At 32.6% G+C, this 72,089-nt stretch overlaps 2 protein-coding genes and 1 long non-coding RNA gene across 3 annotated transcripts; 1 reads left to right on the top strand and 2 right to left on the bottom strand.

Moving 5' to 3' along the window:
- Window positions 1-17,186: 17,186 nt before the first annotated feature.
- LOC148610732 (cathepsin L-like) lies at window positions 17,187-24,480 on the bottom strand. The gene is made up of 8 exons (XM_088596028.1): window positions 24,337-24,480; window positions 23,838-23,968; window positions 23,148-23,253; window positions 21,845-21,997; window positions 20,639-20,762; window positions 19,589-19,689; window positions 18,110-18,381; window positions 17,187-17,518 (listed from the first exon to the last, which is right to left on the bottom strand). The coding sequence occupies exons 1-8, from the start codon at window positions 24,352-24,354 to the stop codon at window positions 17,419-17,421; spliced, it is 1,005 nt and encodes a 334-aa protein (XP_088452154.1). The 5' UTR covers window positions 24,355-24,480; the 3' UTR covers window positions 17,187-17,418.
- Window positions 24,481-40,696: 16,216 nt separating this feature from the next.
- On the top strand, window positions 40,697-43,386 carry LOC148610731 (uncharacterized). The gene is made up of 3 exons (XR_015914639.1): window positions 40,697-41,243; window positions 41,951-42,217; window positions 42,766-43,386. It is a non-coding gene; the product is annotated as an uncharacterized LOC148610731 (long non-coding RNA).
- An 8,209-nt stretch (window positions 43,387-51,595) lies between these two features.
- LOC148610730 (uncharacterized) lies at window positions 51,596-55,557 on the bottom strand. Its single transcript, XM_088541769.1, has 6 exons — window positions 55,477-55,557; window positions 54,156-54,234; window positions 53,570-53,701; window positions 52,829-52,942; window positions 52,300-52,419; window positions 51,596-51,735 (listed from the first exon to the last, which is right to left on the bottom strand). The coding sequence occupies exons 2-6, from the start codon at window positions 54,217-54,219 to the stop codon at window positions 51,608-51,610; spliced, it is 558 nt and encodes a 185-aa protein (XP_088397895.1). The 5' UTR covers window positions 54,220-54,234; window positions 55,477-55,557; the 3' UTR covers window positions 51,596-51,607.
- Window positions 55,558-72,089: the final 16,532 nt, after the last annotated feature.

Here is a 72,089-nt window from a genome sequence, read left to right as displayed (position 1 = left end):
TTTGTTGTTTTGTTTGTTTTGTTTTGTTTTGTTTTGTTTTTTTTTGTTTTTTGTTTTTGTTTTTTGTTTTTTTTTTGTTTTTTTTTTGCTTTGTTTTGAAAATGATATACACATTATTAGTTAAACCAAAATACAGCCAACTCCTACTGTTGTGAGGGATTAAACAGGTTATCATGTTTCTTTTTTAACCTTGTGAATTTCACCTGGTCATATGTTCGTAGAAAATTGAAAGTCACTCATGATTTGAGGTTTTTATTGAGACATGATGTGTTTATTTTTTTTCTTATATTTTATTCGTGTAATTCATGTCGCCTACCTAATCCATTTTGTTGTATTCGGCGCTGGTAATATTTGGTTTTTTTTTTTAATTTAAATATGAAAATTCCGTTGAACAGGTGCCTTTTGTACATCTTTTATCGAACTTAAGTCACACAGCTTAATGATTTCATTTTAAGTAAGCCTCCGAGGAAAAATGTATGGATAAAAAATCGTTATTTCACATACATGTAGAGTTCTCAAAGTAGAATGATATATATGAAACAGTCACTTTGAAACAGTCGAGTGAAAATGCATTGATTAGTTCATTGTAAATTTAGAATCGATTTCGGGAATGATTCGATTGGATTTTTCCCTCTTTCCTCCAAAAAGCCCCAAATGGCTGATGATTATACTTTGTCTTGTTAAACTTCATTTTCAACTCTATAATGATGGCTTGAATAAATATATGTCCAATGAACGATGAATCAATAAGAGCCGAATCAAAATTCAACTCTTTTAAATTAGTAGATAAGATATTATAGTGTTTTCTTTTTTTAAGACGTGACAGATGCATTACTTGAAAGACATGTTACAGACAGGGACATTGATGCAATCTCAAAAGAGATATCAGAGAAGTGTCTTGTATTTTCTGTTCAACTCGGTCATAGCGCTTCACTCTGGCTACAAATGATTGAAGATAAGTATAAGATTGTCAGCATCAACAGAGAGATTTAAACAGATGGAGAGTAGAACACCCTGAAAAAAATCAGATGAGAGACTTAGCTCAAGCTCTGTGTACTGTTGATGTACACATCAACACAATTTTAACGGACATATAGATCTACAATCAGTTTGAAATATCATTGTAAGATATTCTGTAAAGCACTACTGCATCTAAATGCAAACATATTCTTGACTTTAATTTTATGCGAGATATTTTTTTATTTCATATATTGAATGTTACAAACTTGTATGTACATTAATAACAATCTGCATATACAAGTGAGTATATCGTGTTCACAAAAACGGAGTCATTCATTGAGTGATTTTTCATTCAAATGTTGTGTTTTAAATCCGATGCAGTTAAAGGTATCGAACAAGTAGGAAAACTATTAACTAAAGCTGATCCAATTATTTTGGTCAAGTCTCTGAAATAGAAGTCTAGAAGCTAGTAAAAAGAGTTTAAGGTTTCTGTCAATATAACGAGTTAAGGTTAAAGATGATCTCCGCAATTTTTTAAAATGTCAAAACATGAATTAATATTTTCTTTGGTTTCTTTTTAACAGAAGAAAATAAAAAAACACTATTTTCATGTTACTCGTGCTATAAAATTTAATCAGAACTGTGCTTTAATATATACAACTAGTGTTACTTATAGATTAACTGATCTTAATAAATTACTCACGATTTCTGACTCTATTAACCTATAATACTTATATTATATACCCATATTACACCTTTTTGTGAATGAAGTGTTTTGTTTAATTTCAATTCCAGTCACTTTCGTCTATTATTTGTTTTTTTTTAATGTTTAATGTTTTGAGTACAATCAACTTATTTTTAGTGCATGCATTTTCACCTATTTGTGCAAGTTGACATATACAGTCCTTGAACCGATCCGCGCGACGATTTTACGGATCGATGACCGTTGACTGATTGATCGCTGACGGATCGATTACCGATGACCGGTGACCGATCTGATCGCAGTTTTGTTATGCAACATGACTTAAGATCTATTTTAAATAAATGTTGAATGAAAGTATAAATTGATGTTTAAATCTATTACATTATGCAAATATGTGTACAATTGACAAAGAAAACAACAAAAAGCGTAAAATACATTGACCGCTCTTTGGTCACGTGATGCGATCACCAGTTGAATTGATCTGTTTGACGGATCGATGACTGACCGAACAATGATCGGTGATCGATGACCGATTGCAATTTTTTGTTGCACGGATCGGTTCAGGTATTGTATTATTATGTGATGAAACAGTAATCGAAGGAACCAAGATTCTAGCGGAAATCAAAACAATATAATTCGGACCACACAGGGAAAAAAGAACAAAATGCATACATTTGTACAATAGACAATATAAAACGTACTAAGCAATAGAGTAAATAAGCAACTCCACTAAAAACTGGGTGCATGGACCATGTGCACAGGTAGGGTAAGTGTCCTCTGCTTTTCTAGAAACACATATCGAGTTGCTAATAAACGTCAAGTCTGGGTAAGACAAAAGAAGAAGGAAAACTATGATACGTTGAACAAATCGGTTTTTATGGTGTAGATGTAACGTTACGTAACGATCTACGAGTTCATAATGAGGGCCATTTCAATATTTGTACTGTCCAGGAGATGTGGAATGTGGAGAATAACATTAAACAATTTGACCATAACAGTAGAGAAGACTTCAATCTTGTAGCAACATAACCTACTTCAAGAAGTCTAGTTATAAGAAGTCTAGCGCGATAAAAAAAAAGTCTGCATAATTACGGCAAGCTCTGGCATAACGTATGATTAGTGCTATGGAATATCCACACGCAGGTGCTAGGGATATGGCTGCATATGCAAGGAAAGTTGACATGACGGAATAAAAAGTCATCACGTTTGTCATATAGTTTAGTCAATAGTTTTCCTTTTCCATCGATCTCTAAGTATAGGTCAAAATATGAGGCTGACTTCACAGTGTCTGTACTGTCTTTCACGTCAAGTTCTTTAGGGTAGATGCGGTGTATGAAATGACTGGAATTAGGATTATTAAACGATAAAACGTCATCTATATAGCGGAAAGTGAGATAAAAGGATCTGGCTAATTCATGTTCCTTCTTTCGGATCAGATCAACTATAAAGTCAGCCTCATAAGAGTGAAATAATAGGTCAGGGAGTAGAGGAGCACCCATTGTTCCCGTTGAAATGCCGATCATTTTTTTTTAAACACACGTCCAGCATACTGGACAAATAAGTTATCGAATAAAAATTCGAGCACACTCCTTTCTAGAGTTATTGTCCTTGAAAGGTGAAAAATGAAGTATTTTTACAGTTTTCAACTAATGTCTTTAAAACTATAATAGGTAAAAAAAACTTTCAATTGATGAAATGATCCTCATGATAAGTTTTACCAAAGTTTTTTTTTTCAAGTCAAAATTGTTTAACAACAACAGGCAAAACCTTAACCATGTGAGACTCATGCGATCTTCTTGTTTGTTTGTTTTTGTTTTGTTTATTGTTTTGTTTTGGTTTTTATTTTATTTTTTTTTTAGTTTTTTGTTTTTGTTTTTTGTTTTTGCTTTTGTTTTTGTTTTTTTTGTTGTTGTTTTTTTTTTTTTTTTTTTTTTTTTGGCTTTTTTTTGGTGGGGGAGTGCCTGATAAGGACTACAAAACAGGAGTTCAAATATTCTATCTGGAATATGAAAGATCCACGTGAATGCACTTACTTTGAACCGCTTTGCTGTCATTTACGTGGGATTTTTTCAATAGATTTGATATTTGAATCTAATAGTTTTCAATATGTGTTTTCTCTGATATCCGTTTAAATCTCCTCGATGAAAAATTGTTCTGTATTATGATTTACTTTTGCGTGGAACGCAGTACAGAAATGAGAGGCTTTAAATAAGCTCGTAAAAGCATTAATGTATAGAAACCTGTAGCACGCTGTTTAAAGATAATTTTGTTTATAATAAATGTTGCAACGCATTTAATTCCATTATGCGATCCTGCAAGTTCTAAGATCAAGCGCGAATAAATCTTTTTACTCGCTCCTGTTTTTATTTTGAAAGTAGGTGCCGTTTGCTTTGTTTGCCGGTAAAAAATCCAGGCTCTGGGTATGTAGTTATTGCAATGATGAAGCAAAGTTCTATGTAACAAAGTTCTTTCAACAATGCTTTCTTTATCCGGAAAAAAAAATCTTCAATACATATATATTAACAATGTGCACATATCAAACTTGTCCTTTCATGGATTTAATGTTGCAAAATTAATGTATGCAAAATACTGGTCAATTGTACGCAATTTTGGGTGTATAAAATAATGTTGCTAAGTTTCTTGTATATAAAGTACATTTTCCAACATTTCTTTCGTATTTAATGTTCACCTACACATATGCCAAAAACATGTAGACATTTAAAATACCCGTACATATATCAAACCTGTTACATAAGGAAGTACTATGATGCACCGCTCAGGAGGGTCATGGATGCATGGTATGTATATCCACCTGACATTTATTGAAAATAGTTTTCGAATCTGTATTACACAAGTTCCAAGCGTTCATGCATTTTAGCGGAGTTACGATTAGCATTGATGTTAATCTTCGGAAACTCTACAAAAGGAGACCTTGTTGTTTTTATTCAAAATTGAAGTGTGTTACTTCTGGGCTTCTTAACTTTCCAAATTCATCCACATTACTATGACTGATGAATAGCAAACATTTCGAAAGGACAGGATTTAAGCTCCCATCGGGAGGCGGACAAGACTATTGGAGATTACTGAAAGTGTGATAAAATATCAGGAGGCTCTATCCGAAAGCGGTCGATAGCGGGAGGTTTAAAACCTATATAGATGCATTTACTTTAAACTTTCCCACATTAATTTACTATTATGCGTAATCATAAACTTTTATGAAAAAGTTTCTTTTTATTGTTATATATCTCATTTAAAACTTCGCAAATATTATAGGAATTGTTGATTTAACTTAAAGTAATGATAAGTTTATCAACAATGATTTGTGCATGTACGTGCTTATTATGTTCCAGCTATTGTACTTTTTAACGCATTGCTCAGGGATCTGTCTGTTTGTCTATCTGTCTCTCTGGCTGTAGTTAAGCACGAAAAGCCTTAGTGACTCCTAACTGGATATGAAGATATATATACATATAGTCACTCATGTATTGTTGTATGTAGTTGAGAAAGACTCGGAAACACGTGATTTGTATATTTGCCCCATCTTTATTTATTCTGTTTTCAGCGGAACATACTCGTAGACTCGATGATCACCGAATTTTATATAAGTTTGAGTAAAGTAAAATGCTCTTTTACGGAAGGGGAGAGAAAAATGATTTATTGCCCAAAGCTTTATGAAATGTAGAAGTAAAGGTACGAATGCAAACATTCTTCACATGGCTATGAAAAAGTTATCATACATATGCCTCTGTGACCAGGTTTTCCCCACATGGTGATTAGGGGGGTTTTACGGTCTTGACTATCCTTACGGATTTTGTACCACCGCCCCATACTGGAATTCTGTTAGTGATGCCAGTTAGTAGTAGCTGTGTTGACGCTCTGGTGTACTCCCAGACCCCACGTGGGTGCGAGCGCGGTTACCGACTCTAACTGTCTAGGAGTGCGTCAACTGGTTGTTAATATATATATCTAACAGATAGCATAAAACATAACACTAAGGTGTAATTGTTTTGTTTTACTTTATTCCACATATACTGATTGAATATGCATATAACTGTTTAATTCTTTTATAAACGAAAATGAATTTTCTCTTTTGATTTTTTTTTAAAAACGCAAGTGATTTTTTTTTTCAATTTCAAAAATGGAACAATTTTGAGTTTATTAAAAGGAGATAAAGTCATTTCTTCTAGTAGGCGCTACATCACCTTATGTACCCTTATCCTTTCACGTATTAAGTTGAGTTTAAAAGTAGCTCGTTTTCGTTGATAAAAATATGGCAATTTATGACATTTCTCAGCGTGTTTATTAACAACCTATTTTCAAAATACCTGAACAGATCCATGCAACACAAATTGCGATCGGTCATCGATCACCGATCTGTTTCCGATCAATTATCGATCCGTCAAACTGATCCATTTAACCGACGATCACATCATGTGACTACAGATCGGTCACTTCAATTTAGAGTTTTCGTTGTTTTCATGGTCAATTTTACACATATTCTCTTGATGCCATAGATTTGAACATCAAATAAAACTTTTATTTAACATTTTTTTTATTTTGTACAGATCATCCGTCACTTTACATAACAAAGCTGCAATCAGATCGGTCACCAGTCATCGGTTATCGATTCGTCAGCGATCAACTTATCAGCGTTCATCCATCCGTCAAATCGTTGCACGGATCGGTTCAGACTGTAACTGTATATTAAATCATACTACCTACTAGGACTAAAATGATATTTAACAAAACTGTAAGGTATTGATCGATCGGTTATCGTTCAACGTATATTTTAGCAGAAGATTCGTGATACTTGAAATGGGAACATTTATTGTTTCTCCAAATACAAAGTAATGTGTCACATATAATTTAAGAATGAACAGTTGCACCAGTTCTATCCATCTGTCATCTGAATTATTGGTATCTGACCATTAAATATCCAAAGGGCAAACTTTAACCAACAATTATATCTATTGAATGTTGGCTCATGTGCGAGTGTGTACATCAGAGTAAACAAAGACCGATCTCATACCACTTATTCTGAGCATTCACAGTAAAAGCTAAACTTTTTCTTTTACTATAACTTTGAATATTGAAACACAAAAAACAAATTCCCAAATAGGTATTTTGTTGTTTCTCAAAGAAAATTGATCTAGCGGGATGTAAAGGAATTCCCTATAAAAATATGTTCAAATGTACAAAACCCTTTAAATTGTTTTCATACTGAAAATTATGCCTTTATTTATAACATTCTACGAAGATATACAATATAGGATATTAAAATTTCGGTTATTTGTGTGTCATATTAAATCATAAAATAATGACAGTATATTACTTGGCAAATACTCCAAATCTTCAAGTACGACAGCAGTTCAAGATCATGACTATAAAGGACTGAAAATGATGAATATGATGGTTACAATATTGTCAATACCAAAGGTTTAATATCTACAGAACTAGAAAAAATAAATAGTTCATTTTATATATAATAAAAAGATCCAATAAAACTTGAAATGTTGCAGAAAAGACGGAATCTGGCAAGGTGGTACAAACCGTCATGAAATACATTGGCTAACGTAGGCGTTTCGCTGCTAACAGTGATAAAGGAAGTTCATCCGTTCATTACTGGGCGAACAGGTGGATCGATCCTCACAAACGTAAGGTCAGCATTTCCAAATGTGTTCATCTCCAAAAACGCATGAAAAGAGAGCCAGTTACACTAACTTTTTTATCATATCACATGTATGTTTGTGTTTGCCATCGTTTTCATTTTCTTTAGCAAGTGACATTACTCAATTGTTTTTCTCTGCTACAAAATATATGTTTTATTGCAGCATTAATATCTAAGCTGCTTGTTGAAAGCAATACTGATTTTCTTGTTTCCATATTCCGTACTGTTGTAATGTTTGATAACTTCTATCAACTGAATTAACTCGTTTTTGGTTTTGTTTTTGTTTTGTTTTGTTTTGTTTTTTTCAATTTTCTCTACTACTTCATTTATATGTGTTGTAAAGGGGCAGTATTACCATATTTTTCTGGATAGTATCTGGTTCAAGGTCACTGTTGTGTTCGAAAATAAATAAATAGATAAATAAAAGGAACATATAATAGCAATTGAAATTTAGACCTAAGTAAGAACACCCTAGGTCTGTTCGAATCTGTAGATGCCTAATCCGAAAATTATTATATTCAATTATCCACCTCTTCTAACATAGTAGATATTAGATAAGATAAACAGTCTCGTACAAATGCGTGCACAATTCAACATGTGAAATCACGACTAACATTCTTTACGCATTATACAGTTATAACGTTCCTAAACTTCTTAGGTTTGTCCAAGTTTGCATCTTCAATAGGAGAAATCCACTGTAGAAGCTCATAATGTGACGAAATGACAAAAGAATATTTAACCTATTAAGAACCTGGCAAATTGAATTGTAAATAAGGTATTTCGAATATTTCAGTCCCATTTCATTATGTTCACTCTTCTAAAAATAAACGGGTCCACCGAAGGAATTAGCTTTACATTGGAAAGCCTTAAATATTTATGTTTCCCCTTAAATGCTGTTGTAAGTTTAATTTCTAATTTTGCATTTTTTTCCTTTTGGTTTTAGATCCAGTCCCTAGGGATAGTCAATACCTAGCTTCTAGTTCTTATCTTGGGAAAAACTCTCAGGTTCCCGGTATTTAAAAAAAAACATTTTATGTGTACTTCTGCGGATGATAAAAAACATATACATATTTCTTCATCAATCCTCTAGGGGAAAACTAGGAATCTCTAATTGACAGCTTTATTTCGACAACCAAATATCTACTACATAGTGGCTTCTGGAAGAGGCCAAATGTGGGCCAGTAAGTCACATTCCAATAATGCAATAAGGCCGTAAATGCCACATGCATGTATGCGGACACGCGAGTACGTTTTTAGAAACACAACTGTTGCTTTTAAAAGAGTATATACGATAATTGTCAGCTTGGCATACATGTAGAGAAAAAGATTATCCATTTGCAAAATCTATATACCCATTTAACTCAGCAAAATCGCCTGCACCGCCTTCGACGGAAACAAAACTTATTTCATTGTTTACCTACACAATAGTATTTTTTAAAGATGATTTAACTTTTGAGTTTAGTTTCAAACAAAGCGTTTACGAATCTAAATGATTCAGTACTAGTGGATCCACTGTTTTTGCTTTTATTTGTGTCAATGTTGCCGTAACTATAAGTCCATGTAACAGTAAAATATCCATCTGATTTTACGTTACATTTCAAGGTAACAGTAGAGCCAGATGTTGCCCTGTACCTTGTCTGAGGAATGGTTACTACAGGGGCCGCTGTAAATGGGCAAAATCAAAATCATTAACTTTATTTGATGTTATAGAAAATATTATCATACATGATAATGTGTTCAATTGATACGTCTTAAATGAATCTGAAAATGGTGTTGTTTTTGTTCATAAAAACAAATTTTGTATTAAAAGAGAAATTATACTCATTATTAAGTGTTATGTTATCATTACATAAAAGCATACCTTGTTCACTAAACTGCAAATTGACTGCAATAATTATTACAAGAAAACTACACCCAAGGTCCATTTGCAGAAGGTCGTTGATAATTTAAATCCTAACAAACATTTAATGCATCAAATCGTAGTATTATACCATGAAGAGATTTAAACATAAAATTATACATTTAATCTGACAAATAGGTTTTTGTTTAAAATGTATTTGCTTGAAGGGTGTTCTTGATACGATCACCTCACTATCTTGTTAGTGATTTTGTTTTGTCAAAACTTTTTATTGGAAAAAGATGGCTCGCGTTTTTTCTACTGGGAAATTTGGAATAAGCATACAAGACCTTAAATTTATAGAACCTGTGAAATGATTACTGTTTTAGAAGGTGTCAAGAATAAGAACAGAAACACATTTTAACCATCGACTACTTATTTGGAAATATGTTATCTTATATTGGAAACTCATGAAAAAAACGGCCTTATTTCGGAAGTAATTAAAGAAAAACTTTATCACTGTACTAATTAATTCGATACATAATTTACATAAAATTGACAGAACCATCATAAACGAATCTCTACAAACCTTGAGATAGGAATGACAGGTCGTAAAGACAAACCGAAAGATGATACACGATATTTACAAAATGTGAAACTGGTCATTGTTATGTACATATGTCAATTAAGAGTAAAAGTGAAACACCAAAAACAGCCAAAGAATTAAACAACGTTAAATAAAGGGAGATAAAACAAAAGTTTTAACTTCAGAATAGAAAAGAAATCATGTATATTAACAATGTGCTTGCATTACAATTACAAACAACAGAGAAGCAAACGAAAATTGTATAAAACAAGTATTAGATAATTCAGTATAAGAATCCGTGAAATATCGTAAAGTCGATCGTGCTAGTTATGAACAAAATGAATTTATAGCTTGATACGACTTCAAATAATTCTCCATAATTTTATTTTCATCATAAACATTACCTATTTAATGTACAAAACGATAAAATTATACGTTAGAAAGAGCAGTCAAGGGGACCAAATGAATATAATCCAAGGACAAAGACTTGATACGGAAAAAATGACCCACACTAGAAAGAACATTATATTACCTAAATAACACGTACAAAGAAACAAAGTAAATGAATAACCCTGACTCCACTGAAAACCTGAAGTATGTACCTGGTCCACCGGTAGCTTTATTAAAGAAATACCCACCGAGTTAAAAACATTTGCTCATAAAATGTCACGTCAATGGTTGACGGAAAAGGAAATAGTATTGTAAATTGACTGCATAGAGTTAATCTTACCTGAAGTAGATACAGTGGTACTGGAGTTTGAATAATACTGACGATTATCAGGGGTGGGTTATATACAACACGGTGTTTGTGCTGATTCACGTTATTTTCCTTGTAACATGTGTTCAATAGTTTAGTCGAATGGAAATATTTATTTTAAATCGATTTGAAGCCTTAAAATGTGTGCTTTTTTACAAAGGTTAGAAAATGTAAGACTGCAAATAAATATTCAGAGTACATTGCAACTTTTAGTTTTAATCATCAAACTAAATGAGAATAAATTGTTACGCTATTGCTGAAAGAATTGACACGAGGCTGTAATTATTGCTCAAAATTGACAAATTGGGGTGCAATAACATACGAATTATGCTTAAAACAATAAAAAATATATGTATGATTATTAAGAAAAGTTTTTCGGATATATTTACATCCACTAAACTACAACGAGTGGTAACAAGTTTACCGCACTGATCAAATATAAGCAATAGTCAAAAGGAGTAGTCAGAATGAAAAGGCAAAATCAGCGTAATAACCGGAAAGTAGGGAAAAGTAATCAAGATTTCAGCGGAAATCTATGCAATGGTACTGACTTGGTACAGGTCTTTTAAAGTGAAAAGTGGGTTAAACCAGATTTTACAGCGCTCTTTACCTCCCGATTCCATTATGATTAATTATTTTCTGTCTATTTCAACACAAACGGACAGCATAAATTATCCACATCCAAGAAACAACTTTGTATTTTCACATATGATACAATATGTTCTAAAGGATGTATTCACCAAATATGAAGTTGTTTTTTTATATTTGTGTTGGGACTGTATCTCTACCGACAAAAATACAAAATTTACGGAATGTCGGAAATTTGATAAACCTCAAGCCATTATTTTGTCTTTTTCATAATATCATAATCAGGAGTCTTTTTGCTTCCTCATGATTCAAGCATCAAAATGCTAAATTTAATCTTTCAAAACTTTATGATGAATGTTCAGCTAAATTTAGGCAAATGGGAGCCTTTATCTCTCCTTCGACATTGGCAATTTTTATAACTTCTCCATCTAAGAATCAGACAAAATGTATGTAAGGTTTGGCACATGAAGGAAAAAGACACAGATATTTTATTGCATTAACCAATTATTTATACCCGATAACCTCCAGAAATAACCATCAAAGTGTTTGTAAAATTTTCCATTTTAAGATATTGATAGGTTAAATTTAGTTGAAATGCACTATGGCAAAGTGGCGGAAAAATGTTCTAACAATTTTTTTATATAAGCAGTAAAAAATATATACGTCACAGAAGCTTCAGGATAAATTTAAATCGCTGATCTGTTGTTTTCTAGATGTACTGAATATATTTGAGGCAAAAAAGTCCAAATTGAAAAATATGATGTGCCATCTTTTGCCTGATTCTTACACAGAATCCCTGGATTACATTCTTTTGATTACCGCTAGAACATTGGTTCTCTTGATTACTCTTTACTTTAAACTGTTATTTTTAATTAGATTTTAGGTTCCTATTGCCCATCCCCCATACCTATTCCTAGTCCCCCATTCCCCATTTCCCACTGAACCCAAGTACTATACCTGTTGACTGATTCCGTTTTAACTAATTCTTTTAAACGTTCTGAGGTACCGAAATAACATCTTCAGTTTCAATTTTTTTCTTCATTTAATGAGAAACTTTAAGAAAGCAGAGGACGCTAATCCTATCGATGCATGACATTCATGCTTCCGGTAATAGGTGCATATTGCACATTACTTCTGTTTCTTTGTACATGTTAATTTGTTATATGTTGTTTCCTGATCATTTTTTCATGTATATTTCCATTTTCCCTGTCGATTTTTGTATCCTTTGAATGAACCGCTTTAAATTCATCTCAAGTTTTGTATCAATTATATTGAACAAATACAGAAACAAATGTGTTATTCATACAAATAACATATCGCTAAAAGGGTGACGGAGCAGTTTTTCACCCTGAGACGTAATCGAGGCTGATAATGTATTTTCAAAGGGTAACAAACTCTCTATCACCCATTTAATTATACGTATTTGTTTTATTATATTGAATTCTTTTTTCAAAGTAAGCCCCAACAATTAGTTTTGTATGTATGTCTTTTCTCTTTGTTTTCTTCAATGAAATTGATTAATTTTCCTTCAAGTTTGCATTCAATTGAAACTGTACACGTCAACTGTGGATCACATCCTTTTTTGAACTTTATTTAATATATCGGGGTGGACCTTTTTCTCTGCTCACAAACCTAATTGTCAAATATATGTTTTGGTTTTTTTTATTTGTTTTGTTTTGTTTTGGTGTTTGTTTTGTGTTTGTTTTTTTTGTTTTTTTGTTTTTTTTTTTTTTTTGTTTTGTTTTGTTTTGTTTGTTTTGTTTTGTTTTGTTTTGTTTTGTTTTTTTGTTTGTTTGTTTGGTTGGTTTTTTTTTGTTTTTTTTGTTTTGTTTTTTTCTTGTTTTTTTGTTTTTGTCTCTTTTTATTATTGTTTGTATATAGTTATTTCATATACAACCATTATCATAGGTCATTCGAGGCAAATTTAACAACAAAAGCAAAAACAAAACAAAAAAAGGTTAAGAATGCTGTGTTCGGACATTTAACAACAATGACATTGATTCTCATTTGAACACTTTCTTTTCGAATTCTAACGTCGGTCACTTTTACATTTGACAATACAATTAGAAATATTTGAGTACAGATTCGTAGAAGGTTTGGCATCATAAGTTAAAAAAATACGTTTTTAATCAATGATATATCAGTTATTGATATGGACGTTGTGCATATTGGTTCTCTTTCAGCAAACCTGACCAAGATTGACCTGCTACTTAATTCTTACCGGAACCAATTCTTTTTAAGAGAGAGTAATCGATAAAAAAAACAAAACTATTGACCTCTAAGCCATGTGATAAAGCAGAATATAACCCTCGTATTGAACCAATAATAATTCAGAAAATTGATATGAAGTATAATAATTAGACTTAGATTAATATATATATAAAACTATTGGATTGCATCATTAACAACCATTTCTTTTTTTGAGAATGGTTTCATAGAGGACGAGTATTTGTACTTATATTCTGTACAAAGAAAAAAATATCCTACTATTGATCTTAAATGGGGGAAATTTATCTTTGCAGTATATTTCATCCCTTATTCCTACTCCACATGATATTCCACGAAATTGGACGTTTAGCCCCTACATGTTAAATAAAACTTTCATTATATTTGATGCCTCATTGTTGATTTGTGGTATGCCCTACAGTCAAAATTCTCACTGCGAATCTACTCGGTCTCTTTTAACGCTCGTAATCATACAGACAGCACTGTATTTCATTGTTTTATTAGTTAAAATCCCCTTCTACTATGTTTAATTATCTTACAAAGATGTAGTATGGTTTCACTAACAACCCGTCTTTGAAAACTCTTTCTACATTGATTTATAAAGTACGGCACAGTGTTAGTAAGGAACCTTTGAAGTTGATATTTGATCTGTTAAGTAGCTGTCTTTGTAAGAATCATGCAAAATCTTAAAAGGTGATACACCCCAAAAAAGGCTACATATTTTTATTTTTTAAATTAAATTGTTTTATGGGTTTATTTTTTAAATGTGTAATTATTCGTTTAAATCTGCCTGTTCTTGGGGGATAATCAATCAACATTGAAAACCAGTAGATTCTATTGTATTTGAGAGTCATTTACAGAGTTATCTTTCTTAATTTTGGAATCTACAATGCATTCTATATAATTTTTATCTCCTAAGAGCACGGGTTATATGACAAACCACATGTAATTTCTGTTCACTATGACATTTCAAACAAAATATCAAAAATAAAAATACGTAGGCTTTTTACCCATGAATCACATTGTGCATGATCCTTAGCTGGAGTGCTACTTAAAATGAAAGCACGTCACATCTTACATTATTACATCAAATGTCAAAGATACCATCATTGACCTACGTTTGATTACAAAATATATGATCAATGTTTGAAACACATGCTTGTCTACATCTTCAATTATATTACGTAGTAGACATCGTGCCCAATACATGCAATATTAATTGTGTTTGATTCCAATATGACGCCCTTAAAAGGCTTTGAGACCACAACTAATAGTGGTTGATTTTTCGATTGCTATATCAACAGCACGCGACTTTTTGGGCGTGGCTTGTCTGGGTGTAAATTACTTTTCACCTTAAATCATTTAAACTAACGATGTTTATCAGCTGTTTCCATTCATTTCAGTAGCGTGAATGAAATCAAATTTATGTCAGAAATATTGAACGTTATTCATATAAAAAAGATATAAAAAAATATATTTTGTTCCGTAAAAATCACTTGCAAACGTACACGGTCACACATGCCATGTGAGCCATCATGTGTGAATAGAAACAATAACAATCTTCAATGAATGAAACTTTGTACGTATCCTGAACGCTGTGACCTTATAATGCAATCAATTGTTCTACTTAATTCGCTCTCTCCTTCATTCTGAATAATACAAAACACCGAGTAACACCAGCGACCATTTCAACAGACATAGCGTAAAGTGTACAGCCAAATGTGGACAAATATGGTTGGTCTAATGTTACCGTAACAAGTCAGGAAAATATAAAAAAGTACCGCAATTAACTTATTAGAATCGAAATGAATCAAGGAAACACCAGTTAATAATTGTTTTATGACACGCAAATCACCTGATCGCAATTACGCTTTCCGATTGGCCAAATACTGATAACTTAGTGGGGTTCGAAAAAGGAAATTGCAATACCGTGCATTGCGTTATTTCATGATGAAAATTATAAGTAAAAAGAACAAATTTTACTGCGTCGGCTATCTTTGTTTAAAGACAGAATTTGTTTAATTCAATATTGCAAATTCTTATAACATGTATTGCGATTTTTAAGCTGTAGCAATTGATGCACTAGTATTCAATCAGTATTACACATGACTCTATTATATAACACTAATTTGCTTCATACAGACAGTTTAATCAACAAATACATTTGAGTATAGTGTGTGCTCGTATTAATCAAAATGTCATGCATGTTTTGTCTATTTTTGATTATTGTTTTTTGTTTGTTTCTAATTTGTTTTTGTTTTTATCGAACTTATCTATTTGTTTTAAATCAGTTGTAATAATTGTATCAATACTTCAGTTTCCTTTAAAATTAAAGTTGATTATGTCATGTATTGACCACGTTTTTGTTTGATTGTTTGTATCTTATACCCTTATACTCTTTTATATAGATATGTTATGAGACATAATATCTTTTCAGATCCGTAGTTCCTGTTATATATGACACTTAGGAAATTGATAATCAGCAGTTTACTGATAAAACTGTATACACCCATGAAGTGATGATAAACATTTCCCAGTGACATTCTATTGTTCTATTGTTTAAAAGTACCTACCGCCGTATCAGAGATTTCTTGTTATATACCATGTAGATTGATAATGTAATTCAGTGTAGAATAAAATGCTAATCTAAATAGATGCCTTCTATACTCAATCCTGTTATGATATAAATTGTAAGGAATACATAACAGTTACATATTACCATTCGTCAGATTTCCACAAGTTAATATGACCACATAGTTTAGAAGCTTATCCTTTCTGCTACATCCTTTATGTTGATTGTTTATTTTATTTTATTTATTTTTTTTTTTATTTTTTGTTTGTTTGTTTGGTTTTTTTTACCATTTGCCTGCTGAATCCATGTGTGTTTTTTTTTTTTGTTTACGTGTGTATATGTTGCAGGAGTCTATCTAAGACAACTACTTTGCTGTATCAGTGCATGATTTTTTTTTCTGTAGCCACATACAACGTGTCCTGTTGTGTAAGGGTTTCTCAACATGCAAAATTAAACAAACATGTATATTTTCTATTAATTAATAGGTTTTAAAATGATGTAAAAATAATCATTTAGAATATTCCCAATGATAGACATTATAATTGTAAAATCAAAAACAAAAAGGGGAGATAATTGGCAGGAGAATGTTATATTGAAATTAAAGGCTTCTCTTTAATATTGCAAGGAAAAGAGTTGACCACCAATGCTTGTTTTGAAATATGAAATAATGTCAGTTAGGTGTTCTCTATATAAAGTTATGGAAAATTTTATTTCCCATTTTTTAGAAGTTTGCGAGTAGCTCATTTAAAGTCAGGTCCAGGGTGGACAAAAGAGGAAAGGACACGGTGAACATATCTGGTTCCATGGTGTACATGTTTACACCGTAATGATCCAGTGGGATTTACGTATAAAACAAATGTGTGCTTTCCACAAATCGTTTTAAATAAAATCAACATTGTATGAGCTACTGAGAACATTTAAACACATTTAATGAACAAGTAGAGACAACTGTGATACAACATCATACGAATGCAGCGTCAATAGGAAAAGAATGGACATGGTAAAACGTGACAAATGCATCAGTATATAACCTATAAACAGATTGGTATTACTTTCAGTGATCACCAAAGTATCTTCAATAGCCATAAGAAAGCTACGGAAGGCCCTGATAACAAACGAAATAAAGTTTAGGATAACTGAACGATGGTAACTCAATAAAATCAGACTAAAATGGAAGAAGAGCGAGTAAACATATCCTATATAGTGCATTCTGAATATGCTATCCTCAAAATATATTATTTTATTCCTCATTATTCAAATTCAATATATGTATGGGTAATCAACAAAGATTCAGATAAATCTCATTTATTATGTCAAATTTACTTCGGACTTAAGCAGTACTTAAATGACTATCAACCATAAAATATTTGCAATTGGAAATGTTAAACTCTGAATGAAGTTTCATTTTGTTTTAACATGGAAACAACTTAAGGATCTTCTCAGTCCAATAAACCGATATGTTGATCTATTCAAAATTATCTGATCACCGGATGCAAAATAAAGTTTAATAGCAAGTTGTCATCAAACATTTGGGTAGCTTGCTAAGGTTGCAATACCGCATTGATTGTTCTTATTTCTCGACATCATGATATAGCCGTTCATTCCCCACGATGTACCCCAGCTGAAATAGAACCAAAAACAACTATTTCATGTAAAACTGGCAACCGTTTACCGACTTTAAATCAAATTATATAACACAAGTTATATGAAAAATTAAGAGCATTTCTGAAGTTATTAAGTAACAGTATATCTAACTGTATCGATCTGAAGTACCGGAAACAAGTTTATTTCCAGTATACTCTAATATCAAGTAGGAAAATAACACCAAAATCTTCATTCACAAAATTAATGATGACTTGAACTGTTCTAATATCGTATGTCCTTTCTTCTGAAAATTAATTTGTCACATATAGTGTTTTTAGTGTATTAAACAAGTTAATAGAAACTATTTGTTAAGAATGCAAGCAAATACTGCTTGCTTTTATGAGGAAACAACTAGAGCTTGACCCTTTTTTTTCTACAATAAAAGCAGTTATGAGTAAATAACAAATGCCTATCTGTTATTTTCCCAAGCCAATACTTCTTGCCTTTATGAGTTAATAACTATTGCCTACCTGTTTACCTACTTGCCCTTGTGAAAGAGTAACTTTTACCAACGTGTTTTTCGAAAGAAAATACTACCTGCCTTTGGAAGGAAGTACCTATTACCAACCTGTTTTTCGCAAGCCAATACTCCTTGCCTTTATGAACACCATAACCTACAACTACCATAGTATGTGAAACAAGTCTCGAAGAACAATTTGGTTCATCATATACACCCTCTTTATACATAGAAAAAGATGTCTGGTCACCGTCCATTGCTATGGCAATCGGTCCTACTGTAGCAACAGCATGAAATAAGTCTGTTTCGCTGCCATTTTTAATATCAACATATCCTCTACAAGTAGCACCGATTGAAGAATTACTGTATTTGCAATTTCCAACCTAAAATAGTCAACAAAACTACTATAATTGTATTTTCCTTATAGTCTGTTAACATTAATATCATTTATAATGAGATACTTAAAACATCAACATAGTAAATAACTTCGTGCTTTTTTCGGAGATCAATGAAGTTTAAAAATGATAAGTTTACGTATATGTTTAAATGATTCAATTGTTCACCGAAATAGATCAGAGTATACAATAATAACATTTTCTGTTCTATGAAACGATTTTTTTTCATGAAGTTCGGGTTGCTCATTTGTATATGTGTTAGTTATGTTCTTCGCAATGTGTATCTAAATGTCCAAATTTCATAGTTAGTCGTTATTCATTGGTTATATTGTTTTGTGTGTAAATCAAATCCTGGTTCCCTTGATTACCAAATCGAGAAAATAAAAGAGCCTTTATTATCATCTCTTTTAAAAATTTCATACTGAGTGTTCGTAGCAAAAATATACACAAAAATATATTTAAATTTAGACAACAACAAAAAAAAAACAAAGAAGCGGGAGATGCGATAGCAAAGCAATAATCTAAAAAAATATTGACTTATTATTATATAAATAGCAGTGTTGTATCAAATGTTCCAAGTGTAATAAATTTTGATAATTCACACTATGAAATAATTTCGGTTATTTCACTCATGGACTTTCTCCCGCCAAGACGTCAGAACTTTGACATTAATCCGCCGATCACAAATTTAATATTCATGTTGAAAAAATCAATAAATCATGAAGAAAATTCTTAAAATAAATAGGATAATCAATTGGTAATCGTGAATAATTAAAATACGATCATTCGTGCCACGATCGCAAGTTCCGCACACTTGTTAAAGTTAGGCGTTCTTTGGCACTCGTGATAATAAATTTGTTATTCACTCTTTCCAATAAATTATCCTATAATTATTCAGCAATATAGTTTAATACTAAGAGATTATCATTACAGGAGAAAGCAACTCATATACACACAAACATACACCGAAACGTCAGGAAAAAACAGCAAAAGCTACAAACGTTCCAAATTTGGTGTATCACTTATTTAACTATCGATTCCACTGATTGGGGCATGGGTACATTTGTACCGTGACACTTTCTTAACCATCACTGTACGACGAATGCTTAAAACTTGCATCAATCGTTTTTTTATCCGGAAAGATTTTTAAAAAAATAAGCATTTTTTTAAAAACAAATAAAAAACGTAACCCTACTTTTCCTGTGTATGGATACGATGCCCATGTGTCGACTCCACCCCTTTGTTTAATGAACTTGTATGTTTTATCCATATAGCCACCTTCACATCCATGGTTTCCTGCAGAGAGCGATAACTTTGATTTTATTCATAGAATAAATGACGACATTTTAAAGTAATAAATGGTATTTTGAATTTGTTTATGGCGACTTTATCATGGTTCATGGGCTAGATCTATCAATATACATAACCGCTTTGTGTACGTTAACTTAAAAAGCATACGTTTTTTGTTTTGTGATCAGGTAGTAAAGTTTTGTTAAATATGACTTCGATTGTATTTTTTTAATCCATCTTTACTTTGGTTTGCAGTGCAAAGTGTACGGAATACCTGTATTGTCATGGTTTCTTTCCCAATTCCCGATTGATCCTAGTGCAACTTGATATTTTGCAGTTCTGAGAACTGAGAAATGTGAAATTAGAACTGCACAATGTAACTTGGAAGTGAAAGATATCAACTTTGACTTGAGAAATGTAAAGTTAGAACTACAAATGTAAGCTTGGAGATCAAAAATGACAACTGGAAATGAAATGTCCAATGGAAGTAAGAAATGTCAAGGTGGAAGTGAAAAATGAGTTAGGTCTGAGAAATGTATAGCATCAATCGGGAATTATGAAAAAAACGGTCATGGCACTACCCGTCTTTCGTAAAAAGTATTCAGATTTCCCACAGTTCATCAATTCCTCTATGCAATGAGGAATTGGATAATGACCTTCATATTTGATTCAAATGCTGCCTATGAGAGGTGACTTGAAACATGACTACAGCATACCAAAGTTGCAATACATACGTGTGTAGAATTTGTTTTTTTTTCTTTTTAGCTCAGGAATTTTCATAATATTTTTTAATCAACTGTACTAATTTGATAACTTCGACATACGGTCATAGAAAAGCGTTGAAAAGCTTTCAATCTATCTTTTTTATAGTAATAAACATTTTACAGGAAATGTGACAAAGATTTGGTTAAAGAAAATATCACATACCTCCCTTGTAAATTTATGTTTCACTTACCAATAGATTGCGAGCAGTCCATAAGATCTTGGACGGACAGACGGATAAGTTTGTTATGAACAGCCATCCACTGCCCTTCCAAAGCTCCTAATATGGAAAATGCCCAACATGATCCGCAAGCAAACTGAAATATCATTAATGAATATGAATCAATGTACATCTAAATTTTAAGAGGTGAAAGAAATAAGGAAAATGCCAATTCATTAACATAGGAATAAATAAGATTTGGACAGTTTTCTTATTTGTTTAAGTCTAGAAGAAATGTAAAAGAGATTTTTTAAGTGTGTGGACATTGTTAGCTAAAGTATGCGCTGTGTACACAGGTAAATGTGCCACACATGAGAATCATATGGCTTGCATCATCTGATTATCATATGAATCGAGCACCATATGATATTCATATGTTTCAGTTAACATATGATAATTGCATGGTTATCATATGATAATCACATGTTCTTCACAAACATATGATTATCATATGTTTTCTAGCTCATATTATCATATGAGAATAATATGATAATCATATGACTACCACATGATAAATATCACATTTTCGTATGATTACCATATGACTATCATATGTGGCACATTTGACTGTGTAAAGTGTACAGAATATAACTTGATTAAACATGTTGGATATGTGATATTGATAATTTATAAGAATTTGAACTCGTATGTTTTATTTTGTGCGGATTCATAGTGTTAATCGTTTTAAAGTGTCAAAAATCAATTTATTAGGTACTAATTTTGTGCTTTTTGTACAATGCTAAAATAGCGATAATTATTAAGGTAAGTCATACCTAATTTATCTAGTAGATAAATTTTCATAGTTTTTCTCTAAGATTATTCTGAATGAACATACTTAAGAATTTTAATGTTAAATACAACACCAATCTTTATTTTGAGATAACTGGGCCTTAAAAAATATTTTAAATCATTTTATATGGATTCTGTTGGGAATTTTGAATATTTCGCAAAATTCTAAAAAATCTAGTAGATAAAATTTCTTATAACTTTATATAAAGAACACTTAACTGACTTTCAAATAGAAAATCGGGAGTCAATAATTTTGCATCTTTTCAAACAATTTTAGTTAAAAGAAAATATATATGTCTGTATGATTTTGCAAGATGACATAACAAAATGTTCCGTGTCGATATGTTGGTAGTAAGTGGGATGAACAAATGGTTATAATGGCTGTTTTACCTGGTCTCCCACTTCAGTAACATAGCCACGAGCTGTCCAGTTCATTGTTTCGGGAAGTTGTTTTATGTCTAATGATGGAACATACTGTTTCCTATGCAATCGATCTTCTGGCATTTTGAACCCTGACATTGTCTTCCTGAATTCACTCTGCGTCTGGTATAAAGAGGAAGAAAGGAAAAAGAAAATTAGGAAATACGTTTGAATTAAGTATTTGTTAATACACGCTGTATCCCTGTGCTTGGCATTTGCTAATAAACAAAAGTAAGTGCACATTTATTTATCTAATTATAAGCTTCTTTTACAGACAAAAGTTTCATCTTATATAAGAAAAAGAGTAAACTCTAGCAAATAAGTATAAATCTCTCTCCAGTTTTAAATTAGTATACATTAAATCCCTCTCGAGTATTAAATTAGTGTACATTAAATCCCTCTCGAGTATTAAAAAAGTAAACATTAAATCCCTCTCGAGTATTAAATACGTATACGTTAATTCCCCCTCGAGTATTAAATAAGTATACATTAAATTCCTCTCGAGTATTAAATACGTATACATTAATTCCCCCTCGAGTATTAAATAAGTATACATTAAATCCCTCTCGAGTATTAAATACGTATACATTAAATCCCTCTTGAGTTTTAAATTAGTATACATTAAATCCCTCTCCAGTATTAAATAAGTATACATTAAGTCCCCTTCGAGTATTAAATAAGTAGACATTAAGTCCCCTTCGAGTATTAAATAAGTAGACATTAAATCCCTCTCGAGTATTAAGTATGTACACATTAAATCCCTCTGAAGTATTAAATGATTTTCAGTAATTTTCAATAGAAGAATAATCTGCATTACTTCATATTTTAGTCTTGTTCTTATTAAATATGAAATAGAACATACGATGGACATTAGAACCAAGAAGTGCATTAAGAGGGTGTCCATGAAAAACCAAGGTTGTGGTTTGCCCATGAAAAATTTTACATTAAAAAAATTTCATCCATTTCATATAAAAAAATCATCCTTTCTCAAAGTTAAATGTTGTATTTCGTTTAACTACAACGACTTAAGAGAAAAAAATACATAGAAAGCATTGAAATTCATTGAAAACGAAAACTCTTATTTTTGTGCAAAATTTGGCTGCTGTGTTAACGAACTTTAAAATCATTTTCCGAGCCATCTGTTGTTAGTAGATATATTATTTGACATACACATGATATACACAAAACAAAAAATAGAGGAAAAAAGTACCCGGTGTGAATGATATTATAGGATCTGCCTGATTTTAACTTGAATAGCCTCTTAATTATTTACCATATCACTAAATCTGTTAATGCCCATTGTGTAAGAATACAATCCTTTTGCTGCATCAGTGTTATGCTGGTGGATTCGCTTCAATGATTCTTCCCACAGCCTTTGTCTGAAAGGATTTTACATTTTTTTATCAATTTTACTCAGAATATAATTATTGTCTTTGCCTTTAGACAAGTTAGATATAGATCTAATCATATTTGTTAGAAGTTTAGTCAACAATGACAGCTTCTTCGGAAACTTGAGTTCTGTAAAAAAAAATAATCAAACAAAATTGATAGGAAGTCTCGCGTTTGACTTCTAACATGTACTTTGAAATGAATGTATCTAGAATTCATAATTAATGGAGACAACTCTGTAAGCGAAAAAAAATGCAATAATAATGTACTTGATTTTCAATGTGGATTATCATCTTAGAGCGGACAGATTGGAATAAATGATAATACATTCCCTCATAGACCCACAAAACAACTTAATAACAAAAATAAAAATCCGTAGCCTTTTCAAGTGAATCACATATTACAGAATTCGCAAAGACTACTACTTTAATAAAAGAGCAAAAACATTTGGCAAACCACTACACTACAAACATTCTAAAGTTATCCTGTGTATACAGATAAGTTCATAAAACTTAAGTTACAAAGAAAACTAATTGATATGAACATCAAAGAACAACTATAATAACTAACATACCTAAAATTGTCCTCTGAAGGAGTATAGTGTTTGTTGAATTTCTTTTTGTAATCGATCCACCCATTTTGAATATTGTCTTCGCTCAAAACACTCACAAAGAGACAGGTAAAAAAGATATAAAAGGTTTTCATCTACAATTGTCAAATGTTTCAAATGTGAATTACACAATTTCTTAAGTGTAAGGCAATAACTCAAGCAATATTTGACTTCCGCTAGAATCTTGGTTCCCCTCATTACTCATTCAAAATGAACAATAAAGCAACCAGAACCACAGGCTAAGTTTAAGGAATAGACTAAAGACAGCATTGTGCACAACACCATAGGTATCACTCATTACAAACGTCACACAATATACTTGTACAAAATATTTACAACGCTTCGAAACGAGCAAAAATGTAGCTTCAAAGAGTTTCATTTTAGCATATAAAAAGACAAAAAGTGAACCAAAAATGTAATCTTATTATGAATAGAAATAAGAACAAAATGTGGTCATACTTACTTTATGTAACTCCAACATATAAATCAGTTCACAACAGACTACACAAATGTATCTAGTTATTAGTAAAGAGATAAATAATTATATCTTTTCGTCCCATGACCTACTCATAATAATGAATGATAATGACTTTACAAGTTTGATAAGATAAAAGTAGAATGTCCTTTTAAACGCTTAGTGCGAATGTTGTTCTATAAATCTCTACACATAAATGATGAAAAAATTGTCACATAATACCAGTCAGGCGAATAAGTTCAGCGATAAAAGTTTTCATTAAAGTTTTTACATTATGCGTGGCTTTGATGGTGATATGTTACTTACAATGACACAATGATTCAACGATAGCAATTCGTATTTAATATCAAGAATCCTTTTTCAAAATAAATCTTAAGAGAAAATTAAGTCATAAGGTTTATTTTTTGTGAACTCCACTACTTTTGTTTGTCATGGGTGTCGTAATCGCTTTGCTTGAAAATATTTATTCCTTCTACTTCTTTATACCTATCATTTGATATATTATTCACAAAATTGCACCACTTACTCTGATGACTTCGGAATATATGAATCTTTTAAGGAGGTAGACCTATGGTAAGGGACATAATCATAAAATCAGTGATGTTTGCATCATATTCAATTTCACCAAAGCCTCTCAAGCTTTCGTTTGAAACAGAATAAAATAAATCCAAGTTGATTAGATGCTTACATTAGATTGTTGTAAAATGGTGAATATAAACGTTCCAATGATTTTAGTTATGTCCCTTATCCTAGGTCTACCTCCTTGAAATATTCGACATTTCGATAATAAGAAAAATCAAAAGCATCAACTTTTTTTGTGAAAATGAAAAGTTACCAAATTTTCAGATTTGTTTGCATAAAATATACTGAAAAATAAACAAGGAAAATCAAAATTAAATCTTAAATTAATTATACTGGAAGTAAAAGTTTGTACAAATTTGACCTACCGTATATTCAAATAAACATTTGTTTAGAGACGAAAAAATTTTAATCAAGCGGAGGAAATGTCAATCGAATTTGTACATACGGAAAGTGAGTGATGTTTGCTTAACAACCATATTTTTTCTCGCTTAATGTATAAATATTTAAAAAAAAAAAAGGGTGAATCTTGTTTTGCTATAATAAAGAATCTGGTGAACGATCGTAGCGATTCGATAGGTAAAGCCCATAAACATTATGCGATATTTGATCATATGACAAACATATTAAATATCATTGACTCCGTAGTAGTGAATTAATAGCAGCAGTCTTTCTTTCACAACTTTCCCTCAAGATATTAACCTCTTTCTCAAATAATTTGCAGTCATATGATGGTACGGTTTAGGCCTGTAGTAATTTGTTCATATAAAAGCTTTATATTCATTACAGGGAAGCCTCTTGGGTTATCAAAATATTACATTTCAGATGACTATCAATATCAGTTGTTATTACTGGCATGATGATTACCATAAACATCGATTAGTTACCAAAAAAAATAACTTATTCCATTAAAGTCTTCATATACTTTAAGCAAGAAAATATCTAAAACTCTATGAAATATATTTTTTTATGGTTTTTGATACATAAAGGCAAAAAACGATGCTACCGATTTCTTTCAATAATCAAATTCAGACAATAGAATATCAAAATAAGTAAGGCATAAAAAAATCATCCGCCTTTATGTAACCATATCATGGTCAACCTGATCTATATTTTGGACACTTTAACATGTACTCTCTGGACAATATTTAACTTTACGTGGACTTGTCGGACACTACTAAACTTAGCATGAACTTAAATATGCAACCTTAGGACCAGCAGTTAATATAGTTAATTACTGGTAATGGACATACATGTACATTTTAATAATTATAATTACTTGTTTTTTTTTGTTTTTTTGTTTTTTTTTTTTGTTTTTGTTTTTTTTTGTTTTTTGTTTTTGTTTTTTTTTGTTTGTTTGTTTGTTTGTTTTTGTTTTTTTTGCCTGAAGTCTAACTATATAAGCAGCAGTATTATTTTGTCTGGGACTTTCGCTCTGAACTTTAACGATTTGGCTTTTTACTGAACTGCATATATGTATCGTTGTGTTCCTGTCTTATTAAATTAGTTAAAACACAACGCGAGTATTCCTGTTAGCCCTGCTGTCCGTACGTCTGTCTGTTGGTGCCCAGCCGTAGTGTGTCAGTAGTTAGTTTATTGCCGTGACCAGGATTTGGAACAGAAGGAACAACTCTTCGATCTACATCTCACACATAAGCTTGTCTTAGTACTGCGAAACGTCGCCGTTTATTTTTAATTTTATTCAAAAATACAACTTTCAATTCTAAAATTAATAAAATTCTAGATATAAAAAAATCTCTTTTACTGAAAATGGCAGCTCCGAAACATATTTTATCTGAATTCATGGTTGAACAACAAAACCGCATTGCTGAAAGTTTGGAAAGAATGGGACAAAATTTTGCTACGATTAACGCCCAACTTTCGGGGTTAACAAGCTCGGTATACATACAGAGTGTATCTCAGGTAGTTCCCGTATTTGAGGAGGGGGGCAGTTAAATATAAAGAATGGGTTAAGGCTATCGACAAGTATGTGACGCTCAGAAAAATCAAACAGAAAAACGACGAGAGCGTGCAGATCTATGCGGAGCCGAGGACGTGTACCTAACAGCGGTCGAGAAAAACATGTTGATGAACATCAATTGATATACATTTTCATCGACGGTTTAAGCGCCGACTATTAAAAGTTTAAGGTCTTACGACACACAACATTTTCAAGCAGATGTTGAAGGTTCAGGTCTGGAAATGAGCCTTCGAAAAAGATTTTCTTTCAAGCAAGTTGCCCCTTCAAAAGCAAAAGCTAAAGTAGCTCCGAAATGTAATACCTATGGAGATGGATCACTAAGCGTTGTCATAAGTGAAGAAAACTTGGTCACTTTGCGAAGGATTGTAGTGTAAAAAATATTCAGGCCATAAATAAATCTTTTCGGGTCAATATACCGGACGGTATAGTAAACATTTACATGTAGATGTTGTGAATGCGGAGAAATGAGTCATATTCAAATAAACTGTCCAAAAATTGAGAATAAAAGTAGGAATCAGGAAAGCGGGAAGAACATAAAGACGGTTAAAAGAAAAATGAAATCAAAATTAAAAAGAAATAATGTTTTCATATAAATTTGGCAGGTAATCCTAATTATTTTCGGTTCAATCTGTTAAATTAAGATTTCTAATAGATACTGCTAATGATGTTTCTTTAATCCATTGAAAATTTTCCAACAACTCGATCCTAAGCCGAAGGTAACGAAGGATTGTCCGTCAATTCAATCGGTTAATGGCGGTGATTTAAGCGTTGATGGAAGCGCAGACATTGATTTCAAATTCGGAAAACAAACTTTAAAACATAAAGTTTATGTAATTGATGGAATAAATATGAATATGATTTTAGGAAGAGATTGGCTTTAGGCTATATTTCGACTTTCGAGGATATTTACGGGTTGGTAAAACATACGTTAGATTAGGAGAAGATATTCACGTATCGTCCATAACTAGGCTTCAAAAGAAAGTATCATTAAAACCTAATTCGGCAACCACATGCCACGTGGATTTAAACAATGGCTTTAACGTAGGAAAATCAAAACTTTAAACCTTGACCCAAATGTCAACAGGTTTTCTTAGTGACCAACCGGAAATAACAGTTTGTGAATCAATTAATAAAGGAAATAATAGTCAACAATTTAAAAATTCAAAAAGGGGGGCTGTGATCGGAAGAGTGGAATGTGTCATGGAAAGTGAAATAAAATCGATAAATGAGGCAAAGGTGAGTGAACAAGAAGACGTTTTGGCGAACATTGATGTACCGGAGGAGTACAAAGTGAAGATTGAAAGATTAGTGCGAAAGAACAAAGATATATTTGCCCAAACAGACACTGATTTAGGACGGACCCAAACCGTAGAAATGAAATTTGACACGGGAGACCATCCTCCCATTAAACAGCGACTGTATCGAATTCCCCTGACCCAACGAAAAATAGTTGACGATGCGATTGATCAATTATGCCAGTCTAAGATTATAGAGAGGTCCCGGAGTCCCTGTTGTTTTCCTTTAGTTTTAGTGAAAAAGGAAGATGCGTCTACTCGAATGTGTGTAGATTTTAGATCTTTAAATAAATGCTTAAAGCAAACATCATATCCGTTACTCCTGATTGATGATATTATGGCATTGTTAGGCGGTGCAAAATTCTTTTCATGCGTTGATTTAAAAACGGGTTATTATCAGATACCTTTATCTGAAGATAGAAGAAAACGCACAGCGTTTGGATGTCACCGCGGATAATATCAGTTTAGAGTCATTCCTTTTGGTTTTTGAACAGCACCAGGAATTTTCCAGGAATTAGCAAATCGAGTCTTAATCGATTGCAGAGACTTCGCTGTAGCGTATCTTGACGATATTCTCATTTTTAGTCAGACAGAGAGTGATCATTTACGCCACCTTGAACACAATTTAAAAGTGAAAATGAAAAAGTGTTCCTTTTTCAAGGACGAAACTAATTACAGTTGCGATCACTTCTAACCTCTCTTAAATTCTGTCAGAATCTGGCAGAGGCTGTCCTGGGTCAGGGCACATTTTGTCCTATTCCCTGACAGATCCTGACAGAAAATGCCCTTGGTAGTGACACAGAAGATACGAAAAGCTGGTCTAAACTGTCATACCCCTGGACATTTCCTGACACTAAATCTTTCTATTCTGTGTACTTCATTTAGAACAGGAAGTCCGCGATTAATAAATGAAACTGCGTGACTAATGTAAATTCGCTAACCCGATTAGGAAACACATCTTGATTTTAAAATTTACATTGAATTTCCTATTATAAATAGAGAGCTCGTCGTGATCATCATCCCACAATCACTCGATCGTTGTTCATGTTCCAATTTTCGTCCATCACGGTCCAGTCACACATCGTTCAGAAATTATCATTGTTTACATGCATAATTTTTTATTACATTCTGTCATACACTTCTGGTATAAATTTAAATTATTAAATTATAAAATTAAAAAGTCCATGTTTCTGTTCTATGTGTAAAAGTCGTAACAGATAACTTTCAGATGTTTGGTAATTCTCACGAAGTTCAAGATTGACAAAGTACTTTCTGAGTGAAAGCTACTTTTAATAATATTAGGGTCACAAATAATTCTTACAAAAAATGTTAAAATTGACAACTTTGCATTAAATGGGTGACTGATACCTAAATATTTCGGTACAAATTCTTCAAAATGCCACTTTTAGCAACGAATATGAGTGATATCACTTCCAATTACCCTACATAGTCTTAATATATGTAGAAAATGTAGAAACTAAACATGTTAGTTTCATATTAGTGACTGTAACACCATTATTTCAGTAAAAATTCTGCAAAATGTATGAGTGCAGGCAGTTTTTCATGGTCTCTAAAACTATTGACTAAAATGTTTATTTTTTCAATACAAATATCATGTGGATGACTGTGACTCAAATATTTCTGTGACAATTTTCATATTCCAGCATATGTATGAATGCCCACACTTTTAATTGCTATGAGGGTCTAAAATTGATGACTAAAATACTAAATGTTTCAATATAACTATCATAAAGTGGTTCTGACACATTAATTTGAGTCAAAATTCTTTAATAATGTCATATTCTTGCAAAATGCATGTGCGGTCTACAAATAATGACTGAAATGCTATTTTTTTCAATATAACTACCATGTGATGACGACGCCACATTTGTTTGAGTTAAAATACGGCTAAAATGTCATATTCTTGACAAATGTATAAGTATGCACAGTTTTAATTGGTTTAAGGGTATAAAATTATTGACTAAAATGCTGAGATTTTCAATATAACTATCATGTGGTGGCTGTTACACATTTTTATGGGTAAAAACAAATTCTTTAAAAATGTTATATTCTTGCAAAATATATATGAGTGAGAACACTTTTAATTTGCTTGAGAATATAAAATTATTGAATAAAATGCTAAATTTTCAAATATAGCTATCATATGGCGGCTGCAACATATTATTTTTAGTAAAAATTCTTTAAAATGTCATATTATTGCAAAATATATTAGTGAACACACTTTCAATTTGCTTGCGGGTATAAACTTATTGACTAAAATGTTAATTATTTCAATATAACTATCATATAGTGGCTGTGACACATTAATTTGTGTCAAAATTCTTTCAAAATGTCATATTCTTGCAAAATGTATGAGTGTGAACACTTTTTATTTCCATAAGGGTCTAAAATTAACGACTAAGATGGTATATTTTTCCATATAAATATGTGGTGGCTGCGACACATTAGTTTGAGTCTAAATTCTTAAAAATTGTTATATTCTTGCAAAGTGTATGAATGCCCACACTTCTAATTTTCTGAATTAGCTTAAGAATATAAAATTATTATATAAAATGCTAATTTTTTTCAAAATAACTATCATGTGGTGGTTCTGACACATTAATTTGAGTCAATTTTCTTTAAAAATGTCATATTCTTGTAAAATGTATGAGCGCACACTTTTAATTTACTTGAGGGTCTAAAAATAATGACTAAATGCTAAATGTATCAATATAATTATCATGTAGATGGCTGTGACACTTTTTTTTAGTCAAAATTCTTTTAAAAACTCTAATTCTTGCAAAATGTATGAGTGGGAGCACTTTTGATTTCCATGAGAGTCTAAATTTATTTTCTAAAATGCTATTTTTTGTTATATACTACCATGTGGGTGACTGCGACTAATATATTTTGGTCAAAATTCTTCAAAATGTCCTATTCTTTCAAACTGTATGAGTGTGAACATTTTAAAGTTCCATAAAGGTCTGAAATCTCTATAAAATGTTTAAAAATGTCAATATATATAGGTAATCTGTATCATACAGGTGTCTAGAGCTCAATATATCTTGGAATCCCCTTTGACGAATAAGCAAATGCAATTGTGGGCTTTAGAATTAAGTAATTACAATTGCAAGGTCGAGAACATACCTGGCAAGGCAAATACTTGCGTTGATCTCCTTTCACGTGCCCCTGTGGATCACGAGTCAGACAATGCTGATATGTCAAAGGCAGAAGGTCAGATAGATGACGACTTCGACGATTGATGTTTCAAAATCGAAGTACTGAATTCTGACAGATTCAATCCACGTGACTATGTCAATTGTCGTGTAGAGAAAAAGAAAAGTTTATTGTACTGATAATTTGGTATATTTCTTGTCTTATTCTGATGCAAATCCTGTCGTTCGACTTTACGTCCCCGAAAAGTACAGAACATCAGTAATAGAGCGATTTCTTGACAAATTAGATCATATGGCCCTCGACAAGATCTATGACTCTGCAAAAACTAAGTATTATTTTCCTTAGATTTATCAGCACATAAATGAATATGTAGAAAAGTGCATAGTCCGTCAGACCCGGAGTGCAAAACAAACAAGACAACCCCTTCAGGAAACACCTATTCGCTAGTACAGCTCTGAACATGGTTGGTCCATTACCCCAGACATTGACTGGAAACAAGTATATCGTAATTTTTATCGACCTATGGCTTTTCCAGTCCCTGCTTAATCTGCAGAAAATTTAGTACACTTGTTAATTGATGAAATTTTCCCAGTGCATGGTGCACCTTCACAAAATGTCACTGACAATGGTAAAGAGCAGATAAATACTGCGGTAAGGGAAACGCTAGAATCATAAGAATCCATTATGTTAAAACAAGCTACTGTAACCCACAAGGAAATGGAAAGTGTAAACGTCTTCATAAGACAATGAACGATATACTGTCAACAAAGATCAAAGAGGATGTGTCCACTTGGGATGTGTATATAAATCAGTTGGCCGCGGTTCGATTTATTGTTAGCGCATCAACTCAGCTTTCAACATTTTCTTGTTATATAACAGAGACCCAGTACTCCTGTTAGATTCTATTTTAAAACCTAGACGACGATATACGGGAGTGGAGTTTCATAAAATTGCATTGGAACAAATGCATCGTTTTTCCTAATTGTACATACGAATTTACATAAGTGCAAACAAAAACAAAGCAAGTACGCTGATAAAGACAGTCAGGAGATTAATTTTAAGGTAGATGACCACGTATACCTTAAAAATCACAGACGTACCAACAAGCTGGACAATAATGGACTCCATATTATAGAATTAATGAACAAACATTTCTAGTAAGTTTTATAGTCAGAGAACAACTTGCATGTAAGACTACTGAGGCCCATGCTCGACATTTCAGACTTGCAAATATCGCTGTTTGGGAATTACCAACAGGAAATTTAGGTATGCTGTGCAGAGTAATCAAGGAAACCAGGGTTATAGCGGTAATCAAAAGAATGCAATCCAGGGACCAAGACCAGACATGGAAAACAGGCATACACAACTAAGAACATATAGTAACTAAAATCATACATACAAAGTAACAAAAGCAAATGAGCAACTCGGACTCCACTAAAAACTGGGAGCATGGACCAGGTGCACAGGTAGGGAGAGCGTCCTCTGCTGTTCTAGAAACACCCGCCGAGTTGCTCATAAAAAGTCAATACCGGGGTAGACAAACGAGGAAAGGAAACCTATGACCCGTTGAATAAATCAGTTTTCATGGTGCCGATGGATACACAATAACGAGTTCATGATGACGACCATAAAACTTCTGTAGTGACGATATTGCTTTGGCCAAATATCCAACAATTAAAGTGCTTAAGAAATTAGGACTAATAAAAGAAAAACCCTTGGATAACCTAATAAGTGAATAGTCTGTGGTGCACACTGGTATCGAGCTCATGAATATTATGTTTTCTATTTGGCATTATATTGGGTTTGGTATAGTTATCTGCATTATTTTAGTAATAATTGTTTGTTCTTGTAAGATAAGGCTAAGAGCTTTAACAAAAAAATTAAGATCAAACTTGGCGACCAAAAGTGGAAAAAGCAAGTTATGGTGGCTATCTAAAGATCCCAAGGAGATGACTGTGACAGAAATGGTTCCCATGTTGCAGACGACGTCTGGAGATAGGAGTACTCTCGACAGGGAGACAACAACTGAAGTTGTGATGCCCTCAGCACCGAAGTTGTTTATTGTGAACCACCTTTACCCGTCATTTGAAGACACAACGATGTCACTGCAAATTATATATATTCCGACTATTATCGTATATCAATATATTCAGACTGTTTTACTGTTGCTAGAATAGGAACATAATGAACTTAGATCAAAATTTCAGATAGAATCATAGACTGCTGCTATGTGAACAAATTACAATACAAGTATATTAACATTCGTATCCGTTCTTGGAGGTGGAGGAACTCTTTCCACAATACGACCTATTGGAAAAGCTATCCGAGATATCTTTTTATAAGGATAGGACGGATGCAACCCTATCATGGTCTATTTTTTGGACATTATTAAACTTTACATGAACTTCTCGGATACTATTAAACTTAGCATGAACTTAAATATACAATCTTAGGACCAGCATTTAATATAGTTAATTACTGTTAATGGACGTTAATGTTCATTTTAATAATTACTACACTTTGTTTTTGGCTAAATCTAACTATATAAACGGCAGTATTATTTTGGCTGGGACTTTTGCTGAAACTTTCGCCCTGAACGTTAACGATTTGGCTTTTTATTGAACTGTACCTGTGTAGCTTTGTGTTCCTGTCTTATCAAATTATTTAGAACACAACGCGAGTATTTCTGTTAACCCTGCTGTCCTTACGTCTGTCTGTTGGTGCCCAGCCGTGGTGTGACATTTGATAAGAAAACATCAAACAGCATTTTATGTAGTAAATAAATATAAATTTAATCGCGTTATAAAGGAGTCGTGTTGTGTTGGCATAATCACTGGATAGCACATGCATCATTTTACTACTGTGAAAGTACTTTTCTTGGTGGTTACCAATTTCGTGGTTATGGGAATAGTTATCAGTTCGTAGATTCTTGAATTCGTGGATTTGACAACTTAATCATACAGAGGAATGGAACGTTTCATTCCTCTTCAGAACCAAATTTCGTGGTTTACTAAACCCACGACAACCACGAAAATTGGAACCCCGCGAACAATAATGCATTGTCAGTATATTAAACTATACATACATAAAATTCATCTTTGGTGATCATACATACAAAGTAAGAAAAGCAAATGAGCAACTGAAAACTAATAGCATGAATCAGGTGCACCGGTAGGGTAAGCGTCCTCTGCTTTTCTAAAAACACCCGCCGAGTTGGCCATAAAAAAGTCAAGTCAGTGGTAGATGAAACAGCAAAGGAAAACTATGACTATGACGTTGTGAACAAATCAGATTTCATGGCGCAGATGGATACACCGTAACGATCCACGAGTTCATGATGACGACCATAAAACTTCTGTAGTGATGACTTTAATCTTGTGGCAATATAACCGTGTTCCAGAAGCCTATTTGTTAGAATTCTAGCGCGATTCAAAAAGTATGCATAGTGTCGGCAAGCTCTGGCATAATGTATGAGTTGTGATATAAACACTTCATACGCCGATGCTGAAGGGATGCTGTTACAGATGAAAAGAAAGTTGACAATTCTGAATGAAAAGTCATCACGTTTGTCGTAAAATGTGGTCAATAGTTTTCCTTTACCACTTTAAACATAAAAGAATATATACAAATAGCGGTAGCTGAGATTAGAGAAAATGATATTAATTCCTTTTTTCTGGTAATTTAGTGAAAATAAACGAAATCATATACTTTGTCTAAATTATTGCAAAATAACAACTTTAAATGACAACTTTTTATTGTTAGAATGTAATACCTATCATTCTGGTTTTTTCATAGCTGTAAGGAAAGACGTACATTCATTTCAGTAGCAAACCCATGTCTGTTAAACACCGATACTCTGTACACTACCAGTAACAACATAATAAAGGATTTTCAATAAAACAGTCAATTAACCATACTGTAAAGTTGACTAAATCGCTAAGTGTACGGAAGGATTAGGGGTTTGGAATAAATTATAAATAATTTGATTTTAAATGATGTATTCCTGAGAGTAAGCAGACAAAACAAGCGTATCCAAAATGACCTAATATCATAAACGATACTACAGATAAAGATAAATTAAAGTTTAACATCAAGGATAATGTATGTATCTATTATTTTCAAATAATCTTCGAGCAGACAAAGCTTCTTTTCGGATAGAAATGGTAGTAAACATTGCCACTTTTTTCAAATTACAGAGAGGTACTGAGAAAATGAAAATTCCTATTAAAACACTCTAAGAAGGACCAGATAAAAGAACTAGCGCAAGCTCTCGCAAGTGTAGGATTTCACATCACGACAACTTTACTGGACACTTAAGTGGAGTCGTATATACACATACGAACGCAATTTATTCAGTATTTCAAACATCACACACTGAAACATTTTAAACTTCAAATTCCAATACTCTTACCTCAAAAAATATGTTTTTTTTTCTGACAAATACGTGAGTATGTGTGGTTTTTTCTTGCTGCATATTTTTTTTATTTTTTTAAATTTTTTTGGTAAATCTACGAATTTCAAAACAAGAGGCAAGAGAAACATATATTTAATTCAGAAACAGTTGTTTCTTTGACATACTGCGGAGGTCTTACCAAAGTATGCACATGCAAGTAAGTTACAGTTACAGTTACACACACACACATACATATATATATGTCTGAAAATTTCCCAACGATGTTAGAACTGTCAAATTTGCGATGCAACTTTTTGGTCGTTACCGCTGTGACATCTATGGCAACACCGCCTGCACAAAACCCAGCGCCCTAGACCACTCAGCCAGCTAGGCTATATAAAATATAGCTTTCGCTGGCCGGGTCATTCCTCATCGTAGGATTAATCTAGGGCTGTAACGTAGTACACGATGTATGGTAGTACGGGACAAGTCCTTTAGATGTTATTATGTAGGATAGAGGTTTAAATTAATGATGCATGTCACAACAAATCAATGTTATACAAACGTCTCAGAATGTGACGACTCTATTCACTACACTGCTCCATCGGATCAAATTGATACAGGGAAGATACTGTACTAAATAAATACTAATTATTAATTCAACACAAAAGCACAATAAAATGTAAAACATATAGGGAATAATGAACTCACTTCTGAATCAAAGACTCATTTAATTCTATATGCATAAGTAATTGATGTCAACTTTGAAATAATATTTGGAAGTGTATTTAGTATTGGTCATTAGATAGGGTATAAGTAGACACAGTTCCAATATATTACCGTACATATTACAAACTCACACACCACGACAGCGAGATTCATTCAATGCTGAATGTTTTGCTTACTGACTAAATCCTTAAATTGATTTATATCGATTAAAGTACAAAAAAGGTGTTTTACATCGAGAACTTAAGTGTCAACATTTTAATTTAGCAATCCAGAAAAACAAGAAATAAAGTTGTGTATAAGACGGAAAGAATATCTGAAATGTTTAGAAAATGTTCAGATTTGAAATTGAGTACAATAAGAATGATTTCTCCTGGTTTTCATGTTTTTGGATTATCAAAATGTCTGAAATCAAAAAATTACATAGAAAGTACCTTTAATTTACTGTTTTTCTTATGATCATTTTACATATTCTCTATAGATTAGGTGAACTTCTGTCTTTCATGAATAGTTTCACTTCTTTTTACAGCTTGCTTTGTGATGAGGGTTTGGCAATTACTGGGGATGAGTGATGACCTGTAGGAGTTAAGTTGTTTGGAGGATGACTGTCGCATTAGCAACCATACCACATCTCCTAGTATTATATCATGAAAATTTGTTGCTTCGATGTTAACCAAATAAGTTACAAGTTTTTTCTGAATCTATCCTGAATGATACACGCTTAAGCTTCTAAATTTGTGAAAAAAATTTGACCCCACAAAAAAATCTTGAAAAACGCCACCATATTTGCTTTCACGGCAATCACTTTTCATATATGTCTACCACGTCAATCAATCATATTTTGGACATTTCATTTTGTTTTATTTCTTGTTCAGAAACAGTTACTAAGCACATTACCAGTCCTATGATGTTCTTTACTAAGCACATTACCAGTCCTATGATGTTCTTTACTAAGCACATTACCAGTCCTATGATGTTCTTTACTAAGCACATTACCAGTCCTATGATGTTCTTTACTAAGCACATTACCAGTCCTATGATGTTCTTTACTAAGCACATTACCAGTCCTATGATGTTCTTTACTAAGCACATTACCAGTCCTATGATGTTCTTTACTAAGCACATTACCAGTCCTATGATGTTCTTTACTAAGCACATTACCAGTCCTATGATGTTCTTTACTAAGCACATTACCAGTCCTATGATGTTCTTTACTAAGCACATTACCAGTCCTAGATTGTTCTTTACTAAGCACATTACCAGTCCTATGATGTTCTTTACTAAGCACATTACCAGTCCTATGATGTTCTTTACTAAGCACATTACCAGTCCTATGATGTTCTTTACTAAGCACATTACCAGTCCTAGATTGTTCTTTACTAAGCACATTACCAGTCCTATGATGTTCTTTACTAAGCACATTACCAGTCCTATGATGTTCTTTACTAAGCACATTACCAGTCCTAGATTGTTCTTTACTAAGCACATTACCAGTCCTATGATGTTCTTTACTAAGCACATTACCAGTCCTATGATGTTCTTTACTAAGCACATTACCAGTCCTATGATGTTCTTTACTAAGCACATTACCAGTCCTAGATTGTTCTTTACTAAGCACATTACCAGTCCTATGATGTTCTTTACTAAGCACATTACCAGTCCTATGATGTTCTTTACTAAGCACATTACCAGTCCTATGATGTTCTTTACTAAGCACATTACCAGTCCTATGATGTTCTTTACTAAGCACATTACCAGTCCTATGATGTTCTTTACTAAGCACATTACCAGTCCTATGATGTTCTTTACTAAGCACATTACCAGTCCTATGATGTTCTTTACTAAGCACATTACCAGTCCTATGATGTTCTTTACTAAGCACATTACCAGTCCTAGATTGTTCTTTACTAAGCACATTACCAGTCCTATGATGTTCTTTACTAAGCACATTACCAGTCCTATGATGTTCTTTACTAAGCACATTACCAGTCCTATGATGTTCTTTACTAAGCACATTACCAGTCCTAGATTGTTCTTTACTAAGCACATTACCAGTCCTATGATGTTCTTTACTAAGCACATTACCAGTCCTATGATGTTCTTTACTAAGCACATTACCAGTCCTAGATTGTTCTTTACTAAGCACATTACCAGTCCTAGATTGTTCTTTACTAAGCACATTACCAGTCCTAGATTGTTCTTTACTAAGCACATTACCAGTCCTATGATGTTCTTTACTAAGCACATTACCAGTCCTATGATGTTCTTTACTAAGCACATTACCAGTCCTATGATGTTCTTTACTAAGCACATTACCAGTCCTATGATGTTCTTTACTAAGCACATTACCAGTCCTATGATGTTCTTTACTAAGCACATTACCAGTCCTATGATGTTCTTTACTAAGCACATTACCAGTCCTAGATTTTTATTTGGTTGTTGCTCTTTTGAAATAAAAATTATAGTTTGTACATGAAATTAACACTTTGCAAGAGCTAGCGTTATTGATTCGGTTTCATTTGGTTGAGATTAGTGGGAGACTAATGTATGATGTTCTTTAAAAAATATATGCAGATCTGAATGATAATGATAATCGTTGTTATGTTTTGTTTTGTTTGTTTTGTCTTTTTTGTTCAAGGCTATTGGAGTAATTTGATTATAAAAGTGAACTTAGTTTGAAGATTTATGTTCAACTATTTGCTTATATAGACAACAGGTATTTTTTCAATGGTCAAACGATATGCTGGAAGACATTTATCAATTGCTAATGAAGTTTGCAAATCTAACTTATCACTAGATAACAGGGCAGGACTTAACCTTGAGACTCATAGTCAATGACTGACTGTCAACGAGCAAAACATTTTCCAAATGGGTATGCTAATAAAATGGATTTCCATTACCTTGTCAGGTACCAAACCACAGAAATTATTAAGATGACATTACTTCCCTCTTAGAAAAGAAAGGATGATATTAATCAAATATTCTAGAACTCAGTCGACATACTAAGCTACACTGACAAGTTTTCATGGATTTGAACAAGCTGTGGTTATAACAGTTCCCACAAATAATATTGGTGACACCAGCTACTGATCTGTGTTCAAAATGACATGAATTTATTGTAAGGTTTGGCAAAAATTGAAATTTGCAAGAGGAGGGAAAGGTGGAAATTTGTGGAAAATATGGGGAACATATGCTACATGCTAAGAAGCGGGGATTATTTCAGGGACCAGTGTCAGTGGAGCAAAGCAAATTTCAAACAGTTGACTGAAAAACAAAAAATGAATTGAACATTAAAATATTAGAAAATGTTTGTTTTCATACTAAAACTTAATAGAAAATGTTTGTTTTCATACTAAAACTTAATAGAAAATTAATTTCATTTTTAAAAGTATTTTGAGTATAAGAAATTATGTATTATAAATTTCAATTTCAAAATGAAAATCGGAAAGTTGGCAACCACTGTAAATATCCTGGATTGGTACACATATTTCCGATAGAAAAAGTAGATTTAATCAAAATTCTTAGGGCTAAATCTACTACTTCCATCACAGTTATTTTTTGTCTGGTATGATTAAGCATATTCTTCTTATTTACTATTAAATAAGCACTTTCTTTTCACTTTGACAAATATGAACAAACCATCAATATTTTTAAACATGAGAATCACAGTTTTTGGAACATCGTACTAAAGAAAAACGTCTGTTTTGAATAAAACTTATGACGTCATACAAATAATTTAAATTGTTACGTACTTTCATAAAATAAAAACACTTCAAACCTTTATATTAAAAGGCGCCTGGTTGCTAATATTTCCTGCCATAAAGTGGAAAAGTACATACCGTTCGGTCATAATTTTGAACGCAACGAAATCGCAATCCCTTGACAGATTTTTTACGGTTAATGTTGTTGGATTATTAGTAACCATATGTAGTTTATTATGTCGTTTCGATTTGACAGATTTTATACGAATTATGTTATTCATTTTTGTACTTACTGTTCATAGTTCTACAGCAGAAGTTCCCATTACAACATGGTACATTCAGGTCAAGTCCGGGGTAACATGCATTAGGTAATACACATGTTCCTCGAGCAGCTTTGCACGAACTATCTTCTACAAGATTAACTCATTGCGTACGATTTTTGTTTGACTGGCATTAATATTCTGAGGATAAGACTTATTTCTATCTGGTAATCGATACGAATTTGAACTTTGACCGTAGAAGCACTGACAATTTTTTTTAAGATAAACCTGAACATGTATTGTAATCTACTGTGTTGAAAAATCCCGGTCGGCAAGCAGTAATATGGAGTAAGGATCTTGCGATGTTTTCAATCTTTGACCAAAAAGGCTTATAACTCACACCTAAAAGTATTCTAAACTTATGACGAAAAATATATTCTAGTTAATGTTAAACTGTAGGTGGCAGAATTATTCTAAAACTCCCAATATATTCAACTAGTCTTTTGACAAATTACATCTATATTATATTTATTTTACTAGGTTGAATTCTGACAAGTTTATAGGTTCTACATCGGAATTATATACCTTGAATATCGCAGTTATCTCCTTCGCAGCCGCTGGGACAACAACAAGCTGCAGCTCCGTTCTGTGAAATAAGACATTCTCCGCTTCCTCAGTTATATCCAGTACAAGGATTGTCTGGAATAGTAATAGAGTAATTACCGGAACCAAGATTCTAGGGGAAATCAAAAGAATGTAATCCAGGGACAAAGACCGGACATGGTAAATAGACAAACACAACAAAGAACATAAAATAACTAAAGTAATACAACTAAAGTAACAAAAGTAAGTGAGCAACTCATATTTCACTTAAATCTTGGAGCATGGACTAGGTATACCGGTAGAGTAAGCGTTCTTTGCTTTTCTAGAAGCGCCCGCCGAGTTGCTCATAAAAAAGTCTTGCCCGAGGTAGACGAAAGAAAAAAGAGAATTAGTTCATTCGTAAACGAATAAGTATTGTTTCATTATTTATCTATTTAAAATATATATTTTTACATGTTATCCAAAATAAAAGAGCAGTGCTAGCTCAGGATTTAAAACACATTGAAATTAGGGAGTAGTAAAACGAAAATTAAATGAAAAATGAAAAATACAGACACATGGTTTTACAAGTCATTTGAAATGTAATGTATATATTTGCTACAGATTTTGTTTTAAAACGGACATTGGTTTATGTTAATTTTGAAATTATCTATCCAATGTAAGAGTTATCGTTTTTTTTTTTTATTTTGGTTTATTTGTTTCCAAACCTACTCACCTGGGTAAATACTGTACCCAATGACTTATTGTCTATGTAACTAACAATATGTTAAGTTTTTACCGTATAATTTGAATAAAAAAAATACTTATTAGACCCAAATACATTGAAATGGTTGATTCTCGTCCAACCTTCAAAAAAACTTTCTTTTTAGATTTTATTTTCTTTTCAGATATTTGCCAACCGAATTCAAGCATACGAATATGTTCTAAATCCATAGTCACGTCAGTTTCAAAGGCGAAATTTCGTTTTAGTCACCAAGAAATGGAAGATTCGTCGAGTTAAAACATCTCAATACTGAACACTGATCATAAAACATCAAAATCCCACCCATTTTTTTCCTGTGTGATTTTTTTTCTTTTTTTCAGGGTCTGGAAGACGGGAGAATCTACTTAAAATTTCGATTTTATCTTATAGAATTTTTAAGTAACATTTTGAAGTAAGCATATTTTTTATCGAAAAAAGTATCAAAAGCGACTTAGAAGTATATCATAATATGTTTGCATGTACTGTAGGTTGTGTCTACAAATCATGGAAAATTTATCATATCTGGATGCATGACAAAGAAACTGCGCTTTATTTTATGGGAAAATGTTACAAATCTGAAAATTGCTTGTTCTTCTCGTTTGATATTATTTCATTACTGTCCATGCCGTCCATTAAAAGCTGAAATAGTATCTACAATAACAAAAATATACAATTACCAATAAAGCTTAGGGAATCAACATACCATCACAGCGGTCGCCTGTCCATTGACCAGAACACTCACATGTCGGTACTGGTTTTATGGAACCAGAGCCTACTCCCTTCAGTTTGGTGACACATTTCCCCCCATTTGAACACTAATAGTTCATTTGTTCAAAGGGGCCTAAAATATACAGTTAGTCAAGCGGCATAAGTGTTAGTAATCAAATTTAAAGTTTATATTGAGATTGTACATGTACCAATAAATATGTACTTATGTATTGGTGTGCTTCATTTATATAGCTGGATCTGCAAAGTGTATCACCAAACCTCATCCAAAACTATAAACATCTATACTCACATCCGTTGAAGTGTCCAGTCTTACCACGACACGTGTTACTCCTGTAGAGGTATTAATTTAATGTGGATCCTGGAAATTCGAAAGATTTTCTGGAGACCCTAAATTCAAAATTATCATCCAAATACAATAGCATTAAAACCTATGATTTTCAAATGTTTTCAAAATGCTTGAATTTTGATCGACTACATAGTTGTCCAGTGTGGAGGACTTGATATAAAGTTACTACAGACACTGTGAAGTCAGTCTCATTCTTGATCTATACTTAGAGACCGACGATAACACTATTGAACAAACCGTACGACAAACGCAATGACTTTTCATTCAGAACTGTCAATTTTTCTTTCATCTGTGGCATCATCCCTTCAGCATCTGTGCATGGAGTTTTCATATCACAACTAGCTTTCCTTAACTACGCAGACTTTGTACCGTGATAGACTTCTTACAATTAGACTTCTGTAACAGGGTTATGATGTTACAAGATGATCACTATAGTTTTACAGTCGTAATCTTGAACTCTTGGATAGTTACGGTGTATCCAATTTCACTATGAAAACTAATTTGTGCAACGTGTCATAGTTTTAAAATAACGTTGTTTGTTTGTTTGTTTGTTTGGTTTTTTTTTTGTGGGTTTTTTTTTGTTTTTTGTTTTTCGTTTTTTTTTTTTGTTTTTTGTTTTTTTTTGGTTTTTTTTGTTAAATCAAAACTATGAACATTTGAAAAAAGTATGAGGGTATTTTGACTTTGCACTAATTTCAAAATGTTTAATCACACGTATACGTAACTATTCAATTTTCTTAAAAGTAATCAACTTCAACTGAAGAATAGGTAGAAATGATGCAAAAACAAATCCTACCGTATCTTCTGGGTTCTATTATAACAAGAATGATGGCGAGGGCAACCACCAATGTGTATCTAAGGAACATTTTGGTAGTGTTCGTCAAAACATTTAAGCTTAATTGAAAAATAAAACAAGACTTAAAAATGCAGTGCAAACACAAAGGTATTGCGAACATTTTTATTTAATTATGGGTTCATCCTCTAAGATGTAGAACTCTAAATGGAGCATCATATATCTCTTATGAATATATACTTTATAAATAAGTTGTTCCTACATTACACATGCGGTAAATGCTGATAAGTGTTCTTCTTCATATTATAAACTTTGAAATCAAAAGATTAATTGAAGTTCCGTTGACTGGAGATGTGTAAGATATTTAGTGATTTTAAAATAATACTCAAATGTAGTCATTAGTTTGGGAGAAAAGTACTTGTTACGGTAGGAAAAAACATTTTGACCTTTTTTGAGTCCAGTAAGGTAGAAGAAATAATAAACCAACAGATACTGATACACCACACGAAAGTGTCATTGATAATCAGATGCATTGTTATATCTTAATGACCAAAATTAAGAGTGTAGCTATGTTTTCCTTACATTTACTAAATGAGTCATAGGGAAAACAAAGTACGGAAAAATAGAAAAAAAATCCAAATTCTAAATTCATTGGTAGATAATGACACAGAGGAGGAATCTTAATTAAAAAAAACTAGGGAGTAAAATTCAATTACATCGTGAAGAAACCTTTTAAAGCCAGATTTCAAATAGAAGGTGAAAATAAGCTTCATGTGTTTTGCAATGACATTATTAGTATGGGGAAAACACCCCATTCTATTGTATATTGGGAGGGGAATGGAGACGGGGTGGGAATATTGTTTGTGGGGATGGGATTTTAATGGAGAGGATGGGGAAATTTGTTTTAAAATTATTCATTAACGTGAAAAAAATATTAAATTAAATTTAAGAATATAGTTCGAATGTTGACAAATTTACAAATATAAACTTTGATTTGACAATACTCACAGTTCATACATCTATATATCATCTCCATATCCAGAAAAGAAATGCCAAATCCACCATTCTTTAAGGGGTAAATACAAACCACTTATAATAATCTGCCCTACACAAATTATTTTTTGAGGTAGCGATTACCTCACCAAAGGCAGACTTTTAGAAGATTTTTTTTTCTGGAATGATATTTATTATTCACTTTCACTTTAAATTAATTTAATGGGTGTCTGGAAAGGGAAACAGTTTTATATAATCAGTTTCAAGCAGTTCTTACATCTTTGTTAAAAGAAGAAAATACTTAATATGTATGGAAGAGTAATCAAGGGAACCAAGGTTATAGCGGTAACCAAAAGAATGTAATCCAGGGACAAAAACCAGACATGGAAAATAGACATACACAACAAAGAACATAAAGTAATAAAGTCATACTTACAAAGTAACAAAAGCAAATGAGCAACTCGTACTCCACTAAAAATTGGGAGCATGGACCAGGTGCACCGGTAGGGTGTGAAAAACTGGTACCCTATCCTATGCCTCTCCTGTGTGTACGATACAGGCTTGCATAATTTCTTTTAAAAAATGATGTCTATAAATCAAAATATCATTGAGTGCATAAAATTATAAAAGGTTTATCCAGTGGAATAGAAAATATTGAACACCAGTGTTCTTACAAAACATAAAGTAAGATGATGCACCGCAATACAAAGCACAAAACAACAAAAGACATTTACAAAATGTGAAACTTATGGACATTTCGTACGTGATTAATGTAAAGCGGTAATGCAAAAAAAATCATCAAGGAACTAAAAAAAGCAAACAAGTAGACGAGATAAAAACGATAATTATTTCATCAAAACATAACGAAATCATTCATATGAATACACAACACGAAAAGAGGCAAGTATTCACAAGAAATAGAGAGACTAACGTTAATAACAAAATAATCAAATACTTACAATACATATCAAAAACACTTAATCACACTAAAATTAAATAAATTATATTAAAGTTGGAAATCATATAATGAAATAATTTACATAAATAAACAGCTTCCAAAGAGTTTGAACAAAGTTGATTCCTGTTGATTTGATACTAGTCGCTGTATGGACTGATTCATATTATTCTCTTTGTAACATACGCAAAAATAATTTAGTCGACAAAACAAATTAACTGAAATCGATGTTAACTCCAAAAATATGTATTTATTGAACAGAGGTAAACAAATGTAAGACCAGCAAAAATATCCGAAGTCAATAAGTACTTTTAAACCGCAAAAGGTGCCAAACATCAGAATCATGTGATTTCTAGCATATGCTTATCATATTAAACTGAGGTGATATGATGAACGTTTGTTTCCGCTGGTGCACTTGGTCCATGCTCCCAAATTTAGTGGAAATAGATTTGCCCAAATGACATTTGTTTCTTTGTTTAAAGTTACTTTGGTTATCTCATGCTCTTTGTTGTGCGTGTCTGTTTTTTTTCTCTTGTCAATGAACATTTGAGAACTGGAAGTTGCCTAATTTTATCAAAAACAGTAACTTTACAAATATGAAAAGGATTTTTTTCAGTTCCTTTTGTCGATCGTAGATATCTTCTTTAAATAAGAGAAATCATTTGACCTTTGCTGTGATATTTGAGCGTAGTGGCAAATAAAAGGACGTGTTAAAGAAATATTTATAATTAGTGACCATTTCGTCGAACAACGGCTTCATTTTACATGCATTCTACCTATTGGTCAAGAACAATACGGTCATCATTTCACATGTCTGTAATTCTGTCTATAAACAAATAAAACAAATACATTTTGTACCTTCTTTCATTGTAAGAGTAATCAAGAAAACTAAAATTATAGCGGAAATCAAAAGAACGCAATCCAGAGACAACGACGTAAACAGGGAATATAGACACACACACACAACTAAGAGCATAATACAAATATATAACAAACATAATACGTACAAAGAAAAAAATAACTAAGCATCTCGGATTCAACTTAAACCGGGAGCATGGACAAGATGCACCGAAAGGATAAGCATACTTAGCATAAGCATACCTTCATTACTTAGAAACATACATGAGCTTCTTCAATGTATTTAATAAGATAACGTGAATAAGTATCAATTAGTGATATTTATCTGACTATAATATAAATCATGGCTGAGTTTTAATATACTGATAAAGTAATGTGAGTTTTATACCAGGAGAAATTCAAATAATGTCATGACGCAAATCATGAAAAAATACATGAAGTAAATGAGTAATCGAGGGAACCAATATTCAAGCGGAAATAGCAAAATAAGGAATCAAATGACAAAGACCAACCAGGAAAAACAGACGAACATAGGATAACCAAAGAAATACGTACAAAACAAAAAAGGTAAATGAGCAGCTGTCAGTGACAGCAGTGTAATTTAAATGCTTACACATTAATTATAAACCTAAACCTCTTGTATAATGTTCCATAGACTATCAACGATTTAACCACAAAATAAAACTAAACTGCTTGATTTTTTTCATGTTGATGTACAATTAATACGGTTTAATATTAGTACAGAATCTTTTCAATATTAAACAGTTCATCAATTAAAGAGAGTACACATAACAATTTTATTGTTACATCATATTTCAAATATACCATTATTTATATTTTCATCACAATGAATGTTACATAATATACGGTTAAAATATATGGGGAAATATGTTTGAACATATAACCCAAGTTCTCAATAATTTCGCAGATATACCTTCTAATCGGGTACACTACATTAAACACACGTGGATGTTAAACAATAAAATCAAGGTAATTGTGGCTAAGGGGGTAGACCTAGGGTAAGGGACACAACTCTTACAAATCGTTGGAACGTTTGTATTCAGCATTTTACATCAATCTCATGTACGCATCGCAGTAACTTGGACTGATTTCATTCTGTGTAAATGAAAGCTTGAAATACTTTAGTGAAATTGAATGTGCTGCAAACATATCACTGATTTCATGAGTTATGTCCCTTACCCTAGGTCTACCTCCTAAAACTATCGTGCTAACTCAGGAATAATACAAATATAGATAAAGACACATGATAAAAGGAATATTAATGTTACTATCCTGCTATACAGGTTATACAACAGATAAAGATACAGCCATATACATGTAACAAAAGTCTAATTATCAGGCTAACCCAGACATACATCATATATAGATAACGACATGTACCACAAGTAAAAATTAATGATACTATCAGATTAACTCAGACATACAACAGATGTAGAAACAGCCATATGCATGGAACAAAAGTTTAATTATCAGATTAACCCATACATACAGCAGATATAGATACAGCCATATGCAAAACGTTTAACTATCAGACTAATCCAGGGATACTAGAGGTATAGGTACATCCTTATACATGTAAAAAAGTTTAAATATCAGATTAAACAACGCATACTAGATGTATAGATACAGCAATATACTTGTAATAATTGTATATCTAACAGACTAACCAAGGCATAATAAAGGTATAGATAAAGTCATGTAATAAAGTTATAACTATCAGACATACAAAGGCATACTAGAGGTAAAGATACAGCCATATACATGTAATAAAAGTGTAACTAAACAGACAAACCAGGGCATACTAGAGGTGAAGATACAGCCATGTACATGTAATAAAAGTATAACTAACAGATAAACCAAGACATACTAGAGGTAAAGGTACAGCCATATACATGTAATATAAGTATAACTAACAGATAAACCAAGGCATACTACAAGTATAAATAAATACAGAGAACAAAGTAATAACAATTTTATTATCATGTTAACCTAAGCATACAATATATATAGATACAGGCATGTATATGAAAAAAAGTACATCAGACTAACGTAGTCGTACTACATATAAAGATACAGCAATAGGCATGTAATAAAAGTATAACCATTCGACTAAGCAAGCCGTACTACATTTAACGATACAAGCACATAAAACAGTCATATCAAAGATCAATTTATCGACGCATTACAAAGCAATCAAAATTAAATGCTTCCAATAAAGTTTTTGCAGTTGAAATTGTAAACATGTCTTGGTATACTCAGCGCTAGCGTGATATTCATACTACCCTGTGTATACAAGATTCATTGTATCATGACGAGTGGGTCATGTCATTGGTAGAATAATTTACAGATTCAAACACAAGAAAAGGTGAATGTAAAGTAAGTTGCATGACAAATATGTTGTCGTACCAGCAGACAAAGCCCAAAACAACATTGTTTTTGTCTGCAAAACGTTTTATATCCAATGTTTATTATCACAGGTAGACGTAGAAAATGATAGCAGTGATAAGACCTACACTGCTACCACTCTTTTCAAAGAAGAGATTGTGGAAAACCATAAATCTGTGCTATCCTCTTTTGGTCTCTCTACCAAGGACGATGATTGTGATTTACCGTCTATGTACTGGATTCCTAAACTTCACAAGAATCCATACAAATAACGTTTCATAGCTGGATCTGCAAAATGTACCACCAAACCTTTTAACTTCTATACTCACAACTGTCAAAGAGGGTCTACAGTCCTACCGCAACACTTGTTACTCCCGTAGTGGTATTAATTCAATGTGGATCCTGAAAAATTCGAAAGATCTTTTGGAGACAATCAGTTCAAGACTATTATCTGAATATAATAGCATTAAAACCTATGATTTTTCAACACTGTATACTTCTATTCCCCATACTCAGTTAAAATCCCGACTTAAAAACATTATACATCGTTGTTTTTCCAAAAAGATGGTACACCTAGATACAAATATATAGTTCTTGGTAGAGATTCCTCATACTTTGTAAGAACTAATTCCAAATCATCTTCCAAATATACAGAGGAAGATGTTTACAAAATGCTGGAATTTTTAATCGACAACATATTTGTCTAGTGTGGTGGACGTGTTTTTCAACAAACGGTCGGCATTCCAATGGGAACAAATTGTGCTCCTTTACTAGCTGACCTATTCCTTCACTCTTATGAGGCTGACTTTATAGCTGATCTGATCAGAAAGAAAGAATATTGTTTGGCTAGATCCTTCAATCTCAGTTTCCGCTATATAGATGACGTGTTATCTTTAAACAATCCTAATTTCGGGAATTTGATACATCGCATCTACCCAAAAGAATTTGAGATAAAAGATACTACAGACACTGTGAAGTCAACCTCATATCTTGACCTACACTTAGAAATCGATAGTAAAGGAAAACTATAGACCAAACTTTACGACAAACGTGATGACTTTTCATTCAGAATTGTCAACTTTCCTTTCATCTGTGGCAACATTCCTTCGGCTTCTGCGTATGGAGTGTTCATATCACAACTCATACGTTATGCCAGAGCTTGCCGGGACTACGCAGTCTTTTTGTATCGCGCTAGAACTCTGACAAATAGGCTTCTGGAACAGGGTTATGTTGCTAAAAGTTTGAAGTCATCACTACAGAAGTTTTATGGTCGTCATCATGAACTCGTGGATCGTTATGGTGTATCCATAATTTTTTTTTTTTCTGTTTGACAATCGGATAAATTTGCTTAGAATAATTCACTTTTTCCAGACTTGCTCAGATTCTTGCTTTTTCTGAGGGAGTTGGCTGCAGCGTCTATAGTGAATTTGGAACATCAGGTGCTAATTGGAGCTTTCAGTCGTATACTAATTATCTCTGAGTTCATAATTTGTATGCATGATCCCCTCCCTTAATTTGTTTTAGGGGCCCTGTCTCGTAATTATACAATCAAATTGTCTAACTTTGGTTTGTCAAACCAATCACTGAATTTAGCAATAGGCATAAACTATGATAAGCTAGCCAATCAGTGCTACTCTTAAAGGGACTAGGAAGCCCAGAAAGGTTTTACTCTAATTTAATAGTATCAAGCTAATCAGTCGTTATTCTTATTCTCAGATACTGCTTGCCTGGCGAAAAGTGGTCACTACAAGATATTATGTATTACAAAGTCGGAAATCATATAAAATTTCTCGTAATACATTTTTTTCAATTAATATGTACACATTTTAAATGATTGGCCAGGTAAATGTAATAACCATTTAGATATAAACTAAAACAAAAACCATGTGCTTTTTGTTGTATTTTAAACAAAATGGACAAACCCTTTATTTTTTCTATTCTTGTTTATATATTTTAATTTGATCAATTCCTGTATCACTCCTATTAAAAAGGTGTACTATTAGTGGTACTAAGCATAAGGGGTTAAGGGGAATTTTTTTAGGTTTTTTTTGGGGGGTGGCAGGGTTGTTTATCATTTTGATAAATGGTTGCAGAGTTCGTTTGGTGTTAAAAATGTATCCTGAATAATTAGTTTATTCTGATAAAATCTTACTTTTTTAAAACTGTTTTTCATTATACTATAAAAAAAAATAACCTTATTAGTTAATACAGTAGTGTTGAGTATATATGAAAAGTATATATGTACAAGTTTTAAAACTGATATTTTAGTATTCATGTATGTGCGGTAACTCATGCAGACATTATTATATCTTAGAAGCAGTAGTTTTTTCCTTATATTTTAGGAAGGTAACAGAAGTTCGTAAAGGAGTGAAATTATTTTTTTGTAATGTTAAACATAAGATCATTTATTAATGAAAGAATACAGGAAACATTTATTATTCGTAAAGTCTCATTATGCTTGTGATATCTAGATTGTATGTTAGAAGATAGAAATGACTGAACCGAAAACTAAAATTCCATAAGCTTTCTGGAAGGCAAACAGAACTAACACCTTTGATAAAGGAGCAAAGCACACATTTGTTTCCATTGTGCAGTTGTAGTATTGATCCTGTTTTCACAAAGTCGAAACAAAAACACGTCTTTTGAAAAGTTGTGGCCAAACAGACTGTCAAATGAAAAACTATACAAAAGATCATATTGTAAATGATATCGTATTGCTTTATTACATGCAGCAAGTAAGTCCATTACAACACTGGAGGCCTGTAACATCCTTGATACCTTCAACACAGGATGTATTTTCTACGCATAAGCCTCTTTTCTCACCAAAACATAGACCATTTTTAGTAATGCCTAAAAATTGAGATCGAACAACTTTTAAATTACATGAAATACAAGGAATAATTCTTAATGCAAGAAATTAACACTACTCCATTCTACATTCATCCCTTCTTTTATGTATTCTCTTTTAATATGTATGTGTTAAAATAGTTTTATTATACGGTATTATGTTCTCCAGTAGTTTGGATGATGATTCCCTGATTTTAGATGAATTATAGGTTCTCACTGTTTTTAATTTATAATACATTATACAATTACTTATGTTTGTGTGTATTATACTTATTTTTTCAATTACGACTTAAGTGAAATTGAAAAAAAAAATTGCGGCGATTGAATTTCGTGTTATTTCGCAGTTGCCAAGAAAACACAAAAGTCCTGAAATGAAATTTCACTCATCTTTACCTACAGTAGCTCTAAATTATTTACGAGTTTCCTAGTACCATAAACGACTGTAAAATTTAATTCAGCGAAAATGAAATACATACATCGACACCAAACCGCAAAAAGTAGTCACGTCCACTATTTTTCCCATTATTTTCTCTGCATTTTGGCTCTATTGGGAGCATTTAAACTTACATGTTGGAGTAGTTTTGCAGCATACATTTCCATTACAACAAGGTACGTCCAGTTCAGTTCCAGCGTTACATTTATTTGATAAAACACATCTTCCTCCGGCAGCTATACATACAGTATCATCTACAAGTTAAATTTATTCGTTTTACTTTGTTTTCTATCGATTTTCGCCTTTAATGAATAGTTTCACATAATTTATTTTGGGGCCTTTTACATCTTGCTTTATGATATGGGTTTTACCCGTCAATAAGACCGTGTGTCCTGTACGCCGTAGAAGCATAATTGTTAGTAGCATGGTATTTGGTGGATGACCATCGCATTGGCAATCATACCACATCTCGTTTTTTTTTTTGTTTTTTTTTTTGTTTTGTTTTTTTTTTTATATATATTACTGTTTGTATAATTTGTTGAACTAGTTAACAATATGTTTAAGCCATACAGAATATTTAATTAAACGTTACAGCTAAATTTAGTTCAAAAGATTTCGATGACAAACCAACAAATGCACAATTTCTATTTTGGAAATAGGTACCTTGAATATCACAACTGTCCCCCTTGCAGCCATTAGGACAACAACAAGTTCCAGTTCCGTTCTGTGAAACAAGACATGTTCCATTTGAACAGTTGTGTCCAGTACAAGGATTGTCTGGAAAGATTTAAGTTCAGTCAAAAGTATAACAAAAATTAACACACAACATACGTCCAAAATTCACTAATACCGGTATATGAAAAAAAACACTGAGACACCTTTAGGGGTTATATTTATGCAAAATTAATATGCATTTATTTTCAGGATGTTGTTCGTGTATGTTTGTTTTATGTTGTTTTAGACTTACTCTTTTTGACAAAATCAATTTCTTAAATGAGGTAATTATGTGATTTTTCATTTATTTTTTTTAACTTTGTAAATTTTTGTTTGTTTGTTTGTTTGTTGTTTATGTTATTTGTTGTGTGTGTCTGTTTTCCACATCTGGTCTTTGTCCATTGATTACATTCTTTTAATTTTCCATAGAACCTTGGTTTCCTTGGTTACTTTTTCATAGCATCAATTCAACATGACAGAAAAAAGGCAGATTTATATGAAAAATAAATTGTATGAGTTTTGTACAAGACCAATCTACTTTCTACAGTTTTGAAATTGCGATCTTTCTTCAATCTGAATTAAAATGTTCTACGAAATAAAAATTTAAGATAGCATAAAATTTGCGTTTCATGTCATCCTGAATATTAAACTGCAAAATGTCACAGTTTACAATATAATTTGTCTATATACCATCACATCTCTCGCCTTTCCAGTGACCTGAACACTCGCATTTCGGTACTAGCTCACTGTAACGGTAAACACCATACTTCTGTCTTGTGACACATGTCTCACCATTCGAGCAATAGTAATTCCTACAGGGATCTTAAATACATCTGATAATATTTTGAGTCTGTTTGATTTTAGAATTCTAGAGAAGCTATCAATATCTGTCTTAATAGATAAGCCGATACAATTAGACGGGCGCTGTTAACACATTTTGTAGAAAACATTTTATATTGACATGCATAATCCATTGATAGAACCAAATAGGAAAAAATCTGTCGGTGAATCATCAGTGAATGGTAAAAATCAAGATCGTATGAACGCCGAAAAAAATTATGGGAGTTCCAAAATATATTTATTATTAACATTTTAGGTGGATGCATGTGAAATTAAATCTTCAACTTAAAAGTGTAATTAAGTGTATTTTCACTGTGTAACCCCTTTAAAAAATTCCATTTACTGTAGAATGAATATATTCTGGTTTACTTAATAGTAAAGAACTTTTTTTTTGCTTCATCTTTGAAGCTAGGGTAAAACACATGAAATGTCTTACCGTATCTTCTGGATCCCGTTACTATAATGGCGAGGACAACCAATAATGTGAGTCTAAGGAACATTTTGGAAGTGTCTGTCTATTGAATTGTTGAATAAAAATATAAAACAAGAGTTGTAAAACGCAATAAAAAACAAGACTATTCGGGACGTATAGGCGTATGACCTCTTAGGTCATTGTACAAACTGTACATTTTTGTATCAAATTATTATTATATATATATTATGATAAAACCGATGTAGTACAAAGGTATGCAGAAAACATATTATTACAAATTGCATTGAGTTGTACATTTGCGGAGGGAAATACAATCATAGTTTTTAGAGGTCAGAGAGAATCCAGAGTGTCATTTATAATTCTAATGAATTTGCACAATTGAAACAATTGAAACTAGTTTCCTCTTTAAGACACACACTACATCTGTAATTAATGCATATTATTTATTCGTACTAATAAACTGAGATAAATAAATTATAAGAATTAAAGATTTAGATAGTGCATATAAAATTCATGTAAGATATTTGTGATATTCTGGACTGTGACGAGGAATTAATTTTGTTTTCAAAGCGGTGATGAGTTTGAGACAAACATATTATTTTTATAAAGATTATAAAAAAAAGTAATTAGAATCCGTATTCGTGATCCGGGGACAAGAACTAAGAGGGTCACTCATCAAAGGGAATCAAATGAAATGATTGAAACAAAGGCTAAGTTCTGTGCATTGTATTTCTTTCCTCTGACAATTTGTAGGTTTGTGAAATTGATAATTGTTGTATTTTGACTTAGGTATAAAACGCGATCTTCTGATGAAAATTTCGGAAGAGAAAACACTATCGAGAACTAAATAAAAAAAATAACAACTTGTTTGGAAAACTAAAAAACAGGAAGTTAATAGATACTTTAATATTTTAGAATCTTGAGAATTATGCTTCAAAATAATAACACCAAAAAAAAAAGTTGGTCTTGCGTTTTTAGTTTTGTATAAAGAAATTGATTTCATAAGATTTAGATAGCTTTCAGTCAAATAAAAGACCATAAAAAGTAACATTTTACTTTTGTAACATGAAAAAAGTAGTTTTATATATTTGTTTGATTGGCCGTGGATAAAAAGAATAAAATAACAAGTGCCTTTCAAGAAAAAGTTCTATAAAAAATGCTGATTACCACCACTTGACGCGGTATTGAAATGTTTTAACAACGTGCAGTTTTAAAGAAAATCTCCTATAGAAATATTTTAAACAATGTCTTAAATAATTCAACTTTTAATATCACCAAATATACCCTATTTATACAATTAAAACAACTAACTTGTTAAGCATACCTGAATTCGCAAAATCTCGTCTAAAACATCACTCTGTCAACTTAGTTGTACCCTAGAGAAATATTACCTACAGCTGTACCACAAATGCTAGATGCGGAAACAAATATATGTTTTGATCAGTTGTATAATTTTATTCATGTTTATCGCTCTAGTGCACTTTCCTAATCAAGAGACGAAGTATAGAAAGTGAAGAAAAACAACAATTTAATGACATTGTATCAGAGTAGAATAATAATATTTTTCTAACATGCTGAAATAATCTTAAAATGATACACCAGTGAAATGTAAGTGTTTTGCAGTCAAGTTTATTAAGAGAAACACTTTTGTGTATGACCCACGAAAGTGAGACGAATGTCCCATGGTTTTATATACATGGGGTCATTTTAAAAATTCTTACCGAAGAAGACTGATTTACTAAAACTCTTGCATGTAAGATATAAAGATCCAACCAGGATAGGGATAGTGTTTTCAAAAACTCCAGGTATTAAGATGCTGCCCATGTAAAAATTGGGCAAATTCTATGATAAGGTTGGTACATGGTAAATTTTGTCTCACTGATTTGTTTGTTCCAATGTTTATTTCATATCTATGTCAAATAGTGAAAATAATTTTAAACCAATGAATAACTCGGAAAACGATTTTAAAGTTCCCTAACAAAGCAACAAAAATTGCGCAAAATTAATGAGTTATCTCCCTTATTCAATTAATTCAATACTTTTTATATCTTATTTTTTAATCGTTGCAGTTAATCAAAAACTAACATTCAACTTTAAGAAAAGATGCATTTGTGATATGATATATATGAAAAAAAGTTTTGTCGTGTGTCCTGTGTCCTGTGTCATGTGCAACCAAGTGTCTGTTTCTGTGTGGCGTGGACACCGTAGCAAGGAGGCCATGCCTAGAACAAAAACGTAATATATATATAATGTTAGGACAATTATCATAGAATTAGACAAAACACATACACCATAATGAGAAAAATAGACTAAAGATGTACAAAGAAATTTAAAATAACAAACTGACCAACCCGGACTTTCAAATACAGAACATTACTTTTGGGATAAGGGCTTATTTTTATTTCTTTTAAACATCTATTTTAAGGTTTGTGGATTTTTTCTAACACTGTAAACATATTTTAGCATAGGAAATATTTAGATGATCCTATTGACTGAACAGAAAGAGGACATTCTCCGCTTGTGATTTTGGCATTTTGTCATCTGTCTATTGCATTGTCCCTACAGTGTCAGAAAATCAATACCACATATCAAGTACCATCAGCTTTAAATGCAGGAAATAGCATTGTATATTCCTTTAAAAAGATACATCGGGAAAAAACAAGCATCAGCAGTGGGATAATTCAACTACGCAAAAATCCAAACTCATGGCATGAACGTGGACACAGGAACAAAGACAGTCTACATACTCAATGACGTAAACAGAATAAAATAGATTACACAAAAAACTGAAGATAAGAAAAACGAGACGTCACACAAAAAACCTAAAGCACTAGTAATATGAACTTACTGGTGTTCTGAACGGGTAAGTATGTACTGCTCACCCAGCTACATCTGTCATGTTACAACTATAATATAATGAGGTAATAGTCTAGTTACAATAATGAATGGAATGATGCGGTAGCATGAGAGGTACGTCATTGAACACTGTATCATACATTTGTAAATGTTATAGAAGTATATTATAGATGTGAAGCAGTATTTTAATACTAACAAAATGTATGAATTTTAAAATAGAACAACATTTTAACTTTAGTCTATAATCTTTTCAGAGTTTTGTGATTTTAACTACAGTTTTTGCACATCTTCTCTGTCAGAATCAGGCAAAATGGGTATAAAGTGTGGTATATGAAGAAAAACAACTCAGATATTTAATTGCATTATCCAAGTATATATACCTGATAACCTACAGAAAACTACCAACAAATATTTGTAAGAATTGCCTTTATAAGATATTGATATGTCAAATTTAGTTAAAATACACTATGGAAAAATGGCGGGGAATTTTTCTCGCATTTTCAGCTATATAGCGGGTCAAAAAATATCTACGTCAAAGATGCTTTAAGATAAATTCAAATGGCTTTCCTGTTGTTTCCTTGATGTGCCACCTGTTGTCTAATTCTTACACCGAATATTACTTAAGTTTGTTTTTATAGCACGGTACTATTGTTTGCTAGTTGGTTTTATTCTTGGGTTATGGAAAATTCCGAAGATTAAAAAGAACTAAAAACACTTAAACTTCAAATAAAACGTAATAAAACACAGAAACTAGTTCTATTATTTCACTGTTTTATCACTTTTAATTCGTATTTAATTCCTTTTCATCATGTAAGTGTGGTTATTGTTCACTTATTTGTTATTCATATTTACGCTTAGCTGAGCCACTTCACAACTTATATTATTCTATTGAAGAATTAACCAACAAATCTGTCCTACCTTGATATTATATTGAACAGATTTTTTCTGTTCAATTCAAATCAAGAATTAACGTCTTATTTCATGACACCAACATATAGACTACAAACTACTTAAAACAAAAATGTGTGCTTTAATTCAACATAAAACATCCCATTTTATTTATCAATCTAAAACACTCATAACATAATTTGGTGCAAAGTATGAGCATGATTGTAACAAAATATGTGTTGTTTCATCCATGTAATATTTATAAGTATATAAAATATAACAATTACTTGTATGTCAGTCAAACTAAGCACTCTTTGATATTCTTTTCCTTATTTCTTTTCGATATTTTTTCACAGATTCACATTCAGATTCAATACCTTATTGTAATCACTCAGACACATTACAGTGTAACAAGAGGTTATAAACAAATCACATGAATGGAAATGGCAGATACAAATACATGTTACAAAATATTATACAGAATTTGCTATAACAATATTTGTTCTACTTGACACAGGAAAATAGCGACATTTGTCAATACTCTAACATTACAAACAGAAAGTAAACCATATACATTTTTTTAGTTTAAAAATATTAGGGTACCTTGTATAATACGCAGGAATATATCTATCTCTAAGAGCGGAAATTTCAGAGTGATTACAAACAAAAAAGTAATGATATTCATTCCCAATATGAGCTAAGTTACATAAATGACAGGTCCTATGTTGTAATGAGATCCCTGCCCATCTCCCAATATGAGCCAAGTTACATAATTGACAGGTCCTATGTTGTAATGAGATCCCTGCCCATCTCCCAATATGAGCCAAGTTACATAATTGACAGGTCCTATGTTGTAATGAGATCCCTGCCCATCTCCCAATATGAGCCAAGTTACATAAATGACAGGTCCTATGTTCTGATCCCTGCCCATCTCCCAATATGAGCCAAGTTACATAAATGACAGGTCCTATGTTCTGATCCCTGCCCATCTCCCAATATGAGCCAAGTTACATAAATGACAGGTCCTATGTTCTGATCCCTGCCCATCTCCCAATACGAGCCAAGTTACATAAATGACAGGTCCTATGTTCTGATCCCAGCCCATCTCCCAATACGAGCCAAGTTACATAAATGACAGGTCCTATGTTCTGATCCCTGCCCATCTCCCAATATGAGCCAAGTTACATAAATGACAGGTCCTATGTTCTGATCCCTGCCCATCTCCCAATACGAGCCAAATTACATAAATGACAGGTCCTATGTTCTGATCCCTGCCCATCTCCCAATACGAGCCAAGTTACATAAATGACAGGTCCTATGTTCTGATCCCAGCCCATCTCCCAATACGAGCCAAGTTACATAAATGACAGGTCCTATGTTCTGATCCCTGCCCATCTCTCAATACGAGCCAAGTTACATAAATGACAGGTCCTATGTTCTGATCCCTGCCCATCTCCCAATACGAGCCAAGTTACATAAATGACAGGTCCTATGTTCTGATCCCTGCCCATCTCCCAATATGAGCCAAGTACATAAATGACAGGTCTTATGTTCTGATCCCTGCCCATCTCCCAGTATGAGCCAAGTTACATAAATGACAGGTCCTATGTTCTGATCTCTGCCCATCTCCCAATATGAGCCAAGTTACATAAATGGCAGGTCCTATGTTGTAATGAGATCCCTGCCCATCTCCCAATATGAGCCAAGTTACATAAATGACAGGTCCTTTGTTGTAATGAGATCACTGCCCACCTCCCAATATGAGCCAAGTTACATAAATGACAGGTCCTATGTTGTAATGAGATCTCTGCCCATCTCCCAATATGAGCCAAGTTACATAAATGACAGGTCCTATGTTCTGATCTCTGCCCATCTCCCAATATGAGCCAAGTTACATAAATGACAGGTCCTATGTTCTGATCCCTGCCCATCTCCCAATATGAGCCAAGTTACATAAATGACAGGTCCTATGTTCTGATCCCTGCCCATCTCCCAATATGAGCCAAGTTACATAAATGACAGGTCCTATGTTCTGATCCCTGCCCATCTCCCAATACGAGCCAAGTTACATAAATGACAGGTCCTATGTTCTGATCCCAGCCCATCTCCCAATACGAGCCAAGTTACATAAATGACAGGTCCTATGTTCTGATCCCTGCCCATCTCCCAATACGAGCCAAGTTACATAAATGACAGGTCCTATGTTCTGATCCCTGCCCATCTCCCAATACCAGCCAAGTTACATAAATGACAGGTCCTATGTTCTGATCCCTGCCCATCTCCCAATACGAGCCAAGTTACATAAATGACAGGTCCTATGTTCTGATCCCTGCCCATCTCCCAATATGAGCCAAGTTACATAAATGACAGGTCCTATGTTCTGATCCCTGCCCATCTCCCAATGTGGACTAGCAGCTTACTATTAGATCACCTCAGTTAACATATTGTCATACAATCTGCTCTATTGAGTTTCAACAAATATTTTTCGAACTCAAGATACTGTTTCAAATTTAGATAAAATTGCCCTCTAGACGAGTTTCCCATATCACTGAATAATGTTTGATGAAAATTATCAATTAACCTTTGTCTAATAATCGTCTTAATATCATTGACATGGAGAAACAATTCCATACAAACCAATGCTATTAATACATAAATTCAATTGAAATTAAAATTTTGTTTCCATTCATCGACTACTTTTAAGACATTATCAAACAAAATAAAACTGGGGATACTCCCCTTACTTTTTGGAAAAATCATGACCTTTGTCTTATCTGGATTAACTTTTAGTTTCCACAAATGACAATTTCAAATTCAGTTAACACTCCCTGCATTTTTTCTGAACTCTCAGCTAATAATATAATATCGTTGGCATATAATGATAAAAATAAAGACATATAACATTTTATTTCCTTTTCCGATAGATTTCCAACATTTTCTAACCCATAGAAGTTGTTTTCAATAAAAAAAAACTTTTCTAGATCATTGCGAATAATAGCAAAAAGGAAAGGAGACAGGTTTTCTTTTTGCCGAACACCAATGTCGCGATTAACAAAATCAACTAAATACATTATTGTGTTAATACATGATTTAGCGTCTTTGTACGTGTTAATAATAACATGTAAGATATTACCATTAACTCCATTTTCAATAAGCTTTTTCCACAACCCTACCCGCCAAACAGTATCGAACGCTTTTTTTTTTAAATCAATAAAAGTACAATAAAGTTTTTTTGCGAGGCCCAAATAAATTTGTATGAGTGCATATAGTGAAAAATTATTGTCGGTTGTGGAAAAACCCTTCCTAAAACCAGCTTGAGAATCGTAATAAGATCGATAAAATCTGAAAATTTAGTAAGTCTCATGTTCAGAACAGATGTAAATAATTTTCCCAAATTTGAAATTAAGGTGATCGCTCGATACGAATCAGGGTCACTAGGATCACCGTTGTTTTTGTATATAACTAGGATAATTCCTAAGGTCCAAGACTCGGGTATAAATCCGTTATCTAGATTCAGGTTAAACAATTTTACATTATATGGGCATCATCATATCGGACGATTTAATATACTTGTTCGCGATATCGTCTATTCCCGGCGCCTTTGAATTCTTTATTTTTTTTATCGTGAATTCGATTTCTTCCGCATTTATCGGACTATTTAATATATCATGCCTAAATTCGTTATGGTCTGTATTAAAATCAAACTCAAAATCATCAGCTTCAATCGCGTTTGGATTTATATTCAGGTCCTTAAAATAATTAAATAAGCCTTGTAAATCGACTTGTGGCTCGTTATTGTCTTTTCTATTTGGACTATTCAGTTTGTTCTAAAATTTCTTCGGTTCAAACCGTGAAGCCTCTCTTATTTTTTTTCCACTCGAAGAGAGTGCTCGGAAAAACCTCCATTAATCTCGGTTTTATACGATATACTCGCTTGCTTCAAACAATTCAGCGTTCTTAGTTCAACTATATTTGCGTTTAGCTCGATGATAGTTCGCCGCTTCTCGTCGCATTTTCCTTTAAACCATGGATTGTTTTTACAGTCAGATATATTTCCAACACGTATATATCGCTTCTTACCGAAAACCGAGCGTGCAGTTTTTACAAATAGAGCCGCTATTCTACCGAAAATATAATCAATGCCATCTTGATCCGGATTATCAATGTGATTCATAGAATTAACTATATCGTCTACCGTATTTCGTTGATCGCGCATTGCTTGAGCGTAATCATCGCACTTTGTGTTAACCCACTTGCGGTAATTGGTTTGAGATTCGTTCACATTCTCTACTCTACCTAAACAAAAGTACAAACGTGAGTGGGTATCATGAGTCAAGGACTCGAAAATCAGTAACAACAGGAAACATCTCAGAAGACAAGTAATCAATCAAGCTACAATCGCCAATAAACCCTCATTTGCAACAAAATAATCCGACAAAACAGCTGATCTTGAGTTAAAGTCCCCAATAAGTGCATAGTATTCGGACTCATTAATATATAAAATCTCATTCTCAATCTCATCAAAAGCATCAATAGATGAATATCTACTATTGGAAGTGGGGATATTAAACACAACCCAGTAAACAAGAAGAATTATGAACAGGTGTGTTCAAAAGTTTTACCCATAAAACAAATTCACACTCGGACTGGAAGAATTTGATAGAATCGTCAAGCTGCTTTTTCTAAATAACCGTAATACCACCAGACTTTTTCTTAACATTTTTTTCTGTGTTTAGAGAAAGATTTATAACCGTCTGGTAAAGTGAGTACATCAAGAACATCTGTTTTGGTCTCTATACAAACAAATATATCATATGATTCTATTAATTCAAAAAATTCTGGAACCAACAGTTTACTTTTTAAACCACATACATTTAAACATGAGATAGAAAGTTTGTCAATAAATGGAGCACAAAAGTCAGTGCCCCTAAAAGGGCCTCTTGTCACACTGTTGTATCCCGGATGCTGGCTTGGCTGTGAAGTCAATATGGGCTGTGGAACTGGTGGACCCGACATAAAGAATCTTACAGGGTCAGGTCCAAATCCTTGAGATTGGAACGGTGGTCGTATTGGTGGCTGGTAATTTGGAATATTCGTGAATCCCGTCATGGGTTCCGGAGGTGGGCCTTGTCTCGGAGGTTGAAGCAGAGGATAACGCTCTGGGTGACCGTGCGGTGGTCCGTACACTGGAGGAGGCGGTCCGTACATTGGCGGTGGCGGTGCACGGTTATGTCGACGGGTACCAACGTCTATCGTTAATTATCAGACGGAAACTCGCACTCATCCATGTTATGTGCACATTCAAGAAACAATTTACAGTATTTTCTTACAAAAAAATCTATCGTATGTCAAACAAACTAATCACACTTTTAAAGGTGTCCGTGTCTCTATAAGAATCAGGCAGTGGTTAAACATGGTATAAAAAAATCCACTATTTTGAAAGTTTAATTTGACTATTTGCGCCATCAGAATCAAGGAAAAAAGAAAAGATATTCCACATCATTTGGTAAACACATACTCTTGTTCTGATTTCTTGTCTTTCGAACACAGTCTCTCGTTCACAGCATTTATAATTGCCTGCCAGTTCTGGCTTGATATAGGTATATAAAAATACCACTGACGCATGTGTTTAAGGGTACCATTTGGTACCATTCCATTAAAATTCCATGCGTAGACGGTCTGGCCGAAAACATGCAATCTTGTCACGATCTTAAGAGCAAAGTTCCAAGGTCTGTTCGGCTCAGATTTTAGCTCTCTGTGGATGTTGACCGGAATAATGAAGTCTGAGTAAAAAAATTATTTCCTTGCCATAGATAATGTAATGACAAACGTATTAATTATAAAATAATTCATAAATTTTCTAAAACAGAAGAAATAATTCGTTTGTTTGTCTGTTGGGGTTTAACGCCCGAACAGCAATATTTCAGCTATATTCAGGCGATGAACATGAAGTGGATGATAAAATGAACATGAAATGATGATGAAATGAAAAATGGGATGGGACACAAGGATAATGGGGTTTGATTGCCACTGGAAATAGGGAGAGGTGGGTAGGGTCGGGCAATTTAGCCTGCTGTGACGGAGCCCTATGGTTCCTACTCCGGAGATTACCACAGTAAGGTTTTTTAACGTGCGAGGAACGTGGTATTTTTCCCAACACGGTGCACCACTATGGTTTGCGGTCAGGTTTTCCGTATTATAGCCTGACAACCCCAGCATGTAACACCCCACGGGTACCCCATTCCACCACCTGGGCACACAACCCAGTTGCTCTGTGGGCAGAGAGCCCAAGACCCCGGCTAAGGTTCTGAGCACCAATTAGTCGCCTTTTACGACAAGCTTAGCGCTGCTACAGGCCTATTCTTTTGACACCCGGACCTGCATGGGTGAAGAAATAATTCGTGATTTTTTTTTTTTTTTTTTTTTTATTTTAATTTTTTTTTTACAATTTCAAAGCTGTGATAAACCAGCCTGAATGAACACGACTTCTGATAATTGTACATTAACAGTTAGTTACATTGATTTCTTTTATTTTATTCTTATTAGTAGACTAATAGTCTGTTGAAGTCAGGTGACAAAATTTGTATGGAATTCCGTAAACTTGTTTTCTTCATAAACATTGGATCCACCCACAAAAAAATAATTTACTAAAATAGACAAATTGCTACATAGTTTCACCAATCGTTTCACATTTGTTTATGACAACATTATACCATAGAGGATTTCGCAAATAAATTATCCAAAAAAATAATTAAAAACATCCTTTTCAGTTGTATATTCTCTATTTGTTGTGATAAATATGTATCGGGAAGCAAGACAAAAGGGAACAGAAATTTAATTGGAGCGGTATACTACTATTATCTATTCAATAAAATGTATAATAGTCAATCTCAGTTTTTAGTTGCAAAATTCAATCAAAATGTTAAGTTTGATAAATAATGTAAAATGAGAAAATACTGATCCTTGATATTCTATCTTTTACAGAGCATTTATTTTGGTAATGTAATCAAAATGGAATAAAAAAATAATTGTGAATACACCACATTTTACCCAGTAATCGATAACATATGATTATATGTAATCGTAATTTACAATAAATACTTATTACTTATGAAAATGTAATTGATTACAGCTTATTACGATTACTGATTATGATTACGCCATTCTTGGTCAGCTATGTCATTTTGTATGTCTTCTTACTGTTTGACATCAATGACCTGATGTGGTAGAACATTCTTTGTCTGGTTGTCCATGACCTCCCTTCTATCTGTCACTTGGCTTCCATGGAAGCACACGTCATGTTAGGAAATCAATTTATTTTCTTAATTAACGCACTCCCAAGGTTTACAAACTTGATGCTGGCCATCTGAGAAAATCTGTCAATGACAGCTGTAGTTTGAGAGGGATATTGAGTTGGTACGGACGTGTTTGTTGGGTTGGTTGTCTTGGTACCGGCAGTGTGTCACTGGCTGTAAAGACTTATCATCTCGCAGGAAATGTATGGATGGTTTGGGCTGGCTGACACGTAATTGGTTTAATGGTTGATGTGATGGGTGGAAGTCCTTCGTCACGTGGAGTTGAAGACCTGTTGTTTTGCAGCACTGCAAACCATGGAAGGTTCAGAGTCCAATGCTGTCTGGACTTAGCAAAAATACATCATTGTCTGCCGGGATGGACTGACTGTTCTAAGCACGCAGCATTCCTGCAAACAAAAAATAAGACATCAATAATAATGGTCAACAACAATACTTTGTATCATAAAAACTTAATGCAGTATAAGTGGTATACTAGTAACTAGATGTAAACATAATTACACATGTGTAGTTATGTGCACCAAGTTAACACTAACTCAGCATTTGCCTATATCTTTCAAAGATTGAATAAAATGGAACTTGCATCAATTCAAATTCACGGTTCAGATATACAATCAAAGTTTCATGGAAGTAGCTGGAAAAGTTATTAAGTTGTATGCATATGTCCATAATAATGACGTGCACATCTGCAATATCTATTAAGACACTGTGCAAAGTTTGAATAATATTGGCTCTTGAATTCCTTACACCAAGTAGGTACACTCCACGGTGTACAATGACAGATTTAATTCGACCTGCTTTAACTAATTTCTTCATTACTATGTGACATTTCTACCTAAAAGTTTATACTTATTAAAAAGAACTTGATCTCTATGCTACTTTATGATTTCTACAATGTTTTATTTTTCGAAAATGCATGACTAGGAATGAATTGAAACGGACTTAAGTAGTGTTATATGCTTACACCAATTCAGAAAATCTGATCTAATAGTGTTGAAATAAAGCTGTTTTTCAAAGAGGCAGCCAAAACAGAAATGCCGAGTTCTTTTTAAAGTACATATTTTTTTTAATCCTGGATGCGTTGAGGTTCAAGTTATTTATACGTGCATAAGTAAATATTGTCATAAAAACCAGTATCCATAGTAACACACTGAATATAATACTTCTGCCATATACTTTGTTTTATGATATGTCAGGCACTTCAGAAACTACCACAGCAGGAAAGCATGCTTGGAGGAGTTTGGAATTAGGTAAAAATAATGACACCCTTTTCGATTCATTTTCCCGCAATTTTTTTATTCCTATAAAGTTCGTGCAAAATTTTCAAAATACCAAATTTCAACTTCTAATTTTCAGTTTTACAAAATTAAACGGGGTCAACAGTGCGCCTTAATGTAACTGTTTAGTGCATCCTCATGCATATCTCATACAATTTTCAGAACTTGAGATTCCGTAATTGCGAATTATTTGGCCATCATCATTTGGTTGCGGGAGAAAATTGGTACGGGAATGGAAACAACAGTCGTTTAGTTTATGGTAGGTCGTATTTGCATAAATATTTTAACAGGGACTTAATTATTTTAGCCTCGATAATTAATTTTCACCTTTTTATAATAAAAATTTTATCTTTATAAAACAAATAATTTTAATTTTATATAAATATTTTTATCGTGTTATAAATATCGATTATGTCACACTCTTCACGAGTATAATTAATTATATTTAACCTTCGCATGAATTATTTTTTACGCCAAGAGCATTCATATTTTTGACTGCAAAAAAGAATTTTTTTTTACAGAGATAAATTTAATCTTTTGTGAGTAGAATGGTCAGGCCAATATTTTAAAAGCTATTAAATTACTTTCATCGGGGTATTTATTTCATAATTAAAACACAGTAAAACTTTTAAGAGTAGTTTTCTGTAAGCACCAAAGCAATCAACAAAGGCTGGGAAATCATAGATGTCAGATTGTCACTAATTGGCTCTATTGAAAAAAAATATATGAATTTCGGTACAAAAAAATGAAAGTATGACCTTTTGAAATAAGATTTACGAAAAAAAGCAGGCACCGATAGAAAACTGGTTTATTTTTAAAGTAAAGACCGAAGTTTTCTCCATAAACAATTTTAAAAAATGCAACGGGTTTATTTCTGAAATTAAACAAAATTTAATTTGAGAATGGACACCATGACGATTATTTAAAAGTGATAAATGAAATTGTATTCTTATTTAACCATTTTTTAAACTGTTTAAGTTAGGATACTTGTATGAAAGAAACTAGGGGATCAAAGGAGCCTGGATTGCTCACCTGGTTCAATTTTTGCACTTTATGGGCACTAACTATAACATGGAGTCGTCCAATAACTTAAACCCAGAAAGATGTTTGTAGGCCTTTTCATAAAGATAATTCATCAATTTAATGTATATTTCTAACTATCATAATATTAAGATATTCGCTAAAAACTCCAAAAAGTCATTTTGCACCTTTCAAGGGCAATAACTCTATAAAGAGTTGACTTACAACTTCAATAAACTCTTTCGCAGGTCTTATCATAAGGATCATTTCATCAAACCAAAGTTTTTTGGTTTTTTTTTTATATCTATTATTTAATATTTACTTAATTACTTATCATATAATTTTTAAAACATTGGCTTCAAACTCCAAAAACGTCATGGTTCATCTTTCAAGGCCTAGGAAATAAGTCTTACAAGGAGTCGAATAACAACTTTGACCCATTGAGATGTGTGTAAGCCTTATCGTGAGAATCATACAATTAATTCATTTTTTTCTATCTATTAAACTTTGGCTGAAACTGAAAAAAGCACGTCATTTTTCTATTTTTAAAGACAATAACTATGAGTCGTAGGACAGCTTTGTTCTAATGTACAGCTCTTTAAGCTGAAGGCGGGAAGCCCCATTTATTTTCCAATATCTCTTATATTTTTTTTAAGATTTATAAAGAAATCGACTTTCCCACTGTGGTCTCAAAAAATAATGGTTTGGTTATAACCCTGGTTTCTGGAGAGAAGATCATCAAAGTACTCATGTATTGAATCAATTTATATAGATTATATAGATATGAATTTTTACGTCTAAAATAATCGTCAAATTGCAAAAATATGAGATAAATGGTACGGGGATCGAATTCAAACGTGACACATGCTTATTGTTATATATGGTTAATATTGAACTCTTTGTTTTAATTTTAATTTCATCATTATGATTACGAAGAATATTTATGAACCACACACACACCAAAATTCTTGATGCATCGTAGCAGTGTACCAGTTCGCGCAATATTCAAGTTCGATATCGGTTTCCATGGAACACCTAGATGAATAAACACAAAACTCTCCGACATAGTGCATATTTGAAGTACAAAGTAGTATTTGGCCATTCCCAGTCTTTAAATTTTCTGGTCGATATTCAATTTATCTGCCCCTCATCTTTTATTTTCAGCTCAGATATTATTCATGGGTTAGTTATGTACTTTCAGTATTTTTACAATTCAGGTTATTCTAGACTTATTGTAAATCGCTGTATATGCAGTTGTATTTTGCTGATGTCCTGTTGATACTTAGTTTTCGTCATTTTGTAATAAATGGCCTTTTTCGATTCATATATGGTGTTGTGTCTTTTTATGAAAATCAAACGAAGCAGAAGTTATTCAAGGAGGAAAAGTGACACAAATTTATCGACCTCCATATCGAAACTGTCTGTTAAATCATTCAAAATTAAGCCACAATCATTGAAATAAATCATATCCCTAAATACATGTTACTCTAAACTAGCTACATTTATCGGTTGATAAGCTTTATAGCTTAAGTGCTACAAGTTATTCCATAGACGCCTGTGTGTCATGTAAAAGCGCTGGGCATCTAGTTCCAGAATCACATACTTTAACATTAACGATAAAGTTTTAGAATATATTTCACCAATCGTGTCTGGTGCAGGAAACATCTGCCATGCACTTTTAAGGCCATGGAGCACCTACAGCTGTATTATAATAGAATGCACATGGCTAAAATAGCCAGATAGAATTTTTTTGCAAAAACCAATAACAAAAGACAAAAAAAAATGACACAATTCCGGAGAAATGTACAATCGAAATTTCTATGGCATCGTCTATGCAAAGTTTTATTTTCACTTGTCAGATCAGGGCTTCTGATGTCACGAGGCGGTAATCGTGATAAAATACGCCAGGATCGTTTCGGGGGTTATGCTACCTTTTTGTAAAAAAGGTACGAAAGATGAGTGGCAAATAATAGCCTGAAACCCCTTTCTTTATACTAGTTTCCTCATCGTAACCACTGCCCCTTTTATCCGCCAGGACCTGCATGAAATACCTGAAGACAACTCTTCCAATTGGTACTCAGCTCAACATTTCTCTTTATATTTCAATTATATGATTGATAACTATTTATAATCTCGCATGGTTTTCATTTCTAGCTAAGCATAATATGTTTTTATGCTTCTAAAAATAAATAGGCAACTTGAATATATCGACACTGAACGACTGGTTTATTTGGGTAAATGCATAGAAATAAACAGGTACCGAAAAGAGGATTGAGGTCAACTATTTTTAATTGGAGCATGGTTAATACAAACCAAAGTAATCAGCATATTTAATTCGCCGATAAAGTTGTTTATTGGGTTTGTTTATTGGCGTAAATAACATAGAATTAAATTTTATGTATTAGAAATACCTATAAAGTGGGCCTAACTATCTGCATTTGAACTTAAGTGGGGTATGCCTATGGGACTATTTTCCTGCGGTAGTGTACGATAACTGCAGATGCTATCAGGCTTTACAAATCCAAAGGCTCTGGCGACTGCTATATCAATTCTGATCTTCGACCTAAATTGATAAAAAAAGTTAACAAGGATAGCTGATGACAATGGACGCCAAGTTGTGCAACTACTCAAATGGCCTGAGGCCAGGTAAGCCAAAAATAAATCCCTTTCCCCTCAGTTTGTTGGTTGAAAAATTACTAATTTTACAATAAAACAGCGTAACCAAAGATACCACCATCTATTCAGTGCATTCATATCTATCAATAGAGATTAAATTCAACTGTATTTAAATTTCGAGTCCTCCAGTAATAGTTTTTAATTTTGAAATAATGTATAGTATGAAAAATGAAAGAGGCGTAATTAAACTTTTAAGATTAAAATTATACACAGCTGAGGGAGCTTCACACTGATCAGGTTAAGGAAAGGAATCAATTCCGGAATGAATATACATTTGTACCATACATGTACTTATATTGTATATTGCATGATTACCCTCTTCAAAAAAGACATATCTTAGTAAAAACTGTAAATCTGTATAATAATTTTCAAAATTGATTTTTTTTTTAAGGTAGATCCAACTGTTCTCTTTGGTACTGTTTCAGTTTTATTTGCCAGAAATGCAACCACGTATCCCTCTTGTCGTGAAAAAAGTTAAGGAACTGGTTAAACGATATTTTGGCACTGTTCAAGGAGAGAAATAAATTGCAATATCTAGATTTGAATCCAGAGCCATGACAGTGGTTTTAAATCCAGAGCCATGACAGTGGTTTTAAATCCAGAGCCATGACAGTGGTTTTGAGTTTGTCTTTACGATACAAGTAACACAGCCTTTGTCATCGGGTGGTATGTTTTAATATAGCTGTTCGTACATGTATTTACTTCTGAGGGAGTTTATTTGTGACATCATTTCAATTTTGAATTAGTCAAAAATGGATTTGGTTACAGCTCATTAATTGCTTAAACTTCACACAAAAGTGTGGTTAAAAAGAAAATTTAGAGTTGGGTTCGGTTAACAGCATATTACCTTGCCATTACAAATGTACATTTTTGTATTTAGCTAATTATGTGATACTTCGTTTTAAAATTTATAATTAGACAGAAACTTCTATAAAATATAATACCATCTAAAAACAACATTAGAAAAGGTGGTATGTTTCTGCTGCAGAACAGGAACCATTTTTCATAAATGAACTGTCATGATCAGGGTTGCAGTTTAACCATAAGGCTTGTCAATAACAGGATTTCTTTTTTCATTATTTTATCATTGTGGAGTGTATAAAAACGTCCAAATTGAAGACTTTTTTATTTTTAAAATGTTAACACAATCACCTCGAAAGCCCCTTACATGTATCTAATTAAACTCAATTCATGATGTAAACATACATGTATATCATATGTATTCGTATCAAACCCAGTCAGGTAAATATTACTAGCTATAGGTACACATTGCTTTTGTATATTGTAAACTTATATTTGTCAAAACAGTGCATGTGACACGCCTGGATCGGCCTCTGAAAGATGTTCCAAACAAATACTTACAAGTGTTGATGGCAAGGTATAAAAATACCATATATGTTGTTAACAATCCGAACATACATGTACTCGATTGACAAGGTGCTTAACTTTTTTTCTGTTCATATTTTAAATGGAAATCGTGGACAGGCCAGTGGTCAATTTCAGGATGTGCACTAATGTAATGTGGCAGTAGAAAGCCTTAAGTTTTCAGATTTTTGTTTATAAAAATGTCAAATAAGTATGGCAAGCCAAACTGGACAAAAATCAATATTTTGTAATATAAGAAAATAAACTTTTAATATTACAAAATCATTTTTTAATATTAGAAAAGACTTTTTTAATATTAGAAATTCATTTTTTAATATTAAATATTAATTTTTTAATATTAAATATTCATTTTGTAATATCAAAAATTTATTTTCTAATGTTACAAATTCCTGATTTAGTAATATTATAAAAAATCACACATTTTGTAATATACAAATTGAACTTGTAATATCAGAAAATGAATTTGTAATATTAGAAAATGAATTTGTTATATTAGAAAATTAATTTGTAATATTAGAAAA

The sequence above is a fragment of the Perna viridis genome, chromosome 8, assembly GCF_037379345.1.
Source record: "Perna viridis isolate PV_CMFRI_1.1 ecotype Kerala chromosome 8, ASM3737934v1, whole genome shotgun sequence".
Lineage (NCBI taxonomy): Eukaryota > Metazoa > Mollusca > Bivalvia > Mytilida > Mytilidae > Perna > Perna viridis.
Note: the sequence above shows the minus strand (reverse complement) of the source record. Positions and strands in the feature narration are given on the sequence as shown.

Excerpts from the sequence above, each read along its gene's own strand:
- LOC148610732 (XM_088596028.1), bottom strand. Across the intron at positions 20,763-21,844 it reads TTACTGAAGTGGGAGACCAG|TTTGCTTGCGGATCATGTTG; the intron begins GTAAAACAGCCA and ends ATGATATTTCAG. Across the intron at positions 17,519-18,109 it reads TATTGGCTTGCGAAAAACAG|CTGGGGTACATCGTGGGGAA; the intron begins GTTGGTAATAGG and ends GTTCTATTTCAG.
- LOC148610730 (XM_088541769.1), bottom strand. The coding sequence starts at position 54,219 with ATGTTCCTTAGACTCACATTATTGGTTGTCCTCGCCATTATAGTAACG. Across the intron at positions 53,702-54,155 it reads AACGGGATCCAGAAGATACG|ATCCCTGTAGGAATTACTAT; the intron begins GTAAGACATTTC and ends GATGTATTTAAG. Across the intron at positions 51,736-52,299 it reads CTGCAAAACTACTCCAACAT|GCATTACTAAAAATGGTCTA; the intron begins GTAAGTTTAAAT and ends CTCAATTTTTAG.